Source organism: Schistocerca serialis, chromosome 1 (assembly GCF_023864345.2).
Source record: "Schistocerca serialis cubense isolate TAMUIC-IGC-003099 chromosome 1, iqSchSeri2.2, whole genome shotgun sequence".
Lineage (NCBI taxonomy): Eukaryota > Metazoa > Arthropoda > Insecta > Orthoptera > Acrididae > Schistocerca > Schistocerca serialis.
In genome coordinates, this window is record NC_064638.1 from 555,797,018 (window position 1) to 555,869,106 (window position 72,089).

A 72,089-nucleotide genomic window follows, 5' to 3' on the forward strand; every position below is an offset into this window, starting at 1 on the left:
TAACACGGTTCGGTGGCCTGAGCAACGCTAACCCCTCATCTTTAGCTGCAAGCTCATTAAGCAAGACCGTATTTTCTGCTCTCCATTGCGCTGCCTCATTAACTACTGCCTGCACTGCCTCCAGTCCAGTGACACTCTGCCTCTGCGACTCTGCCATTGTGACATCTTTATCATTCATTGATAGATAATATAAATACGAAATAATTACCGACTGATAAAAAGAAAACAGATATAACTTCCGCCTTATTTTCAAACGTCTAGATTCTCTACACTACGTTCCAACGTCTCCAAAACAGTGGCATATAAAACGAGTTACAGATACAGATTCAGCACACAGTGCAGAATGACCAAGCAGATTACACTGCAGACTCGTCACAGGATCTAAATACTGCTGTTTACTAAAACTAAAAACTAAACTCCTTCTGAATAAGCCTCGGAAGGCCCAATGGTAACGACCAAACGCCACGTCATGCTCAGCCTATAGCCGTCATTGGATGCAGATCTAGAGGGGCGTGTTGTCAGCACATTGCCCTCCCGACCGTTGTCAGCTTTCATGACCGGTGCCACTACATCTCAAGCCAGTAGCTTGACCTCACAAGGGCTGGGTGCATCCTGATTGCCAAGAGCACCTGGCAGCCCTGGACGGTGACCCATCCAAGTGCTAACCAAACATGACAGTGCTTAACTTCAGTGATCTGACTGGAACTGATGTTACTACTGCAGCAAGGCCGTTGGCATTGGTCTTTACTGTTACCACGAAATTCAGACATACCAGCCGGCTCTTCTGATCTAAACGAAGTAACTATCAAGTTATGATGACACTTCCTCTTATATCCCGTGCTTGACAAACAAATAAAAAGTAACAAACTGTTTCTCCACTCGTACCACCACTTTAATACTGCGTGGATGACACAACCTCTGCTGCCCACTGAAGGCGACGTCAGTACTTCTGACAACACTTTGTAGCCGACCTCTGTGGCGCTGTGGGGCGGCTTCGTTGTCAGAAGGCCACTTAGCCAAGACTGAATAGCAAGCCACTGAGGCCCAGGAAAAAGCTGCTGTCAAAATTAACCCTTTATTTCCAATTTATACATTGGTTCTGCGGCGTCATGGTGAGGCAAATATGCCCCAGCCTCACAGGGGAAGGGCGCTAGCCAGTCAAACTGGCTACAATATGTGCTGGTGCCTTGCTTTGTTGATGTCCGCACTTTCGGCCAGGTCCGCAGCTAAGCTACGTGAGCCACAGCACTAAAGTCAGTGGAGCATACTGGAATCTTGCAATCTTCTTTGATGAAAGACCGCACCCGGGCAACCGAGGCGAGTGGTAAGAGCTGCACTCACCGTGTTATTTGAAAACGGTTCTTGTGCCCAGGAAGCGGCCCACTGCCTTCTGGCAGGTGTCTGGTGGCTGTTGGAGTGGAAAGGCAGGTCCACTGCGTTGGCGGCACGAAGTCCAGTGGGTGGTCTTATCCAGGAAGCAGGTACTCCGGCAGGACTCAAACCTGCGGCTGCAGCTTGTGGCTGCCTGTTACCTCCTCATTTGGTGGAGCCTCTGAATCCTGGTCGTATTGCTGGACTGTGAATGCTTCTGCTACCGAATCAACGCCAATTTATACAACATGCAGCGCGCGTGTGGCAGTGCGCTGCTTCTGGTCATCTACTCGGCAACACCACCAAAACCTCAATGACGGAGATAGCATGTTTCCTGTTCTATGCATTCCTGTTGCGCCAGCAAGTAATGCTGACCTAATACTGATCAGATTGTGCCCGCTAGTTCAGTGCATCCTCATTCTTCTAAAAACGCATTTTCCCATTCAGCCATTCATCGTACAGTTTCTTTACCATTGTCACGTGACAATCTCGATGAAGAGATGAATTTAACAAAAACTATTGCAGTTAATAACGGCTATGATCGCTCGTTAGTTGAAAAAATGGTTCAAATGGCTCTGAGCACTATGGGACTTAAATTCTGAGGTCATCAGTCCCCTAGAACTTAGAACAACTTAAACCAAACTAACATAAGGACACCACACACATCCATGCCCAAGGCAAGATTCGAACCTGCGACCGTAGTGGTCGCTCGACTCCGGACTGTAGCGCTTAGAACCGCACGGCCACTCCGGCCGGCGTTAGTTGAAAAGATCTTCATAGTTAAAACTGATGTTAAAGTGACTACTCTAGGCTTCAGTGCTGTTTCTAATAATGACTACAATAAATTTTTTTGTGTTCCGCTTTAAGCCCATTTTTCGTAAACAGTTTTTCGTCCTCTAGTTAAAAAATACGGATGCAAAGTTGCCATATTTGCAATCTCAAAGCCACAATTACTCCTAGACATAGTTCAGGAATTTATAACATCACTTGTGATACGTGCCCCGTCTATTATATTGGAGAAACTGGAAAATCTCTGTGTCAGGTATGCCGGCCGGAGTGGCCGAGCGGTTCTAGGCGCTACAGTCTGGAACCGCGCGACCGCTACGGTCGCAGGTTCGAATCCTGCCTAGGGTATGGATGTTTGTGATGTCCTTAGGTTAGTTAGGTTTAAGTAGTTCTGAGTTCTAGGGGACTGATGACCTCAGAAGTTAAGTCCCATAGTGCTCAGAGCCATTTGAACCATTTTTTGTGTCAGGTATAAGGAACATTTGTTGGGAAAAAGAGACACTAATGTACATAATTCCAGGTTTGCTCATCATCTTTTAATTTCTCGTCACAAGCCCGAAAGTGTTGGAGAAATTTTCATTTTCCATAGGCAAAAGGAAGGTCATAGGCCTCACATACTCGAAGATCACGAGATTTTCACGCATTTTTCCAAGAATGATAGCTTCATCCTCAACGAACAGTTAAAATTTCGTAACAAAAACTTTTACAGTGGATTTAATGGCCGGCCGGTGTTGCCGAGCGGTTCTAGGCGCTACAGTCTCGAACCGATCGACCGCTACGGTCGCAGGTTCGAATCCTGTCTCGGGCATGGATGTGTGTGATGTCCTTAGGTTAGTTAGGTTTAAGTAGTTCTAAGTTCTAGGGGACTGATGACCTCAGAAGTTGTCCCATAGTGCTCAGAGCCATTTGAACCATCTGAGCTCTTGATATTCATACGAGTGGTTCTCTTTTCTCCAAAGGTCTCTTTAATTTTCCTGTAGGCACTATCTATCATACTCCTAGAGAGATAAGCCTCTTCATCCTTACATTTGTCCTCTAACTATCCCTGCTTAGCCATTTTGCACTTCCTGTCGATCACATTTTTGAGACGTTTGTATTCATTTTTGCCTGCTTCATTTACTGCATTGTTACATTTTCTCCTTTCGTCAATTAAATTCAATATTTCTTCTGTTACCCAAGGATTTGTACTAGCCCTTGTCTTTTTACCTACTTTATCCTCTGCTGCCTTCACTACTTCATCCCTCAGAGCTACCCATTCTTCTTCTACAGTATTTCTTTCCCCCATTCGTGACAATTGTTCCCTTATGCTCTCCCTGAAACTCTGTACAACCTCTGATTTAGTCAGTTTATCCAGGTCCCTTCTCCTTAAATTCCCACCTTTTTGCAGTTTCTTCAGTTTTAATCTACAGTTCGTAACCAATAGATTATGGTCAGAGTCCACATCTGCCCCTGGAAATGTCTTGCAATTTAAAACCTGGTTCCTAAATCTCTGTTTTACCATTATATAGTCTATCTGAAACCTGTCAGTATCTCCAGGCTTCTTCCACGTATACAACCTTCTTTTATGATTCTTGAAAAAGTGTTAGCTATGATTAAGTTGTGCTCTGTACAAAATTCTACCAGGCGGCTTCCTCTTTCATTTCTTACCCCCAATCCATATTCACCTACTATGTTTCCTTCTCTCCCTTTTCCTACTACCGAATTCCGGTCACCCATGACTATTAAAATTTCGTCTCGCTTCACTATCTGAATAATTTCTTTTATTTAATCATACATTTCTTCAATTTCTTTGTCATCTGCAGAGCTAGTTGGCATATAAACTTGTACTACAGTAGTAGGGGTGGACTTCGTGTCTATCTTGGCTACAATAATACCTTCACTATGCTGTTTGTAGTAGCTTACCCGCACTCCTATTTTTTTTATTCATTATTAAACCTACTCCTGTATTACCCCTATTTGATTTTATTTATAACCCTGCATTCACCTGACCAAAAGTCTTGTTCCTCCTGCCACCGAACTTCACTAATTCCCACTATATCTAACTGTAACCTATCCATTTCCCTCTTTAAATTTTCTAACCTACCTGCCCGATTAAGTGATCTGACATTCCACGATCCGATCCGTAGAACGCCAGTTTTCTTTCTCCTGATTACGACGTCCTCTTGAGTAGTCCACGCCCGGAGATTCGAATGGGGGACTATTTTACCCAAGAGAACGCCATCATCATTTAACCATACAGTAAAGCTGCATGCCCTCGGGAAAAATTACGGCTGTAGTCTCCCCTTGCTCTCAGCCGTTCGCAGTACCAGCACAGCAAGGCCGTTTTGGTTGGTGTTACAAGGCCAGATCAGTCAATCATCCAGACTGTTGCCCCTGCAACTATTGAAAAGGCTGCTACCCCTCTCCGGAACCACATGTTTGTCTGGCCTCTCAACAGATACCCCTCCGTTGTGGTTGCACCTACGGTACGGCTATCTGTATAGCTGAGGCACGCAAGCCTCCCCACCAGTGGCAAGGTCCATGGTTCATGAGGTGGGGACTTAATTTAGTATATGTACATAATTTTATCAATGACAACAATCCACCGATAATTACGACAGCGCACGTCTTTACAGAACATTCCACACGCCTTCGCAATGAACATCAAGTTTTTTTATCAAATAGGACATAATGATATACAGGGTGGTCCATTGATAGTGATCGGGCCAAATATCTCACGAAATAAGCATCAAACAAAGAACTGCAAAGAACGAAACCCGTCTAGCTTGAAGGGGGACACCAGATGGCGCTATGGTTGGCCCGCTAGATGGTGCTGCCATACGTCAAACGGATATCAACTGTGTATTTTGTTTTTAAATAGGAACCCCCATTTTATTACATATTCGTGTAGTAAGTAAAGAAATATGAATGTTTTAGTTGGACCACTTTTTTCGCTTTGTGGCAGATGGCACTGTAATTGTCACAAACGTATAAGTACGTGGTATCACGTAACATTCCGCCAGTGCGGACGGTATTTGATTCGTGATACATTACCAGTGTTATAATGGACCGTTTACCAATTGCGGAAAAGGTCGATATCGTGTTGATGTATGGGTATTGTGATCAAAATGCCCAACGGGCGTGTGCTATGTATGCTGCTCGGTATCCTGGACGACATCATCCAAGTGTCCGGACCGTTCGTCGGATAGTTACGTTATTTACGGAATCAGGAAGTGTTCAGTCACATGTGAAACGTCAACCACGACCTGCAACAAATGATGATGCCCAAGTAGGTGTTTTATCTGCTGTCGCGGCTAATCCACACATCAGTAGCATACAAATTGCGCGAGAATCGGGAAACGTCAGTGTTGAGAATGCTACATCAACATCGATGGCACCCGTACTAGATTTCTATGCACCAGGAATTGCGTGGCGACTACTTTGAACGTCGTGTACAGTTCTGCCACTGGGCACAGGAGAAATTACGGGACGATGACAGATTTTTTGCACGCGTTCTTTTAGCGACGAAGCGTCATTCACCAACAGCGGTGACGTAAACCGGCATAATATGCACTATTGGGCAACGTAAAATCCACGATGGCTGCGACAAGTGGAACATCAGCGACATTGGCGGGTTGATGTATGGTGTGGCATTATGAGAGGAAGGATAATTGGCCCCCATTTTATCGATGGCAATCTAAATGGTGCAATGTATGCTGATTTCCTACGTAATCTTCTACCGAAGTTACTACAAGAATGTTTCACTGCATGACAGAATTGCGATGTACTTTCAACATGATGGAAGTCCGGCACATAACTCGCGTGCGGTTGAAGCGGTATTGAATAGCATATTTCATGACAGGTGGATTGGTCCGCACGTTCACCAGATCTGACGTCCCTGGATTTCTTTCTGTGGGGAAAGTTGAAGGATATTTGCTATCGTGATCCACCGGCAACGCCTAATAACATGCGTCCGCGCATTGTCAATGCATGTGCGAACATTACGGAAGGCGAACTACTCGTTGTTGAGAGGAATGTTGTTACACGTTTTGCCAAATGCATTGAGGTTGACGGACATCATTTTGAGCATTTATTGAATTAATGTGGTATTTACAGGTAATCACGCTGTAACAGCATGCTTTCTCAGAAATGACAAGTTCACAAAGGTACATGTATCACATTGGAACAACCGAAATAAAACGTTCAAACGTACCTACGTTCTGTACTTTAATTTAAAAAACCTACCTGTTACCAACTGTTCGTCTAAAATTGTGAGCCATATTTTTGTGACTATTAGAGCGCCATCTATCACAAAGCGAAAAAAGTGGTCCAACTGAAACACTCATGTTTCTTTACGTACTATACGAATATGTAATAAAAAATGGGGGTTCCTATTAAAAAAAAACACAGTTGATATCCGTTTGACCTATGGCAGCGCCATCTAGCGGGCCAACCATAGCGCCATCTGGTTTCCCCCTTCAAGCTAGACAAGTTTCGCCCTTTGTAGTTTTTTCGTTTGACGCTTATTTCGTGAGATTTTGGCCCGGTCAGGATCAATGGACCACCCTGTATGTAAAGACACACAACAAGGCCTTACGAAGCACTGAATTGTCCGATAACTTTCCGGATGCATATAAAAAAAAGGTGGTATCAGACATTTCATATGAACCTTCGGGAAGGCTGTATCGTTATAAGCTGTTTGGATAAATATTCTTTAATATCCTGTGTTTTACGAATCGGTAATTTTTGGATAGTCTAATAGATGGCTCTGTTATACTAGACTTGCTCGACATTTTTGTATTTTCTAAAGTAGATTTAGCTCTCCCCCTTTTTATTTTGTTTTTATAATTAACTGATGTTTAATTCAATTATTTCTGTTATAATATCTCTGATGTTCCTAACAAGGCATACGTGCCAAATGCTTGAACGTGTTTAATTTTAATTTTCTGACTTGAGCATATCTGCTCGAAACTTTGTCCACTGTTTTCTCAGAAAGTAATTTTACGTACGCAACCTTTGTACGCCATTACAATTGCCATTTTCATTAATAATATTCGTCAAACTTAATTTCTATGCATTATTTGATAGGGTTTACTAACATTTAATTCTGATGAAGCCATCCTTAGGGGTCTCGAAACCTAGGTCAATGTATCAAACAGTTATTTGCAACCAGTTGATTGTGTGATTCCTATGCCGAAACTTACATGGGGTTCCTGAGAGAAGCCATGTTTAAAACTGCATTATGAATATATTTTAGCAACTCATTTAGAACTCGGATTTGTAAAGAAGTGTAGTGCTGGGGGCAAGGAAACTGCAGTGCCACTTGATCCAACACCGTAAACGTTACTAAATTATCCAGATTACTTTTATGACGCACGTTGTCTGACAAAAAATAAAATAAAAATAAAAAATAACTCTCGTCGAGAGATCCTTACCCTGAGTTTCTCGCTGAGGTCTTCACCTGTGTACTAGAACACTTCATTTGACCTTGTATGATTACAGCTGCTTCAGGTTTCAATCAGTATTTTTCTAAAATAGTTATTCAGTGACCTTTGATTGTCAATTTTTCTTTAATGTGTTATAGTTTCGTACGTAATATTCATTCTTTTAAACATTCATCTTATGGCAAATGATGCACTTTAAGTTTATCTGATACTTCCACATTAAGTTAGAACTGTATGTATATTTTTTTCAGATTTCATAAATTCGGAGTTTGTCAATGTACATTATCTACATAATTTTCATTGATACAGTACTAATTTGTGATACTTTAGATGTTACAGAGTGATGGAGGCCTGAGGAAAGCCATGAAAACAATAACTTCGATTCCCACCTTGTTATGTGAGACTGGAATGTTCTGCATATTTGGCCAAATGGTTGTAGATCAGGTAAGTGTTACGAAGCTCGAATGACTGCTGTACTACTTTTAAAAAAGGAATATGGTAGTGTTACCTAGTCCTTGTCTTTTCTAAAGTGTATGGTAAAGATGATTACTTAATAAACATATATCAAATAAATATTGTTAGTAGTCTAACTTCTCTGACATTCCTTGTTCTCGTAAATAAACATCAAAATCTGGTTTTGAGAAGAGAAATCTTGGGTGTACTGATAACTTACCTACAGCTATAAGTATTCCAACCATTAAAACTTGTGTGATCTTATGTGCTCCACTTACATAGAAATAAACAACGTTAAACCATACCACTGCAAAGGTTTTGATACTACACATTATGAATGATGTAAGTGCCAGATTCTATTGCTCTAATCAAACCCTTATCTTCAAGTATTTGTCAAAATGAAAGTGGCATTTAGGCATTGGCACATGTAGACAAATATAAGATAGGAACCCCATTCCTGAGGTATACACAGTCAAGCTTTGCAAGTCCTTCTTAGCGTACAAGCTGAACTAAAGTGTGCAGCAGCGAGAGGAACAGCGGGCGCAAGCCATTCCCGCGCTCCAGCCGCTGCGCTTGTCGAACACGTGCGGAAGTAGACGGGGTGCTACCGGCCGCGCATGCTAGAGCGCGCCTCGACCGTGGGGCCGAACTGGGTGACCGCCTTAGCGCAGCCGTATGTGAAGCACACCGGGTTCAGTTCAATGCTCTCTCATATGGGATCCGCTGTAGGGGCTGGAACTCTTCTGATCGCTGGACTTTGGAACTATGCCGAACTCTGCCTTGCTTAGGGCGTTTGAGGGCCTCTATATGTAGCGGTCGGAGTTGTTTGCTTACAAATGGGATGTGACTGCGTCCCTTTTTACCTCAAATTCAATCAGTGAGAATGAAATCAGCGGTTTCTCAATGTGTATGACCACTTAATTGACTGGCGAAAGCTACTTCCTCTGTACATTGCTACTTAAGTTAAAAGTCTTACAGCTGACATTCATACCTAGGTGATTTTTCTCTTTTTTCTGGCAGCTCGACATCATTCACTCATTACAAGGCGCATCAGCAGTTCTGTGATAAGCTCTTTTCAGCTGAATTTATTTTCGAGTTGTAATCGCATAAACTGAACACTGTCAGCAGCTCCTGTCCATTTTTAGTTACGTTTTAGGCATACACTGAGGGGGAAAACCCCTTACAAGTTCTAAGCTGCATATAGTGTGTTTTTTCAAAGTGTAATGGCAAAAATGGGCTAGAAACATTAAACTTCCATTTATCAGTCTCTCTAGAACTATGCTTATTTGCTATTTATTGGAATGTTCATATCACCGACGGACAAAAGAAAGTTGGCAACTGGAAATATTAATGATAAAAGGCAACTGATATACGCAACCTAAAGCAAGAGCCCTAAGACGGCACCTTGAAGCTCACCGCATATAACTGGTTCCCAGTGGGATGCTGCCTGATAGCTTAATACAGGGTTCTTTCCTACCGCCACCCATTGTTCTGTCAGTGAGATACTATTTTAATCATGTTGGAACTTTTCCAATTACAACGCAATCTTCCAATTTACTTACAAGCTACTGTGATTTACACAGATGCCTCTGACAGATCACAAAACATGCCATTAGTCTGGAATTTACTATATCGGAACCTTTAGACATACGATCTGTGGCTTTTACAATATGTTATTTATACTCAGAGGGTTAAGAAACTGATTTTATATTAACCTTTCTAGAATTTTCGAGATTGCTGGTAGAAGTGAAATTGGACATAAATTTGGCGGTATTTCATTACCTCCTTTCTTATACAAGGGCCTTTGGGAAATGTTCCACTGATAAATGACAGCCTACACAAGCAACTTAATATGTTATTAAACCCAAAAGAACACTCTTTAATTAAATTTGTTGATTGTTGTCATAACCACTAGAAATTTCTGATTTTTAGATTTTATGATGGACATTACATCTAGTGATGCACTGAGGGTCATATCCATATTACTGAAGTTACTTGTATTTCTGATCTGAGATATTCCATGTCAGCATCTACTGAATCTGACAACACGACGTTTTCAGAAACATTTATGAAAAGCTCGTTAAAAAGTTTTGCAACTCCACACACATTTGTTACCAATGTATCATATGCTCTTAATGCTATCTGCTTCTCTTCATCCCTGGTTGTATGCATCCTCCTTCACTATATCCCACATTGCCGTTATTTTGTTACCTGGTGTGACTATATTTTTCCTGTAATTTGCTTTTATCTCTGTACTACTATCATCAACAGTTTACATTATATCTTGTAATGAGGTATAATATCAACTTCAGAGCTGTCTCTAACTGACGAATATAGCTTTCTTTTTGTCTGACAAAATACTTTTATTCCTTGAGTAATCCTTGGTGTGCTTGTATACTGTGATCTGAGCTGGGCTTCTTTTGGGGCAAAGCAGCTTTCAAGTAACCTAACGAATTCATTAATAACAACGCTGAATTTTTTTACTACGGCTAGAGCACTGTCTATACATCACTCCAGTTCATATTCCTGAAGAGTTTCCTAAACATTGTTTTTGGATTACTGATCATCCTCTTGCACTCAGATCTAAGAGATTTTTGTGTACTGAACAGTATTATCTTCCAACAAGAACAACTTCATGTCATTTTTAAGGTAACACCAGCCGCTATTTCTCCTGCTGCCCCGACCACGTTTTTCAGTATTTTTACCCAATTCTCGTTGATATTTCCTATCGTTTAATGTGTCTGTTTTATAAGGAATGCAAACCTTCTTCTGTAAACTTATGCATTGATAATGTAGTCGTTCTGCATCAAACTGTAGTACATCTCCAGCTTCGTTCTACCATTATCCGAGCTTCTGATTGCTCGTCTTGTTTTCCACTTGTGACAATGTGTGCGTTATGTATATCACTTTCTAGATACCGAGAACTTTTTTTTATGAATAAATGCTTGCGAGGGATAGTTCTTGTACTGTTGTACGTGAACTAATTGAGCAAAGTCTATTATCATTTGCCTCTGTACTTAGTTCTTCTTTCCTACTGAGGGTTTACAGTTCTCCTCCTGTTCCACCTTAACAATGAAGTTCGCCATTCACATTCCTGTTGGAGATGCTTCCCACAACTCTCTTCAGCTCTTCATATAAATCCTTATTTTCATCATCGTCTCTGACGTCGTTGATACATGTCTACTGACCAGTGAAACGTCTCCATATTTGCGTCTTGTGTTTTGCGATAAGGAAACCAATGGTCTGGCCTGAATATCTCAGGCGGTACGAGAGCTTGACTGAGCAATACGTGTAGCTCACATGTTTGTACTCGTAACATGCCTTTATCTCTTAACAAACAGCTGTCTGTCACATCGAAACTAGTGACGTTATCTTGAAATATTAATGTACAGTTGCTGGAGTTTAGCGCTGTTAATACTCAATGAATAGTTGACGGAGATGTAGCGTTACTCGTTACAGGACTACGCAGGTGTGCCGGCCGCGGTGGTCTAGCGGTTCTAGGCGCACAGTCCGGAACCGCGCGACTGCTACGGTCGCAGGTTCGAATCCTGCCTCGGGCATGGATGTGTGTGATGTCCTTAGGTTAGTTAGGTTTAAGTAGTTCTAAGTTCTGGGGGACTGATGACCACATATGTTAAGTCCCATAGTGCGCAGAACCATTTGAACCATTTTTGAACCTACGCAGGTGTACATTTAACACGCTGGTGTGCAAAATTTATGGACGAAAGTAACTTTCGCATGATGTACGATTGCAAAGTAACATAGCTCGATGAAATCTGGACCATACGTAGAAAGAACTGCTACAATATAGCAACTGAAAAAAATCGCAATGAGACGGACAGAAATGACATTTTTATTCAAAGACTCCATTCAGAATGAAAATTCATCCTGGAAACAATCCACAAGACTGCGGCTAAGCCGTTTCTCCGCAGTATCGTTTATTCCACGAATGCTAGTCCTACAAGTTTCATAGGAGAGATTGTGTGAATTTCGAAATATGGGAGATAAGGTACTGGCAGAAGTAAGGTTGTGGAGACGAGTTTTGAGTTGTGCTTGGGTAGCTCAGTCGGTAAGGCAAAGGTCCTGGATTCTAGTCCCGGTCTGGCATGCTGTTTAATCTACTAGCAATAATTTTCGCAGTAGTCTTTGAGGAGATTGTTTTGAATGTGAGTAGAAGATTTATCAAAGGGAGCTTATCAGAGTGCCCACGAAAAGTACACTTCGATTAATACAAAGAGAGGAATACTACCAGTGCAGCAATTACACCCCTGTCGTAAAGAAAGGCTGTTTGCTATGTGACAGCAATTTATTCAGTATTATCAACGATTTACTTTATGCGCTAGTGAGACTGGGAGTCGTTACTCTGAGCAGTTGTTACTGTAAGGCGTAAGTTGTTTATGATCACATAAATTAGAGTTGTATAAATACTTGTTGACGCCGACCTACATAAGGAGAAACTATCATCACAATAAAATAAGGGAAATCAGAGCTGGCACGGGCAGATATGGGTGTTCGTTTTTTCCGCGCGCTGTTCGAGAGTGGAATAATGGAGAATTATTGCGAAGGTGGTTAGATGAACCCTCTACTGGGTACCCCAGTGTGATTTGCGGAGTATCCATGTAAATGTAGACAGATAGGCTATCGTAGACTGTCATACGTAAACGTAGACTACTGTAGCCTTTCTAGTAGCAATGGTCAGTTAAGATCATAACCGCGTTACTTGTACATTACGTATGTTGCATACATATCAGCGTTACCTGATTTCGATCCTTTCGTTAGGGTATGCGATCAGTGTCTCACTATATTCCCCTAAAATCCAGAAGTGATGAGCCGTCTAGAAACTGAGTGAGGATATACAAAGAACGACGTGGCCTACGGAACATTTTTATTCTATAGTAATCCTCCTGTCTGTTAGTTGAAAATAAATAGTATATTTGTAGTACAAATAAAATATTTAAAAAACACAATACAGATTTATCATATTGTCGTACAAAACGCAATTTCCCGGAAAAAGACAAAATTTAAAAAAAAGCACAAAACAAAAATAAATCGAACGTCGCTTGGTCGAGGTTACCTAAAACATAGTTCTGTTATTAGTTAACAGCTTTCGCACATATCGATAGTAACAGGAAACTCTTGCTTTTGATCTTTGGATTAGCCGAACGGTCTTAGGCGCTGCAGTCATGGACTGTGAAGCTGGTCCCGGCGGAGGTTCGAGTCCTCCCTCGTGCATGGGTGTGTGTGTTTGTCCTTAGGATAATTTAGGTTAAGTAGTGTGTAAGCTTAGGTACTGATGACCTTAGCAGTTAAGTCCCATAAGATTTCACACACACACATTTGATCTTTATAAAGAACGATCTATTGAATACAAAATAACAATAAATGGTTAGCTTTTTTATATTTTTGCTTGTAAACTGTAATCGCATGAAAAGTAATTGCTTTGCTTGCATAAAAGCGCAGAAGTTAGGCGATCAAAACATTTTTATTGCTTATAAAATGCTTTTCATATTTTGTAAGGATATAAAATACGCAATAGACTAACACTGAACGACGTACTGGTCTGATTATTTGCAGAAAAAACTAAGAAAAAAAAGCGAAACCGTGGGCTCCCAGTTTCTCTCTCACACATTCAATTGTTTCTTTCCCTACCAGTGCTACTACCGGTAATTCTGCCATTTACTATATCATTTATGTATTGCACCAAAACTTCGAACCATAGTTTTGGTAGAGCGCAACTCTACATAAAACTAAATATGCCTGTCTGACCAAATGAGTCTTCTTGTCAAAGTATTCAGTTCATGGTCATCTATCATTATAATTTTCACCCTATGTAAGATTAGGTAATTCTGTAGACAAGATACTCTTGCTGAAAGCATGTAGTAGCTTCACCTGTGTTACATTTCTGCCACGGAGCTTGTTCCACGGTCACGATAATTTTCAGTATATGACCCATAAAACATTACCGATCTGTTGTCCCATGTTACCCTTCGTTGTTCCATCTCATCTTCTGTAGGACGGTTCTTAAACCATCACTTTAACTATTTCCTGTCGGTAAAAACTTCTCATGTGCCGTGGTCGCCTGGCATGGCTTCATTCCTTTCAAAGGTTCGATTCTCACACACTGTGATTTCACTGCGCCGAAAAGTCTTCCGTTCCCCATGACGCCGAACTCTCCTCTCTTGCGTCACAGTTTACAAGACTCTTGTAATAGCTGTGTTGCCATCAGCACAGCCTTCCAGTTTGTAGAAGGATGCAAATCCTCCAGCAAAGCACTGTAAGTGACCCTGCGTTAATACATAAATGACAGAAAGGGATACGAACATAACTCCTCCTCTGTTTGTAGTAGTCTTACTTTTTTCGCAAATAGAAACAGTCTACGAGTACTGTCATCATTCAAATTGATGTTAATGTCATCAGGAATCAAGCGGAATGGGGATAAACAGAGTCGTTGAGTGTTGCTACGCAAAGAGGGCAACAAATTTAAGCAAAAATAAACAGAAATGCCAAGGGAAGTATACTTTCTCGAAAATGTTTCTTGTATCTTTACCGCAACATTTAACAACCAAGTTAACGATCAATAAAAGTATAGGATTCCTCATAGATTCGGGGTAATGGCGAAATATGGATGATCCATTGAAAGGAAAAATTTCGTTTCGGATTACAAAACATATGAAAATCATGATCTGACAGTGTCAGTCAAAACCGACAAAGATCTCCCATCTCCTTTCCTCTCCTGTTTTAGGAATTCAGTCTCTTTCCTGCAGTTGGGATCCAAGTACTTAAGAAGGGGGCACAGGCGAACCCTTCATGCGCTTTTCATATTAAATGGACTACAATTTCCAAGATATCTTCCCATAATTCTGGCGGTTGTATAAAACATTCTCGGACTTCTTGCTGAGCAGCTCAGAGTAAAACGTAGAGCTTTCGACAATAACCTCCATCGTGTTCGTCAGGAGCAACTGACTATCAAAACTGCAGATGCGGTGGCCTTACATAGCCCATAGACGGCTTCTGACAGGTCGGTAACTACGTAGTGCCGTCGCAGATGTTATGAACGCTTGCACTGATGGCGCCACCGCTCCCATCGTATCATAAACATTGAAACGCTGCGACTAATAACTTTGCCTCTTCTCCGCATCGACAGCTTGCTTTTATGGACAGCTAAGATTATATCCTCTTTCACCGTTACTTCTGTAGCCTCTTTGATTTCGGAATCCTAGTGTGTAGGAGCCTCTGCACAGCGGTCGTAAACTGAGGATGCACTGAACAATGTAATTGATTCCGCAACCACAAGTGATGTTATAAATCCTATGGACCCTGAGTCCGAGACTGTCGGGCGTAGCATTTCTTTTATCTTCTTAGGAAGTCGGAAAATAGGTCTTACACCTCGTCTGCCAGGATTGTGCCCATTTTGCTCGATTTGGCGACGCAGAAAGGAAGGAATACAACCGGTGTCCCATCATTCGAAGTTCAAAATTTTCGTGTTTCTTCTTCCTCGAGAACGTTGTCTTCATATCACGTGAACCATAGCCGTTCTTACGGAACACGTACTTTGGTTGATTAATTTCGGAATCCACATGGTCCACGTCAGAAATACTTTTTGCTCTGTGTAACACTGTATTTAAAGCTGCTCTGTTCTGGACTGGTTGATGAAAACTTTGGACGTTAAGATATAACGCAGTGGTCGAAAAGACCATCCGACTTTAGTTGTACCAAAACATCTAAAAATGGCAGCCTTCTTTCTCTGTCTCGTTAGTGAACGGGATGTTTGGCTGCATATGTTCGAAGAAATGCTCAAGAGCTTCTACGTCGCGTGGCCAGAGATGCAGGTTTTACTCCGAACTGACGCGGCGAGAAGTACGAGAATGTTGTACACAACAGTACTGTCTCGGAAGATTTCGTTCTCAAATCTAGTGGTGTCATTCGACATACATACAACTAATTTAGTCTTTAGTTCTACTTTGTAACTATTAAACATTAAAGAGTAAGTTACGAAACAGTGTTCTAAATGAATGGTGATTCAAAGGCTTTCCCTTTTAGAGCAGTGTCACTGTATTGTGCAAGCACTCTTCAAACAGCTTTTCTACGATATTCAACAAAAACAATTTGTTTCAGAGCGAGAGACTGGCTCGGTCGGCCTACAGCTGCAGCTGGGTTGACGCTGACGCCCGTTTCAAACGAGCGCTCCTCATACTCGAGACGAGAGCATCGCAGCCCCTGGAGTTCTCCGTGGGGAAGCTAATTAAGCTGTCCAGGGAGACATTTTTGAAGGTTGCGCTTAAGTCAGTTTGCTATATCTGTTAGAAGCTAACTTCTCATTTGAAAACACTAAGCACATTTAATGCTGTAAATGGGATTTTTCAGTCCAAATATGTCAACATCTACGTAAATAAAAACGTAAATACTCGCTTTCTCAAAATCATGTATCTCCGAAAGCTCTTGACCGATTGCTTTGAAATTCTGACACGGCGTGGTATTTCTAAATCAGAGGTGTTTTTAGACACCTATTTAGTTAATATTTGATATACGTAACTTTTTTATATTTTTTGTAACATTTGCCTATTATTAAATTTATAAAACATTATATATTACATATGTTGAAAAGTAGGTATGTAAAAGCACGCGCGTATTCCAGTGCAACGTTGCGTCAAAATTTCAAAGCATCCGGTCAAAACCCTTTGGAGATTTGTGATTAGGAACACATATAATTTCTACATAAGTACAAACGAAGACGTTCGTTTCCTCAGGATCTCAAATCTCCGAAAGTTCTTCACAGATTGCTTTGAAATTTTGACGCAATATGTCATTCGAGTACTCACGTGTTTTTATATACCTGCTGGAACGCCGTCTGGTATATATACTAAAAGGGGAAACATATAGAAATGTAAACGTTGGTTTGTTCAAAATCGTTAATCTCTGAAAGTTTTTGACCTATTGATTTGTAATGTTAACACAATATTTAATTCTAATACGGGTGTGTTTTTAGGTTCCCAATTCTTTCATATATGTATATTTTAATACACATAATATATAAATTTGTAGGTAATATGTAAAGGGAAAACATTTTTATCAACACTCTCAAATCTACCTCTTCGATTTACTTCAAATTTTTACACGTTACTGTAATAAACATTTAGACACACATAGACTGTATACTTCTTAATAAATACACACACACACACACACACACACACACACACACATATATATATATATATATATATATATATATATATATATATATATATATATATATAATAGTGAAACGTAGTTAGTGAAACAGTAGAGTTGACTTGTATTTATGGTTTATTGGTTTGTGATTAAAGTACTACTACAAAACCTGAATTTGCAATAACAATAAACAAGGCTCAGGGTCATAGAGAGGGCGGAAGAAGACATGGACAAAGGGTTACGAGGAAATGGACATAGAAAACGCAATGGAAAAGATGAAGAGAGGATGCAGGAGGAGATGCAGAGAGAGGGGGAGGAGATGATAGACAGAGAAAGAGGGAGAAGGTGATAGGGGGGAGAGGGGGCAATAGGAGAAGGTGAGAGAGGGGGGAGGGGAAGATAGAGAGAGGGAGGAGGTGATGAACAGCGAGGGGGGACAAGGAAGCGGACATGGACAAAGAAAATGCGGGGTGAAGATTGACGGACAAGGGAGAGAAGGAGATTAGGACCTATATCCAATTTCCATACCTACTAGCAGCGTGTGCATTCCCTTTTCTTTCTTTTCTTTATTTAAACAGACTGAGCCACAGCAAAGCACAACCGGAGCTAGTAACTGATAAGAAATCAGATTATGCAGAGAATTGGTGAGGAAAGAAACATACTATTAGCCAAAACATTGTGGTCATCTGATTAATAGCATGTTGGTCCCCCTTTATAATACAATATAGCAGCTATTCCGCGTGTCATGGATTCGACAAGCAACTGGTACGTTTCTTTAGGTATGAGGCACCAGATATCTACAGAGATCACACAGTTCTCATAAATTATGGGCGTGGAGCTGGCACCCGATAGCGTCCTAGATGTGTTCCATTGGATTTGGTGACCAAACCATCGACATGGATTCATTATTATGCTCCTCAATCCACATTAGCACGACTGTGTCCTTGTAACACGGATAGCTATCCTACTGTAGATGTCATCACCATCGAGAAAGACATCATGCATGAGGAGATGCAAGTGTCCGCTATAATGTTCACGTAGACTACAGCTCTTCGATTAGACGCCCAGATGAATGCACAGTACTGCGCCCACTGGCACGCATCCGTGGCACACGGCATGTCTCGAGCTGCCTTTCGCCTGGTTGACGGCGTATGGGGACACGACCATCGACCTGCTGTTACCAGAAACGTGTTTCATCTGAGCTAGCGACGCGTTTCTGTTGATCCACAGTACAATCTCGATGATCCTGCACACGCTGAAATTGTAACTATCGACTTCGTTGGGTCAACATAAGGCCAAACAGTTGGACGTCGGAAGGCATGAGATCTGGGCTGTAGGATGGATGAGGAAGAACAGTGTCCCAATTGGTGGACTAGTGTGTCAGCATTACCAACAGAGATGTCCAGTTGAGCAGCGAGATGTATGATTGTGATTCGTCGATCACCATGAATGAGTGTGTTTGCACGTTGTAACATTGTAGAAGCCATAGGTGTATGTGACCGGCTAGCACGTGGGAGATGGGACGGCTTTGCGCGGCCTTTTCACGATTATGAGGGTCTCCTGGTCCAACGTCTCACCTTTCTCTTGTTCACGGTCGAGTGTGAGAAGACATTCTGTAAGCATGTATGAATATGTGGGATGCTCTAGTTTCCTGCTACAAGAAACTCATCGACAGCTCTTAGCTCGGAACTCACCTCCGTTATAGACGCCATTTTGAAAGCTACATATAGCGCTGTCACCTATTGGAGGTTCATGAAACTGTGGGGTCTGAACCAAGGATATTCCTCGATGTCCCACGACATATTCCGTATATTTTCAGCGGAAATTGATCCAGAAAAAATGTTGCATTACTCATTCAATCCCCTCGTAAAAAGTCAGGTGAAATATATATCACGAATAACGAAGACGCAGTGTGTACGTATTACTGTGACGTGAAGGGGAGGTCGTGGCGGGCCGCATTAACCAGTCAGAATGCTGAAAAGAGAAAAACATATTGCAGAGGAGATGGTGGGGAAGAGGACGATGCTTCCTAATAGCATAACAGGACGAATTCTTGTCCTATTATATATGAACCAGAATTCCTTGTTACTGAGTTACAGAAGGTAAAGTAAAAATGTCAACAGAGAGTATCAACGCTTGCGTGAGAACGCCTGTACATGAACTGTTGACGTCGCTCAACGATACCCTTACTCTCACGGAAAACTACACAGGCGTTTCTGAAGTTGTTATTTGATCTCGACCCATGACACTCGTTCAAGTTCATTGTTGACCCATTCACTCAGTTTTTCATTACAGAGGGCAGCTACCCTCTGACCGAGCCGGCCGGGGTGGCCGAGCGGTTCTAGGCGCTACAGGCTGGAACCACGCGACCGCTACGGTGGCAGGTTCGAATCCTGTCTCGGGTATGGATGTGTTTGATGTCCTTAGGTTAGTTAGGTTTACGTAGTTCTAAGTTCTAGGCGACTGATGACCTTAGAAGTTAAGTCGCATACTGCTCTGAGCCATTTTTGAACCTCTGACCGAACACCAGCAGCATTTGACCACCATGAATTCTAACTTTCAGTTCCTACGCGCGCATACATACGTTACATAACAGACACGTGAAACTTCTCTTGCGATTTTCTCGAAATTGTCAGAGTAGTGGACGTTACTACTTCTACATTATGTTGTTTTAATGGCCTACTGAAGGTATACAAAGTTTGAATTAAATCCGTGATCACAACGTCGTGGCCTCCCGTTGTTAAGTGTGAACGCTGTAATGGAGATATTTTCTTTTATACAAGAAATTGTGAACAGATTAACAATCGTAGCTATCATCACATTGTAACATTTGCTACAATTATTTAGAAACACTGTGATTGTGTACACAGATAGTCACAGACAGCCATTGTAAAATTCGTATTATGTGAAACAAATACGACAATGTCCGTAATTTTACACCGTCGTGTACACTTATTAGGAATGCATTCATAAACTTATTAACGATATGAAAGAATATAATTATGTCTCAATTTACTGATCCCTGCCTCATAGTAATTAAATTCAGCGCGGAAAAATGACTGGTCTAGCTAGACCTGCCACTACATAACGTTTCTCATTTATACAAATTCACGTTTCTCCTGTATGCTTTTGAGTGACATCCAGTAACCTCCAGTATATTGTAGTCTTCAGCTATCTCCTGTAATCCAGCAAAGAGCTGATCCATCTACCATTCGTTTTCCAATCCATTTTCATTACAGTCATAATTACGCCCTCCATTCCAGTCTTTTGGCTGATACTTGTTTCTTTCCCTCTTTCCCATACTCATTCCCAAGAGGCATCCCTCCATTGCCCTCTCAGCGTCCGTCAGTTATGAGGTACGTCCACAAAGTAAGATTCGTTTGGTTATATAAAACAAACGCGTACAGGTTCAGGAAAAATATTTATTGTACAAAAATCTAAAACTGTTGAACTACTTTTCTACATAGCTTCCGAAATTTTGTAGGCACTTATAATGGTTTTCTCCGACTTCTGCTCAGTTCAACTTAAAATGTAACGATCACATGCGTGAAGCTGAAGAAATGGGTACAGCTGCAAGATGCGTAGGGACTGGCTAAAACCAGGTTGTAATTTTACTGTAGCAGGCAGGTTCGAGGAAGGTGACTCGTTGCGAGATACGAGAGTGCCAGAAATATGATTCCCTTGTGGGTGTGATCCGATGCAGGTATGTGCTTGAACTGAAAGACCTGATTCGAAATTATGTACATCATTTCTAGCGGATAGCATAACACTAGTGATCTGAGAAGCTAGTGTAGATTTTTTTTTCTTATGACCTCAATCAGCACATCATCTACTACTACTTTTTGTGTTCCTTCTCAATCAGTCATCGCCTATAACTCACTGGATATATCGCAGAACCTTTGATATGGTATAGAGACAGAATACGCTACAAATACTATAGAATTATCTACCTGGGGCAGTGTGAGGGAGTCGCAAATATCGCTTACATACCACGTTCCTTAGCCGAATCACTTTCAAAAGGCTTTAATTTTATCACGAGGTTGCATCGTGGGCTACGTGTTGGTCTGATAATACGCATTCCAGCGATCACCGTAACGGTATTTGTCCACAAAAAAAACCACCTCATTCAGAGGTAGTGTCGTACCTCGATTTGTAAAGCGGGTGGGGCATTTAACATGAATACTTGCACGTAGTTGTAGATCCAAGACCGCTAGTGACAGTAACATACAGTAGTTGTTGCGATCTTTTTTTTTAACATCTGACCGATTACGTCTCTCTTTCTAAGACACAGTGGTAGCACTCGCAAGAAAAACCTAAGAGACAGGCCCCCCATCGTTGATTTTCGTTCAGTATTATTTTGCATCGTGTTGAATCATTTATTGGTCAAGTATTATTATACTTAGTAGTAGTGAGGGGGGGGGGGGGGTGCATGATATGTTCGCATTTGAGCATTAGGCTTATAATGTATGTGGTTGTGTTCTGATATGTGTAAAGTAGATTACTATGTCCAGTCGTAAGGAAGATACAGATAATTCCATTTCCAGAGCCACAGCCTTCAGCAGGGTGTATTTCCGATACTTCGCTCACTATCGAATGCCATTCAATTGAGACCGTGATCGTAACATTTAATTCTAAGTGTAATGATAAAACATATATGTGACCGATTTTCTAGAATGATTCCGTGTATGCATGGTCTGTGGTGGGAATGATTCATGTTTCCTGTGGACAGCACCAGCTGTCCGAATACAGAGGGCTGTTTGAGTGTAGGAATGTATCTGAGTTAACTTTTCCATCGTCTAGACGACCAAATAGCGAACTAGTACTTAGTATGTGTTAGGCGGCTTTCGTGGTCAAGTGGAAATTTGAGGAGATTGTGTATGGAGGTGCGTTTGCGCTGGAGCGTTATTCCCTACTATATAACTTGTTCAGTTTGCTTGCTTCTATGCATTTCGCGCCTTAATTTAGTTGGCAGAAGATCGATTGTGGTGTGTGCATCTGGCAAGTGGAAGACACCTTTGCCTGTTCTCTAGACATGGAAAAGATCTTAGTTGGCTCGTAAATTATAGGGATGATTTGGAATCTGTTAAATCACCGACATCGGTATTCGAGAGTGGAAATATCAGTTTCCCAGTTTCCTCTATTTGTTTCTAGGTACTCAGCGGTTTGCAGCATGCCGTATCTCACTAAAGTTTCGGATTTGTAGAGAAATAATTTCCAATCTATATCTTGGGAACTATGTTGCGCTAGCGATCGGTAGGACGCTGCTTAGTGCTTGATATCGAGAGGCACCGCGAAAATGGTCTAATATTATGGTGAACCATGTGAAAATACGTGTGTTCTTGTAATCCCGAGTCTGGAGATGTGCGTAGAACAGTGAGCAAGCAAGAAAGCAGGTTCAGACCAGAAACAGTAACGCGTTTGTGCCGAGGGGAAACGATCCCGAATTTGTAGAACAGTTCTGAGAATGACTTCTGTCCGCTGAGGGTATTATGATGTAAAAGGGATGATTCTGTATGGCAGAGGATATGAATTGTATGTTTACAATATCGTTACAGTACGCGGTGATATATTGCTGGGTTGGATATCAGTTTCACGCTCTGATATTCAAGCTCCTGTCCTCAGTGGGAGAGCAGTGTAATTGAGTAACAGTCTTTCCGTGTTTGACGATATGTATGGCACTTTGCGAGGTTTCGTTGTGAGTGCAATATGGTGATCAGTGTAAAACAGTTTATTGCCGCTGAATGTCACGTCTGTAGAAAGAAAGAAAAGGCTGACGGTGCTTCCCTAGGACTAAGGAGCATTGTGACATATAGCCAGTGTGAGTGTAGACATGCCATAATTTTTTCGGGTGCTGTACAGATATTAAAGATAAGTGCACTGTTTGTGTAAAATGTATATAGGTAGTATTGTAAAGTTATTGTGGCGTATGATGTGTGTAAATTTTGTAAATATATTACATTGTAAAGTTAGTATGCTTTATGTTGTGGCACGACTAGAGAGGATGACAGTGTGTCCCATTGTGAGGGTGTATAGGTTCAGTATATCGATAACTGTGAGGGTATAGAAAGATTTTTTAACGTGGAAAATAATGTACACTATAGATAGTAAGATTCATTCCACAAACACAACAGTCAAGAGCAGAAATTACATGTACATGGATCGGTGTCAGGCTGTTGTGGCAATTGTAATAATATTTAATTGTAGTTAGACTGGTAAATATGTTCCTGGCCTACAAAATTCTTGTGAGTCTCATATGTATTTGATGATCTGTAGACAATTTTGCGGGTTTAACTGTGAGTGCAATTTAGCGATCTGTGTAAAATAATTTTACCACTGAAAGTCCCATCTGTAGAAAGAAAGAAAAGGTGGATGGTGCTTCGATACCGGTGCCATCTGTAATATGGCAGGTAAATTCTATAAGAGCCAATCATAATGCTCGATTCATTCACATCCTTTGTGCTGGGATATAGGAGCCTCTACATAGCAGAGGGAACGTTTGTGTGTGTTTAAAGCAGGAAGGGTAACACGTGATGGAGTGGGTACCACATTAAGTCTGTGAGGAAGACTGTATTCGCCGTTATTCTGCGTTATTTTCGTGAATACATCCTGTTAGGGCAAGAATTTTCGTGCATACAAGCTGAGACATCAAGAAAGTGAGGATTAACTATTTCTGGGACACCATACAATTTCCGTGACGTCAACTCGATTCCTATTTTTTACATAGTGACGTGACATGAGCATAAAATTGAGAATATTGTTAGATGTCTTTACGAAGGTTTGTAGCTACAGCATGATCCGTGATGTCGGTATCTGTTCAACAGAGGTGTTCCGTTAAAATGATGATAGAGAGAAAGAGGTCAAACAGATGAGAGGGATGATAGAGGGGTCTGGTGGTGGTGCTGTGCACTAGGTCAGTTGGGTTCTGGACTTCCTGGCGAACACATTGGATGGTGGTAGTGGCTCAAATTGTTTAAATAAAGACTGGTGCATGATTTCGACAGTTGATGATTAGAAAGCTTGTTTGCAGAGTCTTTTAGTGATTCATATGTCTGTAGGCTGGGTGATGTGACCCCATGTATGTCAGAGCATGTGTTTGTGTCAGTGTAATAAATATACTCCATCCCTAAATAAATTGTTCCAAAATAAATAAAGTACGCTCTTTCCTCTCTCCACCAGCTTGGTGCAGGTTGTGTCCTTCTCCCATGAATCCCTAGTATGAGGTGGCAGTCGGGTGACTTAGGTTAGTGCAGGTAGTCCAAGTGTCCTTTCTTTTGTGCCAGTTTCTTAGGGTAGCAGAGGTAGCCCAATTGGCCTATCTTCCCACCAAAATTCAAACTCTCTACCAGGGAGGTGTGACATTTGCATCATCAACTGACGTCACGGCCGCCATCTTGGATGACGTCATGTGCTGTGCACATTAGTACATGTTAGTGCACATTAGTGCACGTTAGCCCACCGACATGGGTTGGTAAGCAGACGTGGCAGTTGGTTGAGGATCATGGTGGGGACTTTATTTCCTTCCAAGTCCAGGTGGGCGTGGCACTCGCGAAAATCTGACAAAATTTGAATTCCCCTTTTGGGATGGGGGCATGGCACTTTTTGAATTACCCACCGCCGCCATCTTGGATAAGGGTACCTGCATCATCACCTGACGTCGTGGCCGCCATCTTGGACGACAGCGCCCTCTGGTGGTGGCACTGTGTACTAAGTCAGTTTCAGTCCGAACCTCCTGCCGAACACTCTGTTTCCCGCCACCTTGGATTACGTCACAGATGAGAGCACCCTCTGGTGGTGGCGCTGTGTATTAAGTCAGTTGGAGTCTGGACCCCATGGTGAACACCCTGGAAGACCATACTGCATGAAATTGTTTAAATAAAAACTTATGTCCAAGTCTTTTTCCCACAAATCCTTAGGAGGAGGTGGCGGTCGGGTGACTGAGGTTAGTCCATGTGTTCTTTCTTTAACGGCATTTTCTTAGGTTAGTAGAGATACGCAAATTGACCTTTATTTACAGCCAAAATTCAAACTTGGCACCATTTCATTGGAAGAAGTGGCGGTCGGATGACTTAGGTTAGTCGAGGTAACCCAATTGAGCTATTTCCCCGTAATTTTCTTAGGTTAGTAGAGATAACCGTCTTGGGACGCATTATCCTGTTGGAATTTGAACTTCCGGCCTTTTTTCTGGGGGAGTGGTGCGTGGCACTTACCCACTAAAAGCCGCCATCTTGGATAACGGTACTTGTGTCATCAGCTGACGTCATAGGCATCTTGGATGACGTCATGCGCTGTTGCCAAGTCGACACCCCGCCATCTTGGATGACGTTATCTCCGCCATCTTGGATACATCTGGCAACAATGCAGAGTGTGCTCGTACTTTCCTTGCCCCAATACTTGTGCTAGACAGCTAATATTTAGCGCAGGATCATCATAAACAAAGCGACGGTAAGTTAACGTGACTGTGACCATAGTGTAGGAATAGCTATGGAATAGGCTTTCAGGTAAACAAAACAGAATTTTTAGTGCCAATGTAAATTCTTTGACATAACATCTGAACCTAGTGGATGCCTAACGTCTCAGAGTCTAACGACGGGCTTTTAATGTGCCTTTTAGTGCGCGCTAATCTCAGCCAAAATGGTGGCACAGTGGCTAGCTTTCAGGCCTTTCGTATCCCGTGTTGAAAACCCTATTATGGGTTTTATTTATTTCTTTATTTATCTACCTATATACGTAGAGGATTACTACAAGAATGTTAATCAAGCTACAGGATACAAGGACGTTGTATTAATGTAGATTTACATCTGGGTTTCACAATGTCATAGATTTATCATACAATACATGTGTGTATCTTATTTTTAGGGATTACACTTTTTTAAATTCTCATGTTCTTATATTTCATTCTTGTTTCAATACTTATGTTAATTTTTGTATTTCATTTCTATGTTTAGTCCTCAGGAAGATGTGGTTCATTGGTTTGGACGATATGAATCGTAGAAACATTCGAAACATAGAAATTCCCAACACCACAATTATCGCACGAAGGCAGGTTTGCCACAGTGACCTCTCATCGTCCGAATCTCACTCGGGAAAGAAACGTCATTATCTTTGCTGAAGATTTCACGCGTTGGCAATGATTTCGTAGCAAACCACACGTAACGAATCACTTTACCGAAAACTGGCGCTTGCAATTGATTATGAATCAAGGCACACTACAGGATTTTTTAATATTCATTCACAAATCAAGCAATAAGTGACTAATAAAGACAACGCTATTTCAATATACACTGGAAAACTATTAGTTTAGTAATCTTCTACGGACACTGATAGATAAAGGACAAACAAAAATAAAAACAGTAATATGGTTTTGAAGACCGGGTGCAAAAGTGTAAAATCACGACGCCAGTCACTATGCCACTGATTCGGTTCGACTATTTACTCGCTTAAAAAATAAAATACTTCGAAAACTTTGACCGTCTACTTCTAACAAACGGTCGATTATTTAAGGAAACGTGTCCGCCTGTTTTGATTATGTTCCACTGAGCAAAGTTTCTCGTACATCGGATTATGGCAGTTAACGTGTTCTGTTCGTAAGACTGCGCCGATCGCGCTATGGGACAAATAACGTGGCCACGATGATAATTCTGTAAGTCTGGCTATCTGCTTAATCTGGGAACACAGTAGGCTGTACAGTTCCTGTACGAATTCTTGTCTTCTGTTCGGCTGTTACGTCACGGATAGACCCATAGTCTAGAACAGGGGTTCCCAACAAAATTTTCTCGAGGACCACCTCATCGAGCATGATTGGTACCTTGTCATATCACAGTATCAAGTACCTAAAAAAGTCTTTTTATACGTTTTCTATCTTTTGTACTTCGTTATTGAAAAAATATTGAGCTTAAAACTTTTCCAACTTAGCTATCATTGTTATTGTTAAATTTTTGATTATTGCTCAAAACTGAGTATGAACTGAAAATGATAGGAAAAAATTGAAAATGAGTGTGTTGGTCTTTCAAGTGTATTACACTTGAGATTGTATTGAGTAGACATGTGTGAAAAATAAGAAAACACTAATTTCATACAAGGTATTATTTATTTGAAAAAATACAGTTACAACAGTGTACTCCATCAGAAGCGGCCAAAACCAAAAATCTGTTATCATACGAAATATATTTAATATATTTTTTATTGTAATAGCATCTTGCGGACCCCCCTGGCATAGCTCGCGGACCCCTGGGGGTCCGCGGACCACCTGCTGGGAACCACTGGTCTAGAAGTAAACAGCGCGTCGTTTGAATGCAGAGTCTCTCGGTCGAAACTGCTGATCGCCTAAATTTTTTAGCACCTTCCATCCTTAGTATAATAGTAGAACGGATGCAGTTTATTTCACTTTCTGCCACACCGGTATTAAAGCTCCGTCCAATAACATTTTTGCGAAAGATTTCGCGGCGGACTGCTTTTGAAGGCCGCATGCTTCAGACCTCTCCTGGATACAGTTGCAAGCACCTGGCAGCGGCTGCCGTGGCTGCTCTCCCTCACCTTCTGTGGAAGGCGTCAGCCACGGCTCATCGCTCTGCACAGTATAAAATGTTTTACTGTTGTTCAGCGATGCTCCACGAAAAGTGCCTGCGATTTGTCTTCCACGCTCGATAGCAACGAAGGCAAACGATCCGTTTTAATATAATTGTATTAGTCTGATAAGTAAGACACGAATACGGTTAACATTAATTATATAGTTTGTGATTCAATCAGAATACCTCATTACATTGTTTAACGTTGTTATTAATGTTTATATCTCGTTTTTTCTTTTAAAAGATATTCTCCATGGAATTTTTTCGTGTGGAATTGTTTTCGAGCCACAGTGAGTAGCTGTGGTGTCATGAGTTTTACTGTTTTTGGAAATTGGTAGTTAGTTTCTATGGGATCAAACTGCTGAAGTCATCGGTCCCTAGGCTTACACACTACTTAATATAACCTAAACTAACTTACGCTAAGGACAACACACACATACATGCCCGAGGGAGGGCTCGAACCACAGACGCAGGGAGCTGCGCGAACTGTGGCAAGGCCCCCCAGACCCCGCCGCTACACAGCGCGGCTGTTTTACTGTCATTGTTTAATTACTTACGGTAAGTATGCGATAAATTGTGTGAATACCTTACAGTGCATGCAGTATAGCAAAGCAGACACACTGCATATTTTGAGGTCTATGTATGGAATCATCGAGAACTTAACGCTGATCGATATTGATTCAATCAGATTTAAACCAATAAAATCGACTATTTTTAAAGTTATCCAGAGTGGATGGAAGTCGCTAACGCTGGTGTCAGCAAACGCCCACAGGGGTGCCTAATTACTATTACAAAGATTTAGCACAAAGGAACTATATTACCGAGTATGTTCAATTCATAAGTATTCTCCTCACATATGGGTCCTACGTGAACAACAAAATTCGAATTTGTATCGTTGATGGCCGCGTCGAAGCTATTCAGACACGTTTGTATAGTGATGCAGCTTGGTGTTCGTAAACCAGACATCTATGACCGTTAACACAACTTACTGATATGAAGTTATAAGAAGACTTATTGTACAAAGTTTTCTTCAGATTTTACTAAAAATTCCTTCTAGCAGTTTGATGTTCCATTAAATAAAACCGAAAACAATCAGAGTGCACTCGCCTGCATCGCGATTAGAGCTGACACACACCGCGCTTGCCTCACAAGATGAGGGAAATCACTAAGCTAACGAGACCCTCCGGCAGGAGCTTTTACCTACTGGGATATTGGTCACTGGCCCTCGTAACGCAACGTTAAAGGTAAGAACAGTAGCTACTTACGTGAAATACCACATTCCTGGAGTTCATAAATTGTTATGTCTCTGTATCTCATCTTACAAGATAATTGTGTAGCATAAGTTATCGAAATGGAAATGGAATTCCAAGTGAATTTACGGAACAACTCAGAACCTCGCGGGTAAGTAAATTCTGTATCACAATGTTGCCAAATATTTGCAGTGATATTGCCAATTCTTAGCTATGCTAGGGCAGCTACGTAGGGAAATGCTTGTCGTGCTCGTCTTATGTAGGCTCTGAGGGAAGGCGCGTGTGTGTGTTTGGCTTCAAAGCAGCGTTATCTTCCGATACTTTCTAACGTCGTCTTTGAAATTACCTACATTTAAGACATTCAATTAGATTTAACCTAGAATTCCTCATTTTTCAATGTTTACAATGTGGGAGGGGCTGTCAACACCGGTGTTACATAATTTCAGTGCAGGGATAGCAAAGGTAAGGATTATATAGGAAATGTATTCACAGTTGGCAGTATGAACCACCATCGACTGTATCCTGAAATCACGGCGATGAAAATTTGTACCGGACCGGAATTCGAACCCGGAGTTCCCGCTTTACACGAGCGGTCGCCTTAACCGCTTCGGCTGTAGGTGAACGAATGACGGCCAGTCCCAAACTTCCATATGTCATCGTCCTTGTATCACAATCTACACTCGTACGTTACGTATATTCCCGTCTAGGAAAGACATATTCATTGAGAGTCCAGAGCCTGATATTGGCGCATAAGTACGAAATAGCAGTGAAAATGAAATGATCGTACGGCATTTATTGGCCGAGATATGCCCTTGCCTGTGTTATTACGAAGGACGTTGCAATGTTCATTCGGTCATGCCACAGACAATGCAGTTTCGTACCTAGCGATATTTGTTTCCACGTTTGCAGCATAGGGCATGAGAAATATTGAGGTACATAATTTTCCATCGCTATTACAGTTTCTCCAAAATACAAACGAATAAAACACTTCCAATGACAGTTTACAATGAAGCTTATTTCGGTGGAATAAAAAGTAATCGGAACTCAGCCTTGTCCCATGTGTCACGAAACACTAAGATGTCATATACTTTGCATCTCCAAATCGAATGCCTCTACGAGCAGTCTTGTATGCTACATCCAAATAGAATTTCATGATTATCAAGAGAATGCAGTTGTATTTTGGTAGGGATGGAAGGAAGAAAAAACGTAACTAACTAATTATTCGAAGTCCCGATGTAATTATTTGATTTGAGCATTCAGAAGAGAAGAAACTGAAAATTACACTGACGGAAAAAAATCATAACAGCAAAAAATAATAAACGTAGAGTAACGGAATTTCAGGATACATTTGTGTATGTAACATAAGTGATAAACATTGCAAGATCACAAGTTAAAGTAAGCGCGAGATAAATCAATGAAAATTTGAAATGCTGGTACATTAATAACCGGTGTAGCCGCCCAGCCCCGATCTACGATATTTCCGAACCAGGGAAAAAACTTGATAGTGGCGCCCCCCTCTCCCCGTCGACCGTTTCAGATAGCACTTCAAAAGTTTTTTAAAAAATTTATTCCTCAATAATATGTTCATTTTGCAGTGCACATCTTTCTGAAGAGTCTGATATATAAGCATATATGTGCGAGGAAATGTAAGACATGTTATTTGGTCTAAGTCTGCCAAAGTCCAGTGCCACGCTTCTTCACACAACATTCTTCTACCGGACGTCGCTGTATTTCCCTCTGTGGAATTAAAACGTGTACATTTTGTAATGGAACCAATTAAAGCTACGTTTAAGAAAGTGAAAATTAAAATGTCCTGTGGTTCCTCTCATGCTCCCAGTCGGCGCGTTTGACATCCTACCACCCTTCAAAAAAAAAAAAAATAAATAAATAAAAAAAAATAAAAAATAAAAAAAAATCTCGCAGTTAATACTCGATGGGATTATTTATAACCAGGAGGATAAGAAATTTTCAGAAAATTCGCACTCTTTATTTCCTGTTAGCTAATAACTTTTTCTTTTTGTGATATAAAATTAAGTATAGAAAACGTAAAAGCAGTAAAGACAAAAGACAAGCAAGAAAGTACACATTTCTTCAGTCCTTAGGGCCCAGCATTTTTCTCTCTCTAATCTTCCTACAGCTTTACACGACGCGTTTTCCTTTCTGTGAAAGAATCTATTACCTCATCAAAGTTCGTCAGACGTTTCGCTACATGCAAAATCAAAACGTCTTTGTCTAATACTGGAAAAGCTCTTAACACGAATAGTACCCAAGACTGGTATGGTTTCTCGATTTTATGGCGTCTATTTTGTCACCGTTTGCTAGATAAAACGAAATAGGCTTTTCTAATATTTCAGCAACTGTAACACACGCCAGATAAGCGAGACTGTTTTAGCACAAATAGTCATTTTTGTCTACCTCATTTACATAAATAACACGACAGAATATAATTCACGAAGTACCAACATCAAATGCCTGTTAGTCCTACTATAAGCAAAAAGTTTTATGTTAGAAAATAGTTTCACATTTCATTCATACGCTCCAATCGAAAATTTTTCTATAAATTTGGAATCGTCATATTCTTCCATTAAATTTGTGTGATGTCCCCGTTTCTTCTTTTTCCTCGTTCTAACAAACAATCTTGTCATTACTAATTCTGAAACTATTCGTGCCATTGTCAAAACTTATTCTCCGATTAACTTCACTAACACTGCCAGAATCACCCGTTTAGTTATCCTGCGTATTTTCCCGGTTAGGCGTTATTACGCGCCCGTACAACGCGCTTTCCGTCCTATTCCAAGAACAGAACTTAAGCGTATCCTAACAGGGGACTGTACAGATGGCCCTTAGTAGTGTAGTGATATGGCTAAAATAAGTCAAGAATTCATTTTCTTGGATACACCGAGAAGACTAATATCTAATTCTTCTTACTTCTCATACCTTTCAGTCTTTTATTTCCACTCTAGTAGTCTGTATCTACGGATTTGGATAATAATTATAACAACGCTGATCATTCGCACACTCAATCAACCACATAAACAAACAGCGATTGGCATTCATCCGTTCGGGTGTAGTCAGCTCAGATTTTATAGCCCCATCCCCTTTAGTCTGCGGAAAAGTTGTTTTTGTTTTTGTTTTTTTTTTTTTTTTTTTTTTTTTTTTTTTTTTTTTAATTTCTAGATGCGACACGGATTCCCCTGACAGAGACATCGCATACACCATAAGCACATTCAAATATCAACTTATTATTCGGTCAGAAATCAACTTAGAATGTCTTCAGAAATGTTCAAAAACCAACAGGGATGCGTTTCAAAACATATGCATAATCGATAGGCCAAAGTGCGCTGCATGCTAGGCGCTTTGTGAAACAAGGTTTTTCCTCAAAGAGTATGAATTTGGTGCCCCCCTGAAACTGCCAGCCGGCCGTTGTGGCCGAGCGGTTCTAGGGGCTTCAGTCCGAAACTGCGCTCCTGCTACGATCGCAGATTCGAATCCTGCCTCGGGTATGGATGTGTGTGATGTCCATAGGTTAGTTAGGCTTAAGTAGTTCTACGTCTAGGGGACTGATGATCTCAGTTGTTAAGACCCACAGTGCTTAGAGCCATTTGAACCATTTTGAAATTGCCGCCCCGTGGCAGATACACTGGTTTGCCCCCCCCCCCTTCCCCCGATCCGGACCTGTATCCGCCGGAATGTTGAATGCAAACGTTGTGTTGTACAGGTGCCGGATGTCAGTTACTGGGATGGAGGTCCATGCCTGTTGCATTTTGTCGGCCAATATTGGGGCAGATAAAGCTGTTTGTGGATGACGCTGGAGTTGACGTCCCATGACGTCCTGTACATGCTCGGTTGGAGGCAGATGTGGTGATGAAGCAGGAGAACAAGTAGACACTCTGTAGAACGTATTGCATTAGAGCAACAGTATGTGGGTGAACATTATCCTGTTGGAAACACCCCCTCCCCCCGAAATGCTATTCATGAGTGGCAGCACAACAGACTGGTGTACAAATTTCCGGTCAGAGTGCGTGGGATAGCCACGAGTGCTCCTGCTGTCATACGATTTCACACCTCAGACCACAACTCTGGGTGAAGGTTCAGTGTGTCTAGCATACAGACAGGTTGATTGCAGGCCCTCGGCTGGCCTCCTCCTAACCAACACATTCTTGGATAATATCAACTAACCATGTCCAGTCTCAAAGTGAACGTACGCTCACGGCCGTTACAGCGCGTATTTAAAGAAAACCTGATTTCCATCCTCGTACTGGCGCTGCTAGTCCGTCTTATGCGACCGCGCGGAATTTGAATAGACGGGACCGGGTGTTGTGTTGTCTTTATCATCCTCATCTCATCCCCATCGACGCGCAAGTCGCCGAAGTGGCGTGAACTCGAAAGCATTGCACCAGGCGACCGGGCTACCCGACGGGAGGCCCTAGCCACACGACATTTCATTTCATCATCTTTCAGATGTAGAAACACGCCTACCAACTTTCGTTTGCGTCGTACAGTTTCTTCTTGCCATTGAGATTTTTTTCTGTCAACGTATGTTCATTAACACAGAGACTAAACTGTAGATCAGTACATACACTAAAGCGCCAAGAAAACTGGTATAGGCATGCGTATTCAAATTCAGGCAGAATACGGCACTTCGGTCGACAAGGCCTATGTAAGATGTGTCTGGCGCAGTTGTTAGATCGCTTACTGCTGCTGCAATGGAAGGTTATCACGATTTAAGTCAGTTAGTACGTGTTGTTACAGTCGGCTCGCGAGCAATGGGACACATTGTCTCCTAGGAAACGGTGGAATGGGGTTCAAATGGCTCTGTGCACTATGGGACTTAACATCTGTGGTCATCAGGCCCCTAGAACTTAGAACTAATTAAATCTAACTAACCTAAGGACATCACACACATCCATGCCCGAGGCAGGATTCGAACCTGCGACCGTAGCGGTCGCACGGTTCCAGACTGAAGCGCCTAGAACCGCATGGCCACTGCGGCCGGTGAAATGGGGATTTTCCGTATGACCATTTCACGAGTGTACCGTGAATATCAGGAATTCGGTAAAACATCAAATCTCCGACATCGCTGCGGATGGGAAAAAGATCCTGCAAGAAAGGGCCCAACGACGACTGAAGAGAATCGTTCAACGTGACAGAAGTGCAACCCTTCCGCAAATTGCTGCAGGTTTCAATGCTGGGCCATCAAACAGTGTCAGCGTACGAACCTTTCAACGAAACATCATCGATATGGGCATTAGGATCCGGAGGCCCACTCATGTACCCTCTATGACTGCACGACACAAACCTTTACGCCTCGCCTGGGCCCGTCGACACCGACATTTTACTGTTGATGACTGGAAACCTGTTGCCTGGTCGGACGATTCTCGCTTCAAATTGTATCAAGGGGATGGACATGTACGGGTATGGAGACAACCTCATGAATTCGGAATCCTTCACATCAGCAGGGGACTGTTCAAGCTGGTGGACGCTCTGTAATGGTGTGGGGCGTGAGCAGCTTGAGTGATATGGGACCCCTGACACGTTTAGATACGACTCTGACAGCTGACACGTACATAACCACCCTGTCTGATCACCTGCATCCATTCATGTGTACTCCGACGGACTTGGGCAATTCCAGCAGGACAATGCGACACCCCATACATCATGAATTGCTAAGGGTGGCTACAGGAGGCCTCTTCTGTGTTTAAACACTTCCTCTGGCCATCAAACTCCCCCATTATTGAGCATATTTGGGATGCCTTGGAACGTGCTGTTCAGAAGAGATCTCCACCCCCTCGTATTCTTATGAATTTATGGACAGCCCTGAAGGATTCATGGTGTCGATTCCCTCCAGCACTACTTCAGACGTTAGTCGAGTCCATGCCACGACGTGTTGCAGAATTTCTGCTTGTTCGCGGGGGCTCTACGCGATGTTAGGCAGGTGTACCAGTTTCTTTGGCTCTTTAGTGTATAATGTATACTAACTAGCATGTTCATTGCTCTCTCATTGTTCCCCTCTTGTTTGGTCCCTAGATGATGAAACCAATACAAAGCTATATAGCTGATGGTTCCTTCGAATCATTCAGCAACTTTTTTCTATGTTGTTACTCGGTATTCTTAAAGCAGACTGCTCCCGCAAGGTATTGGATTGAGGCTGCTAGAAGGATTACGAACTGTATTCGAAATAGAAATCATAAGTTAGTTTACGTGGCTTGTCCATTGGCATAACTCATTCGAACAGGAGCAGAACAAAATTATCAAACTTCATTTACAGTTGTAACATTATAACCAGCAGCTGATCCAATTGTAAACCATGATCGTGGTCACGTGGTGGCTATCTGAAGCTGTGCAGAGTCCATACCACAAGTTCGATTGTTGTGTAATATGCAATTTATCTGTTGTCACTAGAGCTGTTGGTAAAATATAGATACGTATATGCCTTTCAAGCATATATATACACTCCTGGAAATTGAAATAAGAACACCGTGAATTCATTGTCCCAGGAAGGGGGAACTTTATTGACACATTCCTGGGGTCAGATACATCACATGATCACACTGACAGAACCACAGGCACATAGACACAGGCAACAGAGCGCGCACAATGTCGGCACTAGTACAGTGTATATCCACCTTTCGCAGCAATGCAGGCTGCTATTCTCCCATGGAGACGATCGTAGAGATGCTGGATGTAGTCCTGTGGAACGGCTTGCCATGACATTTCCACCTGGCGCCTCAGTTGGACCAGTGTTCGTGCTGGACGTGCAGACCGCGTGAGACGACGCTTCATCCAGTCCCAAACATGCTCAATGGGGAAAAGATCCGGAGATCTTGCTGGCCAGGGTAGTTGACTTACACCTTCTAGAGCACGTTGGGTGGCACGGGATACATGCGGACGTGCATTGTCCTGTTGGAACAGCAAGTTCCCTTGCCGGTCTAGGAATGGTAGAACGATGGGTTCGATGACGGTTTGGATGTACCGTGCACTATTCAGTGTCCCCTCGACGATCACCAGTGGTGTACGGCCAGTGTAGGAGATCGCTCCCCACACCATGATGCCGGGTGTTGGCCCTGTGTGCCTCGGTCGTATGCAGTCCTGATTGTGGCGCTCACCTGCACGGCGCCAAACACGCATACGACCATCATTGGCACCAAGGCAGAAGCGACTCTCATCGCTGAAGACGACACGTCTCCATTCGTCCCTCCATTCACGCCTGTCGCGACACCACTGGAGGCGGGCTGCGCGATGTTGGGGCGTGAGCGGAAGACGGCCTAACGGTGTGCGGGACCGTAGCCCAGCTTCATGGAGACGGTTGCGAATGGTCCTCGCCGATACCCCAGGAGCAACAGTGTCCCTAATTTGCTGGGAAGTGGCGGTGCGGTCCCCTACGGCACTGCGTAGGATCCTACAGTCTTGGCGTGCATCCGTGCGTCGCTGCGGTCCGGTCCCAGGTCGACCGGCACGTGCACCTTCCGCCGACCACTGGCGACAACATCGATGTACTGTGGAGACCTCACGCCCCACGTGTTGAGCAATTCGGCGGTACGTCCACCCGGCCTCCCGCATGCCCACTATACGCCCTCGCTCAAAGTCCGTCAACTGCACATACGGTTCACGTCCACGCTGTCGCGGCATGCTACCAGTGTTAAAGACTGCGATGGAGCTCCGTATGCCACGGCAAACTGGCTGACACTGACGGCGGCGGTGCACAAATGCTGCGCAGCTAGCGCCATTCGACGGCCAACACCGCGGTTCCTGGTGTGTCCGCTGTGCCGTGCGTGTGATCATTGCTTGTACAGCCCTCTCGCAGTGTCCGGAGCAAGTATGGTGGGTCTGACACACCGGTGTCAATGTGTTCTTTTTTCCATTTCCAGGAGTATATATATATATATATATATATATATATATATATATATATATATCGGTATGTTTTACTAGCAGTATTTCGATATAGCAATTGTATTATCGAGTGTAGATATTTTTATTTTATATTATATTTTTTTCACAATTTTCGGTAAATATTTGAAATTGTTTTTTTTTGGCATTGTACTAGAATATAATTTTACTTTCACTGTGTGAAGGAGTCTATTTTTTGAGCTTTCATCACTTCAAGTCTTTTCTTTGACTTTGGGAATCAATTACAGGTGGCACAAAGAAGAAGTTCGATTGCAATTTGGCGTGGCGGTGTGAATGGAATAACAAGATTTCCGACGTGACGAAAAGCGCACCAGTTACGTTGAAAAACAATTTTTTACGCAACTCGTGAGCTATTTCTGCACATTGGCATTCTACAGCAATAGTTGCTGGAAATTATGGGTGTTTGCGATCGGCGGAGACGTATGAGGATAAATGCGGACGTAATCAGCGCTACTAACAGAAACTGCAACGTTTGACTTCACCATGCAGTTTTGACCTACAACTGCTAGGTCGCTGGCGTGGCAGAAATGAAAAAAACAGGGAAGTCGACGTGAAACGTTCTGGACAAATTCCATATATGACGGAACCGAACGACAGGCCCTTCGGATACCTTTTATTGTGTCTCTTAAATGGAGTTTCAATTGTTAGAAAATTGGTTATCGCCAGATGTGAAAATGCATCGTTTTCCTTTCAATTCTTGCTCGGAGGATAGGCAGGCTGCTACCTCATTGATTTACAGAGTATCTAACAATAAATCAATACTCAAATATACTCCTCTAAAACCGGCAATACATTCACGATGTGCAGACGATATTTTTATAGGCCGGTACATGATATCATTTTACTGTCGATATATAGATAATTTTTCGATATTTCGAAAGCCGGTAACGGTATTTCTTAAATATCGATATACCAGATTTCCTAGTCGTCAGTGTTAAATCAACAGATATTGTTGCAGAGTTCTGCCTCTGTCACTAGCCTCCTCTTTTCTTATTGGGGTTTTCCTGTTTTTCAGTTGACGCAGCGCAAATTTGATCTTAGCATTTTGTCACTGAATTCTGTCCTGGCTATTAGTAAGGTAAAAATAAAAAAAACTGAAGCAATAGACATCAGTAGTCCAACAAATCTGAACCAACAACTACCCTTGCCTTAAATCAAGAGACGAGTATGGCGCCGTAGAGCAAACATGATACTGATCCGTTGAGCTGTCCGCCATTGCTCTGGTTGTGATTAATACAGACATTTCACAACATGAAATACAAAACCAACCGAAATTTAAGTGTGGAATGACCTTCGTAGGGTCGAAACATTAAATTTACGATCTCTATCTCATATAAACATGATTACTATTCAGATTACTTCATCACTATGAAAAGAGGATATTACGAGAATTTAGTACGGTCACCCCACTCACTGTTGTCTGCCTCGTTGGTTTTGTAAATCGTTACGTCGTCTAGCAAACAGAACGTAATGCAGACATGAAGGAAGCTCTTTATTGTTGTATGGCATCAAATCGTTGTAGCTGCAAGTTGCTCCGTACAGCGATTTGAAAATAAAGGTTATCTGAACCTTTGAGAGGACACTGTCTCACGCTTTACTGGATGGCTGGATCCGCTCATTCCAGCTACTAAAACGCATTTTTCTTGCTATTAGCATACTCAAGACTATGCAACGTCGTAGGCATTGTTTGGTAACTCTGTTGTAACAGTGATTTGCACTTTTTGATGCATAAGCTACCCCTACTTTCATCTTCACACTGCAAGCTACCTACCTCAGATACAGTTATGGCAATGAGTGAGTGTTTACTGCAACAGTGCCTTGTCCGCATAGTCTTAAAGTGCTAGCATTTGAAAACAGAAGCTCTTTTCGAAATCCGTTCCAATTTTGCTGTAAAAGCTGTATCTTGTCACTTCCTGCTACTTTAATTGAGCTGCTAATTATCACAAGTAAGTGACGAATCTTAAGCCTCCGTGTCGTATGTCTCCTAGCAACCTCCGGAGTAATCATAGTCGGCTACTTTGAGAATGTATAGTTACATCACAAACAAGAGAAAGTCTCTGAACTGATTAGAAGCAACTGTCAGTGACATGAATCTGAATTGTATTCATTTCTCAGTAACGAACAAGATGGGTCAAAAATTACGGAAACAATGAACAAGCTTGTCAGTTTGCATTATCTACGGCAGATTTGGAGAGTTTGAAAGTGCACAACTACATATCTGCCAATTTCTTCTGTTTTCTTTCTGCTTTAGTAGTCACGTACTCCGTTTTTCTGTGAATCCGTGATTTTATTTATCATCCTGTGGCATTGATGCATGAGTATATTATCCACAATATTGTTGGTATTCCTGATAGTCTAGTTGAGTATGACTCATGACCAGACGTAGATAGTCTGTTTGAGGTCTGCAATGCGTAGTAAGACATTTTGGACTAGGTCGTTTTGTATATAATTTTAATTTTCTGAAAGCAGCAAGCTGAACAGGATAAGTGTGCTCCTCACTTTTATTTTTCAATGCTGTAATTTCCTGTTTGAAGCTGTCCCTTTGATCGGTGTCTGGTAGCGCAGCCTCACTGAGGGCTGAAGTGAGCGGACTGTTGATAGCAGTGAGGACATGGTGAACTGTCCATGAAGTTCTTCGTATTACTAGTGCAGATAAGACTTGACAAATTGGTGACAATGTTTGGGACCTCGTGATCATTCACTCACTTTAGACTTTGGTGCTGAGTGATCCTGCTAAATTCTCTTTTCATACTGATGAGATAATCTGAATAGCCATCACGTTTCTATGAGATCAGGCTCATAAATTTAATTTTTCGACCCTAGGATTTCACGCTCAAATTTCAACTGCTTTAGTATCTAATGTTGTGAACGATCTGCATTAACTACCACAAGAGCAATGGCAGAGTGCTAACCGAAGCAGTGTCATGTTTGTTCGTTGCATCATGCTCGTCTCGTGATCCATGACAAGGGGAGTTGCTGGTTCAGATCTAGCTGGACTACCGATTTGTATCGCATCAGTTTTTTTCTCTGCAAATAACCAGAACGCAATTTTAAGTGCATTGCACCAACTGGCATCAGCCTGTTTTTGTTGTTAATCGTAAACCTTTTTCTGTGATGCAGTAAACTTCATTCACTATTAGTTTGTTATTGTTATTCATACAATCACAAGACCTTTACAAACACTGTATGGTACCGATTCACATGAGCTGTGCATATGGAAGAATGGATTGTTGGATGTTTTGCCGAGCAGGATACGCACATTTACCTCAGCGCCTCGTTCACAGGGCAACAGAAAATCCCCAGCAACAAAAGACGATAATGGGATGCTTGTGAGAGACACGCCTGTTTTCATTTAACCCTTCATTACACACTTTTTTTTAGAAGTTAAAATATTTTTTTTTGTATTTCAAATTGTTCAAGGATGTCAGGAAAAATGTTTGAAAAAATAAGATGTTTTTAAGACAGAAAAAGATTTATTTTTATTCAATTTGCATTTATGCAAAACTGTGGGAAACTTATCATATACACTCATAAGTGACACTTTGCACATATGCAAAACTGTGTGAAGTTTTTCACACAAAAATGTTATTAACTGTAAAAAATATTTTTTTCACGTCAAATTAACAACAGATATGAAATAATTAATGAAATATTCGAAAATTAATGAAAGACACATTTCTTAAACACTATGGAATGCAAGAAAGCAGTTTTTGTCTTTATTTAAACATAAATTCATTTTGCACTTTTCACGCATGATAAAGGTATATAGCCTTTGCAGTTAGGGCGTTTGCATGTTGTTCTCTTCTTATTCCACACTTGCCAGTTATCATAAGGATCTAACCTCACTTCCTTTGGAGGTAATGATGATCCCTCACACATTGGAATCAAAAGACATTTTTTATTCACATGATCAATTATAGGTCTGATTTTGTACAGTTTGTCATGATCTTGACTCTCAGGGTCTGGCCGCTTTGTATTGTCATTGAAATGCAAAGTGGCCATCAGACTCTCAAAGTACCTCTGAGATATTGTCTGTTTTACTACCTCAACACCAATAACATCATTCCAGAGATCACGAACAGCAGTAGGTGGATCCAAAGAACTAATAATACATATGCCTATAAGTTTATGAATGTCATGAACATTGCAATTAAATGGTTTGTTTGGATTTTTTGTGTGCTGTGAAGATCAGTTTCGTCAACAATTTTTACCATTAATTCGTCATTAAAACATATTTAAAAAAACTGATATGGCGTGGATAACCCTGGCAATGACTGTGGAAGTGAGGACTTTCCTTTTAATATAAATTTATCATTTCCAAATGAATCACTTTGTTTTTTCCAGATGATTCGATTTTTCTGAACCTTTTGGTGTTTTTCAGAAGCTTGTGGTACCTGTGCATCAGCAACAGTTTCATTCTCATCATCCTTCAAACAATAATTATTTGAATTATGTGTATTAAGTACAGTAGCCTCAGGCTCGCTATCACTATCTGCAGATTCCAGATCATATACGTTTATTGTCGGGTCTTCATCTGAATCGTCAAAATCTAACTTATCTTCACTGCCAGAAGGGCATTCTAGGGCCTTGAATTCCTCATACGTCATCACTTTACGTCGTCCATTGTCGAAATACGACAATGAATCCATTACAGCACTCGAACTATCACGATAAACTAGAAAAAAGCAGAATGAAGGAAACACTACTTTATCATCGTTCGATTGTGGATAGAAGTATTATTACGCACTACTGCACATATGCAAACGAAATTGATTTGTACACTACTCACATATTTATTAGCAGAAATACAAGATGAACGGAGCAGAATACTCTCCAAATGTTGTAGAAGCACTACAAGTTTTTTGCATTCACGTGTTCTTCCATTCAACTATTAACAATCACCGCCGAAAGAGAGCAATGTCAGCCTGACTTATACAATGGTACTCACAGCAACGCACATTGTTGCGTCATACACTCAGTAGCGCATTCTAGTGGCAGATTCTTATCAGTAACCGTCATAATACGACATAGCACATCAGCAAAGCAGTTTCAATCGTTAAACTTTAAGAACAACGGCGAAAAGAGGGTTGAAACTTTGCTTTGCACATCTGCAAAGCATGGCAGTGAAGGGTTATCACCCTGACGACAGATGTATTGGCGTCGCAATATATTATCCAACAATAAAAAATGTAGTATGGACTCTGCTACAGCTAGAGATAGCCACGAGTTTGTGACCACGATCATGGTTTACAATTGGTTCAGCTGCTGGTTATAGTGTTACAATTGTAAATGGAAAGCTCCAGTAGCTTGTGGGGGCAGAAATAGTGATCTGCTTTACGAATACCAAACAACAACACACAGAAAAGTCTCTGGAAAGATTCGAAGGAACAATAAGCGATATGGATTTGGATTCTTTTCATCATTGAGGACCAAGCAAGACAGAAACATTACGAAAGCAGCGAGCTTGCTAGTAACTATGCATTATACACTCCTGGAAATGGAAAAAAGAACACATTGACACCGGTGTGTCAGACCCACCATACTTGCTCCGGACACTGCGAGAGGGCTGTACAAGCAATGATCACACGCACGGCACAGCGGACACACCAGGAACCGCGGTGTTGGCCGTCGAATGGCGCTAGCTGCGCAGCATTTGTGCACCGCCGCCGTCAGTGTCAGCCAGTTTGCCGTGGCATACGGAGCTCCATCGCAGTCTTTAACACTGGTAGCATGCCGCGACAGCGTGGACGTGAACCGTATGTGCAGTTGACGGACTTTGAGCGAGGGCGTATAGTGGGCATGCGGGAGGCCGGGTGGACGTACCGCCGAATTGCTCAACACATGGGGCGTGAGGTCTCCACAGTACATCGATGTTGTCGCCAGTGGTCGGCGGAAGGTGCACGTGCCGGTCGACCTGGGACTGGACCGCAGCGACGCACGGATGCACGCCAAGACCGTAGGATCCTACGCAGTGCCGTAGGGGACCGCACCGCCACTTCCCAGCAAATTAGGGACACTGTTGCTCCTGGGGTATCGGCGAGGACCATTCGCAACCGTCTCCATGAAGCTGGGCTACGGTCCCGCACACCGTTAGGCCGTCTTCCGCTCACGCCCCAACATCGTGCAGCCCGCCTCCAGTGGTGTCGCGACAGGCGTGAATGGAGGGACGAATGGAGACGTGTCGTCTTCAGCGATGAGAGTCGCTTCTGCCTTGGTGCCAATGATGGTCGTATGCGTGTTTGGCGCCGTGCAGGTGAGCGCCACAATCAGGACTGCATACGACCGAGGCACACAGGGCCAACACCCGGCATCATGGTGTGGGGAGCGATCTCCTACACTGGCCGTACACCACTGGTGATCGTCGAGGGGACACTGAATAGTGCACGGTACATCCAAACCGTCATCGAACCCATCGTTCTACCATTCCTAGACCGGCAAGGGAACTTGCTGTTCCAACAGGACAATGCACGTCCGCATGTATCCCGTGCCACCCAACGTGCTCTAGAAGGTGTAAGTCAACTACCCTGGCCAGCAAGATCTCCGGATCTGTCCCCCATTGAGCATGTTTGGGACTGGATGAAGCGTCGTCTCACGCGGTCTGCACGTCCAGCACGAACGCTGGTCCAACTGAGGCGCCAGGTGGAAATGGCATGGCAAGCCGTTCCACAGGACTACATCCAGCATCTCTACGATCGTCTCCATGGGAGAATAGCAGCCTGCATTGCTGTGAAAGGTGGATATACACTGTACTAGTGCCGACATTGTGCATGCTCTGTTGCCTGTGTCTATGTGCCTGTGGTTCTGTCAGTGTGATCATGTGATGTATCTGACCCCAGGAATGTGTCAATAAAGTTTCCCCTTCCTGGGACGATGAATTCACGGTGTTCTTATTTCAATTTCCAGGAGTGTACTTCTGGGTCTCAAGGTGAAAAATGTGTGAAAGTGTAGAACTGCACATTTTGTACATCTAGTTTCTGTGTTAATGAAAATAATTTACAGGTTCTTCTCCTCTGAATGGTAAAATAAAATGATTACATCGTGGCTTCGAATAATTAGTTAACTACGTTTTTTCTTCCTTCCATCCCCACCAACATACTTCTGCATTGTTCATATGTGTGTGAAATCTTATGGGACTTAACACTTCTGCATTCTTCTGGTAGTCATGAAATTTTATTCTTATGCAGCACAAGACTGGTCGTAAACGTTGTCGATTTCGAGGTGCAAAGTTTGATATCTTACTGTTTCGTGGCACATGGGGCAAGTTTGGTTTCCAATTAGTTTTTATTCCACTGAAATAAGCTTTCTTTGCAAACTCTCAGTGTATGTGTTTTATTCTTTTCATATTTTGGAAAAACTGTAATCGTGATGGAATATTATGTTCCTCAGTATTTCACATGTCGTATGCTGTATGAGCCGAAACTAATATCACTAGATTTGCTATCTCTGCACAGAGATAACACGGACGTTAACAGCCCGCTTCCACGCTGAAAAGCTTCAAAAATGGGGAATTCTATACTGAATCTAACTGAATAGCTTAAATAGTCGACGCCAGAAAGTATCAAGACATAAAGCTGCGTGAAAACTAAACACTCTGGCGCCTTCCGTCTGAGAGCCCGCATAAGACGAGCACGACAAGCATTTCGTTACATAGCTGGCCCTAGCACAGCTAATAACTGGCAACATCATTACAAACATTTGGCAACCATGTGATAGGGCATTTACTTCCGCCTATAGTCCTGAAATACGTTCGTGGTCAGGGTCGCAATGCAACGGTACATTATTGACGCGTAAAGTTTCTCTTGCGATTTTGTCGAAATCACTTACATTGTACACCTTACTATTTGCACATTATGTTGTCTCAATGGAGTATTAAAAGTGTACAAAGTTTGAAGTAAATCCGTGATACGAACGCCGTGGCCTCCCCTTGTTAGTAGGGACATGAAGTGGGATGATCACATAGGCTCAGTCGTGAGTAAAGAAAGTAGCAGACTTTGGTTCATTGGTAGCGTACTAGCGAAATGCAATCAATGTACAAAGGAGATTGTTTGCAAACCACTCTTGTGACACGTCCTGGAATATTGCTCAACTGTGTCTGATCCATACCAAATAGGACTAGCAGGGGGTATTGACTATATACAGAGAAGGATGACATGAATGGTCACAGGTTTTTTTTTTTACCCATAGGAAAGTGAGATGTTGAAAGACAGACAGAAGCTATCCTGAGAAAGTCTACTGGTAAAGTTTCAAGAACTGGACTTATACGATGACTCTAGGAATGTACTACAACCCCCTATGCATCACTCACATAGGGATTGCGAGGATAAGACTGGATTAATTGCAGCATTCACAGAGGCAGTCGTTTTTCCCACTTTCTATATGTGAAAGAACTAGTAAATAATGTCCTAATAATGTGGGACATACTCTTTGCCATGTACTTTACAGTGGTTTGCAGAATATAGAGGTAGAAATATGTTTTTTGGATATGCATACATAGGTAGTGGCTTCCTATAGTTGTTACTAAATTCAGATACACTCTTGCACGTACCTTTCTTATAATATGCCTATTGCGAAACAGGACGTCTGTATTGCACATTTATTGCTGGTGAGACACGTAAGGAGGATGGAGAATTTAAATGTAATACCTACATATCTGAATGTACCAGTACTTGCAAATATAAACAATATTATAGTTATAAACTTCCAGCATGGAGGGGTAATTGCAGGGCAGCAAGTTGTGTTAAACAGTACAATGGAAAACCGTACAGATTTCACGTTTGTTTACTTGACTAGTTTCAGGCTAGGATCCATTTTCACATCATCCGGATAGTCAAAATGGTTTTCAAAAAATACAAGAACTATGTCAAGATAACAAACGTATATATATTATAACAAAGTGTACATGAATAGTTACAGGGCATAGTTAGTTATATGTATGCTCTCTAACTGTTTATTTGACTTTGTTATACGTATGTCTTTGTTATCTTGTTTTGGTTCTTATATTTTGAGGAATACGAATTTGACTAGCTAGATGATTTGAAAATGGGTCCTGACCCAAAACTATTCATTAGGTAAATAAAAGTGAAATTTCCAACTTTGATGTTTTTTTATTGTACTAATAGTGTAGTTGTATTAAGAGTATTATTGTCATTTCGTTGTCATCTATTTATGTGAGACTAAGATATAATTGTACACGAATGTATGATTTATTTTTTTTTTTTTTGCAGATTCTGAATAGTTCGTACACCCTCATCAGTCTCCTGTATCAGTTCCAAGTACCAAAAGATTGAAACAGCAGAGAAGACCCTATGACACAGCAAAAAGAAGTATGCAAGGAATGCTTCAAGTACGACGAAAATTTACAAATAACTTTTCATCACATTGCAAACAGAGCACATCATTAGTAACTGATTATTTCAGACACATGACTCATTGTGTTGAAGACATCATTTACACAGAGTTTATATTCTGAATTTTTATCGAAGTTTCTCTCACATTTATAATTAATTTGTTTGTGCTGTTTACTAGTTGTCTAAGTATCTCTTTGCAATTAAATGGCTTCATAACTAACAAACTGCTACAATCTCAATATGTATATAGCAACTCAGCTTATTGCAGTTAAATAGCTTCATAACTAACAAATGCTACAATCTCAATATGTATATAGCAACTCAGCTCTAAATGCATATTTTCAGCAGAACAATGTGCTACTTTTTCTTTATGACTACTTCATTGCAAAACAGTCCATCTCTTGGGACTTCATAAAATAATAGTTTGTGGCTCTGATTTACGTAGGTGTCTAAGAGGTTCTTATAGTCTTTCATCAAAAAATTTGTTATTTATTCTTATATGGTTGATGGACTGAAATTAGCTATTCTTTGTCTTTTACTTCAATCCCATATAAAATTATGTAATTATGTACCATACAACCTTCCATATGGGAGAAGAATATTATAAACATAATACTAATGCTTCATTCCTCTATGGCTAGCGTTCTGGGAACATAACAGAACATTCTTGATTAATAAGCAACAGAAGACACAGAAGTTATCCTTAAATTACTTTTTTTCTCGTTTATTATTCACTGATCATCTAATAATCTTCTTTACATTTCTTTAGACATTTCAGTAATTAATTATTCATTGAGTCTTATGCTAATCTTCTTAATATTTCTTTAGATATATTATTGATATGTGTGCTGAACTACTTTCAAATTAATTATGTTGTATGGCTGTATGTATGTAATGGCAGATATCAGATAATGACAATGCTGATTACAAAAAGAGTCTTCTTGTTCTCAATTATGAACTACAACTGAAACTCTACGGTATCCTCATCTTCAAAAAGAGGGAGACAAAAGAACACATAGAGAGTAATGTAAATCTTTGCTCTACTGTATCATAAGTTGATAAAATCTATCTGAGTGGCCCAGATGCAAAAGCTGCTAACTGCATGATAAGCGAAACTGAGAGAATCGAGAAAAACACGTCTCATCCAAACCATTAAAGACTTCATTTCTTTTTTTGAAAATGAGTGAAAAGTAATTAAATACTCGGTGTTAATGATTGAGATCTGTGATTAAGTTCTGTACGTTAAAATCTTTAGATCAATACTGACTTAGAGGTTTTTGCACCTGACTTATGCTGTTAGCAGGTTTCACAAACTTATCTATCCAGTTACGACACAAACATTCGGTTGCAAAACCCTCTCTTCGGCGATATGTTACGAATGACAGAAGGATGGAATTTCGTTACTGCAAATATAAACAGAATACGTTTTATTTCAGAGAGAAGTCTGGAAATACTAAAAAATTGGATTATGCAAATACGAAGGTAACATTATTTTATAACGACAAACTGCCTTTTTAGCGTAAAAAAAGAGAAATGATTGTTCAACATTAGGGCTTTTTTAAAAAAATACATTATCGTCCTTTCGCGTCACAATAAATTGGAGAAAATAAAATAAGTTCGAAATTGCATCTTAGTTAAAACAGCGGCAAAAATTCTAGAAAATATAACTGGCTGAAAATTGCTTTTAGGTGACATCACTCTCCATCAACTCAAAATCACTTCCGGCTTGAGGGTTAGCAGCGGCAGCGGCTAATCTAGGAGTCCCTTCTGTTCGTGTAACACCTCAGTATAAAACTTGAGTTTGTCGTTTGTCACCAAGTCTTTACCGAAATGGAGCTCTACAGTTTTCTGACGCCTCCGAATTTGGCTTCTCAAAGTTCTACACCTCCTATGATTGGTGTTGGGCCGCAGCCTTTGCTGAAATTTTTTCCCATCTTCACGATGCTCTTCGCCCCTCTTGTTTCAAAATTGTAGAAGCGCTCTCCTTGCACAACGCAAATCATCTTGTTTCTGCTTTTCGTGAAAACGATTTTTTTGGCTTTTTGAATCTGGAAATACCAATTACCAGTCACTTTCACAAAGCCTTTCGTGTATATCATAACAATTAGTGGCAACACAATTTACATTTCATAACATTTCTTTAATAACGTTTTCCATGTTCTTGCCTTTCTGTTTTAGAAACATATCTTGGTCTCGTCATTTTCTGCTACTACTAAGGGCTCGATTTCTTGCATAATTCCTGCTATTTCCATTGCTCCCACTTCGTTTGTACCATTTAAGCCGTCCACAAAATCACACAAATACGTCAACTTACACCCTGCTGATGAGCTGAACGGCGATTACCGGCGTGTATTTCGACAACGCATCAGCAGCGAGAGCTTCACTGACAACGCGTTCGCTAGATCGCAGCCAACATAACTCTGAATAAGGAAACTATCCCTTATAATCCTAACAAACTGTAATTTAGGTTTGAATGCTTAGATTGGTATGTCTGATGTCAGCTGCCGTGCTTTGCATCCGGACATAGCACGGCGAATGCCATGCCCGTTGAACTCGGTGGGTTTTGCAAACGTTACACATTTAGCGGACTTTGCTTCCGAAGATTACGTGCAGTTAGCGGCTTTTGCAAACGCACAAGATTTTCTACAGCCTTTTTCAGCGGTTTATAGCGAGTTTAACGGCCTGAAACCTATTCCATTGTGTAGGCGCTGAAAAAAATCTATCCGGAAGTGTGCTCAACTCAAAATCGACAAAAAATGCATTTAGCAGCTTTTGTATCTGGGCTACGAATTTAATGTTTATATACCGACACACATTTTGCTCCATTGGAAGCAGAAGAGAAAAACAGAGGTACTACACTGCCCCCAACATAGCTAGAAATTATTCAACTTGAAATAATTTTTGCCTACACCTTTGTAGCTTTGTTTCCTCGTTTAACATTAGTTTACGTTTGCATGGCAGAGATATTAAACTTGTAAGTACAGAAAGTTATACTCATAAAGATTATTGGCAAAACTCTTCAAATTCGTTACACAAAAATTTTATTAATTAAAATTCTCCATTCGAAAAGTCTACTGTTTATGTTCGAAGGTTCTTTGTCTATCAGTGCTAAAATTTATTTTTTCATTGAAATTCATGAGACTCTACACTATTATTTGACAAATATAAAAAGATAATATAGTAATGCCTATGAGAAAGGAAGAGACATCCGGAGGCAAACTGAGTACATAATGCTACTGCTATATCGTTATTTACAATACATGAGAGTCTTAGTTTTTCTTTTTTTTTCTAAGTTTTGCTAAATATGGTCGTCACTTTGCCTCTCATTACACACATTGTTACAAGAGTATTTACGTATGAAAAGTGCATCTTATGAATCTTGTCCGAAAGTGGACACTTAGTTGTCATTTAACATTCATATACATTCGTTTCAAGATGAATTTATTTATTTGTCCATATAAATCTCTTTTTCAGTACATATATTGTACACAGGATAATGGACAGAAAACCTTTTATAGCTATTGGTTTTTCAAACGTCAAACATACAAGATTTAAATTTTTATGACAAATTGGATCTATAGAGTTAATAATTACAAATTTCTGAAATACTGTATATTTATAACTTATTTCTACAATTAAAGATACAAATTACATTTTTTCTTGCATAAGATACTGTGAGATTGAATAGTAGCAGTTTTTCAGAAGGTAGGCTGTCACAGACTTTTTAAAGCTTTGTAGTTCAGGAAGAGATTTTATATAGCTTGGTAATCTGTTGTAAAGTTTTGTTCCAGCATGATATACACGTTTTAAGCATTATGTTGTGTTACAATACTTAACATGTATGTCACTGTCTGACCTGGTACTGTACTCATGGTCACTTTTATTTTGAGGAAAAAGGTTTCCTTTTCTCAGTATGCTTTTTTTGACATGCATGACTACTTCCAGTATGTAAATGCAGGGAAGGGGTAGGATCTTTAGATCTTTAAAGAAAGGTTTGCATGGTTTGGTAAATTCTTTATTTGTCATACGTCTATTGGTATTAAGGTCATTATCGTTTCTTGCTTTTTTTACAGATGTCTTTACAGTATACATTCTTCCTGTTGATGTCAGGAATTAACTTACTTGTTTTGCTTGGGGCTGGACGTTTTCATATTTTCAGTGACTTTTGGTCAGTAGCTATTGAGAAACCCTCCCAAAAACCAACAGCATAGTGACATCTGGCATTGCTGTTCCATCTTCTTACATGGTTTGAGGTACAGCTTTGACATCAGGCAGATAGCATGTCTTGACAACAGCAATGTGGCATGACAGGATGCATTGTCGACAGGAATTTGGGGCAGCATTTTTGTGATATAGTTCATCATACTGTACATATAACAAACTGTATGACAAACATTGGTTTAATTCATTCCAAATAATATATTATTCCCAATGACCTCTTTAGAGACACATAGTTCGTAGCCTATCATAGTGTACATAGAAATAAACACAAAAAGTGGCAAAATAAATAAAACAACTATAATCAATACGATTAATCTAAGGTGTAATTTATACTGCTAAACATCAAAAGGGGAGGAAACGTTTCGATAAGGCATTCTGTAGTTTCTTTATCGGAAATATTAGTCTGAATGTGACTTTTTAATCACTAATGTTGTGTAATAGATTGACCGCTGCCAGAATCACACAAAGTTCAGAGTATTTCCACGTCATCTTATATTTCATATTTAAGATCAGAATTAGCAGCTCACCACTCGTAATCAAGTCTTGCTTAAAATTTAACAGTGACTGGATAGACACAGTGCCACCAATACGTCATAACAGTCAACACACCGAGTATTTCTAGACCTGTTGCTGGAGTGAGACCATCTCCACAGCACAGTGGAAACCCCTGTATAAGTTATATTCCTAATGATTTGTTACATCACATGGTAGAGCTTTGTAAGTTCACCACCAAATGTGTACTTACAGTGAGTTTTCAATCCACAAACCTCATCTAGTACAAGGTAAGCTTCAAGTACTTCACATTGGTAGTACAATTAAGACATAAGCACTAACATGAGAGATAGTGTACACGTCGAAAGTAAACATCGCAGCACCTGAGATGTTTGTTGTAAAAAAACTACAAGAAATTCAACTGTCTTGGCCCCTATATCCTCATCCTACAGTACATATTACCAATGAAAAAATTTTATTGGACAAAGCAACATATCGATACCATAATTGTTGTTAACATGTGGAAAACACCTTACTTGCTACCGCAAAAGTGAATGGTGAAGCAATGCTAGACAATAAATGATATGAGTACTTTCCATTGAGAAGCATTTATTCACAATGTAAGGCAAGACTTATGTCTTACATGTTTGTTCACTTGTAATACGATTTCATATCCTAACATGGATACAAACCTTTTATGCTCCCTACTCTGGGAAAGCTGAGTAAATATGATCCTAGGTGGTCTAATCAATAGAAATTCGCCCTTCTTCATTTTAGTAGCTACTAGGGAAGATCTGGTATGGTTGTAGACCAAACCAAATCACTGAGTCCATAGTCACAAATCTGAGTAACTTTCTATCGAAATATAATTTTCTTTAACTCTCGGTGATAAGTTTATCAATGCCTGTCTGACCTTATCTGCATGAGATTTTTTATCTCATGTTAATTTTGGAATAGGTTTACCCCATTCATTGGCTTCTTGGCTGTCAAGCAGCATTTCAATCGATGTGAGGCCTATTGTTGCGTTTGGCAAATCATTAACTATTCCTTCATCGTATTCTATATACACTGACAGAAAAATGTTGCAACACCCAAAAATAACTAATGTAGAATAACGCTGTTTCGGGAAACCGTTTGTCTAGATAACATATGTATGTGATTAACATTGCAAGATCACAGGTTAATGTAAATGCGAGACAGTTGTGGCAAATGTGAAACGCTCGTACATTAATAACTGGTGTAACTGCCAGAATTTTGAAAGCAACCATGCAAACTTGCTTGCATTGTGTTGTGCAGATGCTAGATGTCAGTTTGTGTGCTGGAGTTCTATGCCTGTAGCACTTTTTCGGCCAATACAGGAACAGTTAAAGCTATTTATGGATGACACTGGAGTTGTAATCCGATGTCGACAGATGTGATGATCGAGCAGACGAAGGCAACATGTCGATACTGTGTAGAACGTGTTGGGTTACAACAGCAGCATGTGGGCGAACGTTATCCTGTCAGACAATACCTCCGGGAATGATATTCATGAATGACAGCACAACATACTGATGTACAAATTTGCAGTCATGGTGTGCGGGTTAACCGAGACAGTGCTCCTGCTGCCATACAAAATCGCACCCCAGAACATAACTCCAAATATAGGTACAGCGTATGTATGAAACAGACAGGTTGGCTGCAAGCCCTCGACTGGCCGCCTTCTAACCAACAGTCAGCCATCACTGGCACTGAGACAGAAACAGCTTTCGTCACAAAATACAACAGTTCTCCAACCCTGCCTTCCAATGAGCTCCCGCTTGACACTCTCAAGTCGCAAATGGAGGTGGGTTGGTGTCACTGGAACGCACGCTATAGATTGTCTGTCTCAGAGCTGTCCCTGAATTAACCGATTTGTAACAGTTCGTTACGTCACCGACGTGCCAACTTCTACTCGAATTGCTGGATGCTGATGCGGTACGATGCCGAATACAATGGCCCTCCCCCTCGGTAAACCCACGTGGCCGTCCAGAGCCCGGTCTTCTTGCGACCATACATTCTCGAGATCACTGCTGCCAACAGTTATGTACACCAGCTACATTCATGCCAACTCTTTCTGCAGTCTCACAGAAGGAACATCCAGCTTCTATTACAGGACCTCGTTCAAATTCAGTGAGGTGTTGATAGTGGCGTCTTTGTCACCTTAACCCATTACTGGCCAAAACTCTATCGGATCATTTTTGCAAACTTTTATACATAAATACGTTACATTGAGTGATTAATTGAATAAAAAGTTGTTTTGAAAATTTTCAGTTTATTAGAACAAAAACTACAGACCGCTCCATTTTTGGGACATTGGCCAAATGCGCTATCCAAATGCACAACCTTATTCTCCATGCGTAATATTGTAAGAAACAACACAAACAATAACTAAAGAATGTTTTAACATTATTGATTGAATGTCTATTCAATATGAAATAAAGCAAAACACTTGTCGTGTACACCAACAAACGTACCACTTTCTGCTCCATCTCCTAACACCTTCCTTCTTTTGGCTTCTAGAGGTACAACTGTAGCATTAGCTTCATCTCGGCTGGTTATGAGCTCTAAAGTACCGGCTACATCTTGTACAACACACTCATTGTTCAGTACATTTTCGTCAATGTCTTCTTCATCTTTACTACATCTGCATCGGGTGCAATAATCGCCAATTCTACGTCATCATCTTCATCGTCACTCTCTTGATAGTTCTCTAGTTCTGCTAGAATTTCTTCAAGTGTAAGTCCACGCGGCATGTTTTTATCCTGTTGGAATCGTAAAATTCGAATAGAATATGGAAAAAAGCAGATATAAAGAACGTAAAATGCAATTCTTCTCTGTATAATACGTGTATGCAAGAATAGGGCACATCAACACTAAATGATAGTATAACATGCCGTTCTCCCATTATTGGGACGCCCAAAATATATCAATATTGCACTTACTTGAAAAAATCTGAAGTATACTTAATCTTACACGGACATCCGTATGTTCATAACAAACACGCCCAGACAACTAAATCACAGATCATTGTCGTCCAGGAACTACCAGCAGACATACAGTGCTGCCAAGTGCGAGAACAAAAAATCGGCAAGTTTATAAATTTCCTGACGTGCAGCACTTAGAAAAAAGTTATTTATTTTACATTTACAGACATTATAGCAGTTAGTTGAACCTACAGGTGCAATAATAAAGGCTAAAAGCTCCATTGCTTACGTAGAAATAAGTAAAATATACGCGTCCCAAACAAGGGACAATGACCATTAATGGGTTTAATGCATTCTTGACCAACATCAACTCATCACATGCTATCCAAAAGGTAAATAATGCTCACGACTGTTGCAAGTGTATTTAAAACAAACTGACTAATTAATAATTTTAAGAATAATAATTACGATGGAAATTTGCAGCGCCACAGAAGAGACGCAACAGTAGTTTGCCCGGGAGCGCGTGTCTCAGCTAATTTACGCACAGCCAAGCTTATGATTTTTCGTTCACGCGAAAAATCTGTAACATTTGATATTGGATTATTAGATGATTGTTGTTCGGGCCTTGAACTAATTTACCTCCTCTTCGTCTTTGATGTTACGGCATCCAGTTTGCGCTACATGAATTTCGTGCTTCCCCAAGCTATTACAGATACGGCAACGCTGATAGATAAATCCGGTGAAATAAGTAACTAGCAAATGAAGTTGACATCGTACTATAAGAATTATGTATTTCACATTATTAATGAACTAAACAGAAATCCACGTCCTCTCTTGACCATGGTCGCGAAAATACAGACAGTACAAGATGAAAGAAACATCCCATAGGTGTTTTACACACATAATAAAAACTGGATAACTTACACGTCGAACAATGAAACACACCAAAACAAGATAGACAACTTGTAACTTGTGATGAAACTTGGGTTCACTACTATGACCCAGAATCAAAAAGACAAAACATGGAGCGGGTGCAAACCAACTCATCTGCCAAGAAAAAATTCGAAACCCAAGCACCAGCAGGAAAAGTCGTGTTGACAGTGTTTTGGCATACTGCAGGTCCAGTTTTTTGTGATTATCCCGAAGAGCAGCATACAATGAACAGCCAATACTACTCAGATTTTCTTGTAAACAAGGTGAAGCTAGCCATGAGAGAGAGAGAGACATTGTGGATCTCAGAGGAGAGGTGTGATTCTCCAGCAAGACAATGCACGTCCTCATATTGCTCAATTAAACCGTGAAACCATCGACAAAATTGGCTGGGAAGTACCGCCTCATCCCCCTTACAGTCCTGATTTAGCACCTAGTGATATCCATTTGTTTGGTGGACTGAAGAATGCATTACGTGGGAAGAGGTTCCAGGACAACAAGGACGTGAAAAAATTTGTGGTAAATTGGTTCAAACATCAAGACAAAGAGTTTTTGCAGCCAGAATAAAAAAAGCTCGTAGCCTGTTGGAACAAGTGCATGAATGCTCAAGAGGTTTATGTTGAGAAGTAGTTTATGTTGAGAAGTATTGTAAAAATAAACGCCTTTTTCTCCAGACCAATTTGTCTCTCTAATTATTGAATGACGCTCGTATGTTGTGAAAAGTAATGGTCCTTTAACTCTCCCTGCGGAATGTCCGAAGTCACTTTTACGTCAGAAGACTTCTTTCCGTTGAGAATGACTTGCTGCATTGCCGGCCGTGGTGGCCGAGCGGTTCTAGGCGCTTCAGTCCAGAACCGCGCGACTGCTACTGTCGCAGGTTCGAATCCTGCCTCGGGCATGGATGTGTGTGTGATGTCCTTAGGTTAGTTATGTTTAATTAGTTCTAAGTTCGAGGGGACTGATGACCTCAGATGTTAAGTCCCATAGTGCTCAGAGCCATTTGAACTTGCTGCATGCTGTTTGCTAGAAGCTATTTAATCCAATCACACAGCTGGTATGATATTCCGTACGCTCGTATTTTGATCTTAAGGTGGTAGTGCAGAGCCGTATCAAATGCCTTACGAAGTCAACGAACACGGCATCCACTTGAGCGTCGGTATTTACCACTTTGTGGGGCTCGTACACGAAAAAAAGCAAACTCGGTTCACACGATAGTTGTTTTCGGAACCCTTGTTGATTCTTACAGAGGAGATTTTCGGTCTGCAGAAATGTCATAATACGCGAACATAAAACATGATGCAAAATTCTACAACTGATTGATGTCAGAGTTAGCCTGTAATTTTGTGCATCTGTTCGACGACACTTCTTGAAAACGGCAACGACCTGTGCTTTTGCCAGAAGAGTTGCAACTTCTGTTGTATACTCAATGTTGAAACGCACTGGCATCCTGTCAAGTCCAGTGACCTTTCCTGTGTTGAGTGATTTCAGCTGCATTTCTATCCCAAGGTCACTTATTTCGATATCAGCCATTTTGTCATTCGTGCAATCTGCAATGATTTAAAGGAGGCACTACAGTGCGAGCTTCGTCTGTGAGGGTTTTGGTAAAAGACGTTTAGTATTTTGGCCTTTTCTTTGTCATCCTCCATTTCAATGCCATATGGTCACAAAGTGCCTGGACAGGTAGCTTCGATCCGATTACAGATCTATCACCAGACTGAAACTTCTTCGGATTTCCTGTCAATTTGGTAGACAGAATCTTTCCTTCGACTTTGTTGAACGCTTCACACATGGCTCTCCTTACGCTAATTTGGCTTTAATTTTTGTTTGTCTGTGAGGCTTCAGCTATGTTTAAATTTACAGTGAAGCTCTCTTTGCTTTCGTAGCAGCTTTCTAACATGGCTGTTGAGCCACAGTGCACCTGAAGCAAGGCACATACATATCTAAGGTATAGGCTTATTGTACAATGCTCTTGAACTTTGTCCATTGATACTCAGTGTTGTTGATGCTGACCGCTAAGGCAATCGGAGATTTGCTTCGTCACTCTTGCTAAGTAGAAAGATATTCCTGCTTTTCTTTGTGTTCGTATTTACTGTCTGTTCTGTTCTAACTGCTTCGAAAATTCCGGACCTGTTTGTCACCAGTAGGTCTAAGATATTACCTTCATGGGTTCTATTTTGCACGAATCTATAGCTGGTAAATTTAAATCTGCACCTAGTATTACAACATGGCAAACAAATTTACACGAAATGTTCTATAAGTTTTCCTTAATGTTCCTCCACTACTGCTGCTGAGGCAGGAGTTCTATAACAGCTTCTGATGACCATGTTTGATCTATGTTTCATACTTACTTTCATCCAAATTATTTTGCATTCGGAATCTGTAGGCTAATCTCAATAGACACTATAGTATCGTACAGGGCTGTCACTCCTGACTTTATGGCACAACAAGAAATAAATTTATTTTTAGCATCACTTGACCAATAATGCACCGGTAGCCAGCCCGGTTAGCCGTGTGGTCTAACAGACTCTCCGGGTGGGAAGGCGTGACTGTCCCTGGCATGAATCCGCCTGGCAGATTAGTGTTGAGGTCTGGTGTGCCGGCCAGTCTGTGGATGGATTTTCAAGCAGTTTTCCATCTGCCTCGGTGAATGCAGGCTGCTTCCCCCTACTCTGCCTCAGTTACACTATGTTGGCGATTGCTGTGCAAACACTTTCTCCACGTATGCGTTCACTATAATTACCCTGCCACACAAAAATTGAGGTTACACTCGTCTGGTGTGAGACATTCCCAGGGGGAGTCCACTGGGGCCGAACTGCACAATAACCCTGGGTTCGGTGTGGGGCGGCAGTGGGGTGAGTGGACTGCTGTAGCCTGTTGTGAGGTTGTAAACCACTGAGGGCTACAGTGGAGATGAAGCCTCTCCATCATTTCTGGGTCCTCGGTTCCATACAATACACTACAACACAATACAATGCACCTGTAAATTATTTCTGGCTTCTTGCCCATCTCTGACCATGCTAACGTGTTTTGCAAGAACTGAATCATAGTGACTCTGGACCTCTAATATTCCCAGGAAAATTCTGTTGTTTGGATTTACAATTTTCTCAGATGAACCTCTGAAGACCAGTCCTCATTGACTACAAAATAGTATCTCATCAAGTAACATGAGATTTTCCATTTAAGTTGGCTATTCTACAGACGAATAGAAGAAGAACATTATCTCTTTATATCTGAGTACTGGCATGTCCAATGTACCACTTTCATGACACTTCAATTTTTCACTTTCACGATTCTTCCAGGACAACTACAATGACCAGCAGAACATTATGACCACCTACCTGACAGCATGTATGTCCACCTTTGAAATGGATAACAGCACTAATACTTCATGGCATTGGAGTAATGAAGCCATGGTAGGTCGCTGGAGGGAGCTGACACCACATCTGCACACACAAATCACCTAATTTCAGTAAATTGTGGAGAGTTCGGGGTGAGCTCTGACACTACATTCAGTCACATACCAGATGTGTTCAATTGGGTTCAGATCTGGCAAGTTGGGGGTCAGCACATCAGGTGTTCCTTGGACCACTCCATCACACTCCTGGTCTTTTGACATGGTGCATTTTCTTGCTGAAAAATGCCACTGCATTGGCAAATATGATCGTCATGAAGAGCTGCCCAAGGTTCGCAATCAATGTATGGTGTTCCTTGGCCATCGTGGTACCTTGGACGATCTCCACTGGACCCATGGATGCACATGTGAATGTTATCCAGAGCATAATGGAACCACTGACAGTTTGTCTCCGTCTTGCTCTATAGCTGTCAAGTAGCTGTTCTCCTGGAAGACGATGAATACATACCCTCCCATCGGTGTTATGGAGGTGGTATCAGAATTCATCAGATCATACAATACTCTGCCACTGTTCAGACATCCAGTGCTAGTAATCACGTGTGCTATTCAGTCATAGTTGCCAATGTTGTGGTGTTAACACTGGCACATGCCAGGTCAGTGGCTACAGACACCCATTGTTAGGAGTGTTTGGTGCACTGTGTGTTCAGACACACTTATGCTCTGCCCAGCATAAATGCAGATATCAGTTGCACTACTGCTTGCCGCTTCTCCTGTTTTACCAGTCTGCCCAGCCTACAACATCCGATGCCAGTAATGCGAGGTGGCCACTCAACCCCACAACATCTGGACATAGTTTCACCTTCGCTTTGCCACATGTTGAAGCCACTCACGACAGCACTCCTCAAACATTCTATAAGTCATGCACTTTCCAAAATGCTCAAGCCAAGCCTCTGGGCCACACAGCCTGCCCTTGGTCAAACTTGGATAGATTGAGCGCCTTCCCCATTCTACACACAGACAGTATGGTCACTGATACTACAGGCACCAAGCATGTGTCTGACTAACAGTTATTCCTTGTCAGGTGATGCTACTGCCACCTGGATGGGTTTATATCAATAGTAGGCCAGTGGTCATAATTTTCTGTCTTATTAGAGTATAAGCAAATGGATATATTTTATTTTGTGTTTATTCTCGAATGCAACATATTCTCTGTAAAATCACATGTGAAAGGTGATGGAATCAGAAGTATATGATCTCTGAATGTTGGCAGTCCTAACAAATTATAACGACATTTCACAGCTGTTGTTGTGTTCATTTGTTGGGGAAACATTTTGGTAGGATTTCAAACATCTAAAGAAATCATATTTTTGACTCCATCTCAAGGTGGTTTTAGTGCACAATGACTACAGAAATTATTATTGAGTGGGAAGCAGGGTAGCACAGTGGTTAGCACACTGTACTCGCATTCGTGAGGATGACGCTTCAAAACTGCATTCAACCATCTTGATTTAGGTTTTTGTGTGCAATTGGCCTGCAAGAATCATAACATTGGTGAATGGAAGTGGAAACCAAGAACTAGACCAATTATGCTGGTGTTGAGCTAATGTTCTTTTATTCACTGTATGAAATAAAATTTATTTTACACTAGTAGTCTGATATTTGTCAAATGAGCACCCTGGGGGATCTGTACCCTTGAGAGACTGGGGCCACCCATAAGGCTTTGGCACCAAGAATTTTGTCCCCCATCTCAACACTATGCTCTCATCATCTCTGGGCATGCTGAAAGTTTTGGATGAAGACAGTCAGGTAGATGTAGTATTTCTTGATTTCCAAAAAGCATTTGACTCATCACCACACCTATGGTTTTCATTGAAAGTACAATCAAATGGGGTTTTGTGACTGGATTGAGGATTTTTTGGTGGGAAGACGCAGCAAGTTATCTTTGATGGAGAGTTGCACCATGAAGGCATTATGAAAATGAGATGGAAATCAGTAAATGTGATGTACATGTACAGACAGACAAATGATTACAGTTTCAGAAAATCAGATGATTAATTCAAGGGAAAGAGCTTCACAAATTGAGCAAGTCAATAATGCATTGGTGCACCTCTTGCACCTTAAACAAGCAGTTATTCAGCTTGGAATTGATTGCAGACTTGGATGTACTCCTGAGGGATATTGTGCCAAAGTCTGTCCAATTGTCATGTTAGATCCTTAAAATCCCAAGCTGGTTGGAAAGTCACACACATGATGCTACAAACATTCTCAACTGGGGAGAGATCCAGTGACCTTGCTGGCCCAGGTAAGGTTTGGCAAACATGAAGACAAACTGTGTGCAAGTAGGTATTATTTGCCTGAAATGTAAGCCCAGGATGGCTTGCCATCAAGGGCAACAAAATGGATGTAGAATATTGTTGATGTGCCTCACTGTTGTGAGGGTGTCACAGAAGACAACCAAAGGGGTCCTGCTATGAAAGGAATTGGTAATCCAGTCCATCCCTCCCGGTTGGTGATAGTCAGGTTGATGTCCAACTGCTGTCCAGGGCATCTCCAGACACGTCTTTGCTGGTCATCAGGGCTTTGTTCGAAGTAGGAATCATCACTAAAGATAGTTCTACAACAGTCAATGAAATTCCAAGCTGAAGACGTGTCTGAAGACACTCCAGACGGTGGTGAGATTAGTTACAAATTGCTCATGTGACCCATCTGTGAATATTGCTCAAATGTGTAAAGGCACCTATCAAATAGGACTAACAAGGGATATTGAATGTGTAGAGCAAAGGACAGCATGTACAGTGCCAAGTTTGTTTGACCTGCAAGAGGGTACCAGAGAGATATTAATGAATCTGAACTGGCACACACTTGAATGTAGACACAAACTATTCCCAGTAATCCTGCTTTTAGTTTCAAGAACTGACTTGAAATGATGATTAGGAATATACTGCAACCCCCTACAGATTGCTCCAATTGCAGTCATGAGAACATGATTAGATTAATTACAGCATGCACAGAGGTATTTAAACAGCCATTCTTCCTGTGTTCCATACATGACTGGAACAGGAAAGAACCTTATAACTGGTACAATGGATAATATTCTCTGCCATATTCTTCAGTAGTTTGCAGAGCGTAAATGTAGAATCTTTCTGAATCAGCCTGTATTTCTGTGCAAGTAAAAAGTTAAATTATTCTGTTTAGTAAATTATGTTTTACATTAAATTATCATGAATAAACAAAGCTAAAAATTGCCCTTAGTGCCCTTGACTACTGAGTGGGTTAAAAAAAAATATGTATAATGATTTTTCATAGAAAAACTCAATGACAAACACAACATGTCATTATCTGTGCATATGGAATACAATTACTATCTGCTGACATGTCTATCAGCAAATGACTTTGTGCATTGTCCTGCAGAGCATGTGAGCTCTATATTCATTTGAAACCTTATCAAATATTTTACTCACCTTTGCCACTTTGGAGCACTGTACAGAGTGTTAAAAAACAGTCTCAAATACTTTGAGAGGTGATAGCACTCACTGAAACAAGAAAAATAAGTCCAATAAACATGAGTCCAGAAAAGCATACTTCCTGAGATAAACATGCGTTTATAGGAAGGGCTGCACAATGCTTGGTTGCGGATATTAACACAGTCATCAGGTTGGCTCTCAATCAAATGTGTCAACAGGGTAACATGAGGTTTTATTCATAGTATTCTACATATCATTAGATTGTCTGCAGTCAGTTGTATGGTTTGAGTTGAGTTGTAGGCTGTGTTAGTTTTCATCATCTTTGTTTGTCTTACTGTATGGTACTGTAAACCCTGCACATATATCATGGTGTTTTACCTTCTTCCAAATATGGAATACCCATAGTGCAGAGTTCCCTGTGATAAGCTGTTCAACAAAATTTCCCAGCATTTGAGGGACTCAGGTACCCTTGCACCTCGGAAGACTGATAGTGGAAGGCCCTGACATGGAGGAGCATGTGCTACGTTCAGCAGAAGAAACCCCTGGGACCAGTGTGCGATGATTAGCAGCAGCAGAAAGCATGTCTCACCCTCCTACCTGGGTGGGGGGGCGGGGGGTGGGCGGGGGGGGGGGGGGGGAGGAGGGGGAGGCACTTCATGAACTATTGCTGTATCCATATCATCTACAGCATGTTCAGCCCCTAAAGCTAAGTATCATCATGGCAGATGGTGGTTCTGTCAATGGCTGTTGCAGAAGTGTGCCACATATCCGCTGTTCACATCCAAGATTTTATTTACTGGTGAGGCAGGTTTCACAAGAGATAGTGTTGTGAGTTTCCATTACCAGCAAGTAATTCAGGAAAGGTGTTCACAACACTGATTTTCAATCAATGTATGGACAATGGACTAATATGGCCATACTTGCTATAAAAAAGGTTAACTTGGGCGCACTATCTGAACTTTCCCATTAATGTATTGCCTACCTTGCTTGAGACTGTACCATTGCAGCAATGAATACAAATGTGGCTGATCCATTATGATGCACCATCGCACGTTCATCACAATATGCATGAACATCTGCCGCAGACATTTAAGGACTACTGGACTGGTTGGGTGGGACGAGGGGGGCGGGGGGGGGGGGGGGGGGTGAAGGTTAGTTCCTCTGACCTCAATCCCCTATAGTTTTGGTTTTGGGGACACTAGAAAGAATTGATTTATACCACACTAATCAGTGATGGACACCACAGGGTCTTCTCTTCAATGGATGCTACTAGTTACAACAGGAACCAGGTATACTTCAGCGAGTGCATCATTCCTTATGCCAGTGGGCAGAGGGGTGCATTGTCATGAATGGATACAGCACTGAACACCTCCAGTAAACACGTTGTGACAAAGCAAGCTGGGATACTTTTACTTCTCCTCTTGTTTTGCCATCTGCCTCCTTCAAATTCATTTTTTCACTTTAAACTAATTACCATTAACATACATGAATATGATTAGGAAATGAGACACTTAAAGTAGTAAAGGAGTTCTGCTATTTGGGGAGCAAAATAACTGATTATGGTCAAAGTAGAGAGGATATAAAATGTAGACTAGCAATGATAAGGAAAGCGTTTCTGAAGAAGAGAAATTTGTTAACATCGAGTATAGGTTTAAGTGTCAGGAAGTCGTTTCTGAAAGTATTTGTGTGGAGTGTAGCCATTTATGGAAGTGAAACATGGATGATAAATAGTTTGGACAAGAAGAGAATAGAAGCTATCGAAATGTGGTGCTACAGAAGAATGCTGAAGATTAGATGGGGAGCAAAATAACTGATGATGGTCGAAGTAGAGAGGATATAAAATGTAGACTGGCAATGGCAAGGAAAGCGTTTCTGAAGAAGAGAAATTTGTTAACATCGAGTATAGGTTTAAGTGTCAGGAAGTCGTTTCTGAAAGTATTTGTGTGGAGTGTAGCCATTTATGGAAGTGAAACATGGACGATAAATAGTTTGGACAAGAAGAGAATAGAAGATATCGAAATGTGGTGCTACAGAAGAATGCTGAAGATTAGATGGGTAGATCACATAACTAATGAGGAAGTATTGAATAGGATTGGGGAGAAGAGAAGTTCGTGGCACAACTTGACTATAAGAAGGGATCAGTTGGTAGGACATGTTCTGAGGCATCAAGGAATCACCAGTTTATTACTGGAGGGTAGCGTGGAGGGTAAAAATTGTAGAGGGAGACCAAGAGATGAATACACTAAGCAGATTCAGAAGGATATAAGTTGCAGTAGGTACTGGGAGATGAAGAAGCTTGCACAGGATAGAGTAGCATGGAGAGCTGCATGAAACCAGTCTCAGGACTGAAGACCATAACAACAACAGCAACACATGAATATAATCTGCATTTTCATAAAAGAGAAAGATTGGCCCTCAGTTTTAAAGAATATGACACCAGATCTAATTTTGTGCTTAGTTTTAGGTATTTAATTGATTTTCTAATTTATTTTGACTATGCCTAGTTAGTATCTTTTGTTATAGGGTTAAATCAGTGATTGTTTCATAACTTAAATTCTGTTGTTGGTGTATAAACAAATATAAATTGTTCAAACAAATTTCGGACTTGCAGCCGGTCGTCATTCAATACTTCGCATGATATTTCAACTGGGCACCTGCCAGTCATCTTTAGGTTAGCTGTCGCAGTCTGCGACGGCTCACCTGAAGATGACTGGCAGGTGCCCAGTTGAAATATCGTGCGAAGTATTGAATGCCGACCGGCTGCAAGCCCGAAATTTGTTTGAACAGTCAATTCGCCGGGAAAATTTAAAGTTCACAAATATAAATTGTTTTGTAACTTGAATTCTATTGTTGATGTATAAACAAATATGAATTCATTACTAATTATAAACATTTAGGGGAACAACTAATAGTAATCATAAAAGCTCTATTTGGCTCTATTTGAAAACATGTTAGCAAAGCCAGCCATTAATTAATTCCAAAGTAATTAACAGTTTTGTCAAAAGTACTGCTTGCATAACTATATATGTTAATTTCATGATTTAAACAAATAATTTGGTTTAATCCTCGTAATAGAAGAAACTGTTAAAAAGATGGAATTTGTCGATGTATTCAGTTAATTTAATGAGTTAAGTTTTAATTGTAATTTCTGTACATTTACCTTCAAACAATGTGTAGTTTCAGTACCTGTTATTGTGCAGATATATAAGGGCCCAATTTTTGGTCACAAGACAGTCTGTCCACGGCCGAGTTCCAGATGAGTAACCTATGTTGATTAGAACAACAACAATGCATCAATTTAACTGTGAAATAAGTGTTACACAATTAGGCCATGTGTTAAAACAATGACTGTGTCTGCTCCATATGTACTTTTGTATTTTTCAAGAACTGAACTTTGTGGTTGTGTTTTTACTGCTCGTAGATATTCAACTGTAAACTATTGTAGCAGTATGTGGAGGTTCACCTGCAAACTATTAATGAGGCTTATCAAAATTAAACAATAGTGCACTGGCCATGTTAAATGTGTATTATTTGGGTGTTGTGAACAGTGAAAGTAAAAGAGTGTGAAACACAAACATGCATCTGTCGGCGACATAATTTACAATAGACAGTAGCTGCACTTCCACAACCCTATTTTTTCAACCAGTACATCAACACCGAGAACAATCAATAAAGAAATAAAAGAAGGCAGAACTGCTACAACGTGTTTATGCAGAAAGTATGCATTTCAGGACCCATGTTTACAAACTTACCTCAGAAAGTATGCATTTCTGGACCCATGTTTATTGAAATTATTTTTCTTGTTTTGATGAGTACTATGACCTCTCAAAGTATTCTACACTTTTTAACACCTTGGATACATTGTACAGTTTTACATAATAAGACAAATAATCATTTTTGATTAACACCAATATTGTAGTTATACCATTATACAAGATCATGCTCATTGTGCCTCTGAGACCATGTTAAATGATTTGCTTTTTTCATAGCTGAAGGTTTTCACATCACTATGTTTGAAGTAGCAATCTTTTGACCTACAGTGAACTGCTGTCACAAACACAGTACTCGAATGAAACACTAAAAACAATAAATTTATTTTGACATTTGGACATTCTGCAGATGGGTAACTGCTGTTGTAGCTAGATGGTGTCTAAAAGTAATGCCTAAATACCATTTGTGGCTATGGTAGGTTTGATTAGTTTGTTATTTAGATACACCAATATTTTTGTTACTCTTATATAACACTCCACATCAGTGTCAGACATATGTAGTAGCTACTGGGAATGAATAAAATAATAAATTGAAAATTAATAATAAGAGTTGTTCTTCAGTAATATCTGTAGTTCCTCAAATATTAGCCACGAGAAGCTAGGTGGTGTACAGTTGTGTCAAATAGGTCATACACAAACAACATTTCAATGAGGATACAAAATGCAGATAGGATTGTCTAATGGAAAATTAGGAGCTGTACATAATTTTCACACCAGTGTCCATTTAATTACAAATTAAACAGCATCTAAATATTTGATCAGTACATAAAAAACAGAATCCTTTATCCTGGATATGTCAGACTGAATCAACAAAAGCAGTACCACATAGCTTGGTAGTGATTGTGCAAGACATATGAGTACAAGTTTGACTAGCTTTTTATGATAACATGTATTTTATAGGTACAGTGTTATCTATGGAGATGGTTTATGAGCATCGCAGAAGAATTGTAACACATTTTGGCCTGTGTACTAATGATGTATCATGGTATTCAATATTGTTAGGAACTGGACTGGACTAGATATGGCTACAGCTGCATATGCAGCTTAGTTTAAAATACTGCCTTACATTGAGCCACTGAAAGTACTTTTAGGCACAGGTATCTGGATCTGCTGTAAGCACAGAAAAGGTTTGGTGATGACCTAAGCAGAACAGTTACACCATGCCAATGGAAAAACACACTTTACAGAGACAAAGAGTAATTAATTTCACATGGTTGGACAACCAAAAGAAAAGGCTGAATAAAGCAGCTAAATAGATTAATGCCTGGCATGTCAGTATTACCACTTCTGAAGTTCTTATTTTTTGTCCTGTTTGTCAAATGTCTTTTGCACTTCCACAAGTAACATTTGCTGTTAACAGCCTTCTGTGACTTTTCTTCCACATTTCCTTTCTTGTTGGATCTTAATAACTGTAAAATGGCTCTCGAAGAGGGTCTGAATAGTGTGCAAGCATAGGTGATATGAAATGGTTGCGAACTACAGCTCTGGCCAAAACAGCAGTGTACATAGTGTCCATGTATTCATCTTAGTGATATTAGTGTGGTACCACACATTTCAGACAGTACAGGTGACAAAGTGTGTGGTTATAACCAACAATAATAAATTGATGTGGACCACAAAAGTTAACACAAAAACAGAAAAACAAGAATGCATCGCAAAACTACTATGAGGTATCACAGAACTAATTCCTAACATCACAATTAGACACAGCAGTCTTGATGATCTTGTCTTCAACCTTCATCAGCAAGCCTGGACTACAGCGGTATTTAGTGGTGGCCAACTAGTAAAACCACTCACCCCTAATTAGAGAGTTTGCAATACTAAGCCTGACGTGTGTTTCGATCAGTGGTTCTCAAACTGTGGCCCATGGGCCACAGGTGACCTGAGTAAAAGTATCTGTGCAGACCACAGTTCTCAGTTGTATTTTATAATAATTTCCATTTACCAACTAACAGACAAATCCACAAATGTCAACTAACATTAACAGATTCTTAAGAGTGTAGCTTTTCTACTCAGAAACAAGCAAAAAGATTTACCGAGACAGCAATATTTTAAGATCTGCTTACTTTTAATTGACATTTGTGAATTTGGCCATGGACTAAGTAAAGTTGGCTGTTTACTGCACTGGAAGAGACATAAGTAGCTGAAAGTAGATAGGCAATGGGGGTCCTGATGCAGAGTATGTCACCCATGACGTCGTAGATGAGTCACAGGATTTCACCACCCCTGCTCTCCACCCCTATGGCATAGGCCAATTGCCCTATGTATAAAATGGCGGGAAATTAAAAAAATTGGTGGGAAATTAAAAAATGCTCCCCCACCCCCAAATCCTATAATGTCACTGTGGAAGTAGGGCTTTTGCCCTATGTATAAATTGGCGGAAATCTCAAAAATTCAAGATGGTGATTTGTCATGGTGATGGATGTCCATCACTTGTGCTAAATAAAGCATTCAAAATGGCAACTGAGTTTCCCGTGACATCACAGTGCATGTGGATGCTTGTGCTAAGCACAGAAATCAAGATAGCTGGCCTGGATTACTGGTGCAGCTCTATTTAATTTGATTTGGATTACATATTGTACCAGAGGCATATTAGCAATATAGAACAAGTCAAATGAACATTTTATAAATCATACAAATTTTATACATCATACAAATATGACTGGTTGCAGACAATACTACAACCTGCATTTTACTAGCATAAGTTCAATGAATACAAAAAAGTACAGAATGAATGAAGTACACAGTTTTAACCCAGAGCCATTAGTATATAATTAAATTTACATTGTATCTTTATGATTTAAATTAAGATACAAAACTTTTATGTTCATCGCATAAGTAAGTTCAAGTGAATAGTTAATAGTGTAGATTAAATGGTAGTACACCTATGATATAAATAAATTTACATTTAATCATTATAATTTTCATTAGGAGTCCACAAATCTGTCTTCATGACATAAGTAGTTTTCATGAACACCAATCATTTGATTCATAAAATACCCAAAATGGTGTAAATCTGCAGAAGTTCCAGGGGCCATTAGTTTCAAAGTCATGGCCAAGGCAACAGCCATGACTAGGTACAATGGCCCCTTTCACAATCGGACAACTGTCACCACCACAAGACCACCAACCTGCAGGCCTAACTGCCCTTCAGTATAAGGCCATAGCAAGCATCTGCCTTGTCACCCCTAGTCAAGTTGGAAGAGTTTCTTTTAAAAGCTTTTTTTTTTTAATCTAAGTGGTCTCCTCTATTTTTACTCCAGAGGATACCTTATTACTCTAGAAATTGATTCATTTTATAATAAGTTTGTTCTCTGAGGAATGCTTTTAAGTTCCTTTTGAATATGCGAGGCCTGTCTAAAAAGTATCTGACCTTTGACCAGAAAAAATATTTCAAATACCTGACGGGGTTGGGGCCCTAATCCCATTCAAAGTAGGCCCCTTGTTCTTGCACACACTTAGCCCACCAATCCTTCCACTGCTGGAAACCCCTCTGGAAGTCTTCTTTTGGAATGGTGTTCAGCTCCATCATAGTGTTCCACACTGTTTCTTCTCTACTCCCAAAATGGGATCCTTTCAGTGGTGTCTTCAATTTTGAAAACAACCAGAAGTTGCAAGGAGCCATGTCTGGAGAGTAGGGAGGTTGGCAAACGGCTGTAACTCCATGTTTGGCCAAGAAATTTTGGATGAAGTGGGATGAATGTGTGGGGGTGTCGTCATGATGTAGTTGCCAGCTTTTTGCTGTCCACATGTCTGGTCTTTTGTGCCGAGCTGCATCATGGAGTCGTCGCCAGATAACATCTTGATAGTACTCCTTTGTCACTGTTTGTCCTTCTGGTGCATATTGATGCTGCACCATTGCACGGACATCAAAGGAGACAGTCAGCATCATCTTGATTTTGCTTCACCCCTGCCGCACTTTTTTCTACCTTGGAGACTCAGGATACTTCCATTGCGACGACTGTCTCTCTGTTTCTGGGTCATACCCATACACCCCATAACTCATCTCCAGTTATCGTGGTGTTCAGAAACCCAGTATTAGTGTTGGTGGTCTCCAGAAGGTCCCGTGCAACATCAAAATGGAGGTCTTTTTGTTCTGGAGACAACAATTTGGGTACTCCAACCTCATGGGCAGTCTCCCGCACAGTCAAACAACGATCTGCCATTACCAAATTTTGCACCCTCTCAAAAACAGCTGCACTCTGAGCAGCTTGCCAGAATGCTGGTAACTATCTGCTGATGTGCAGCCATTTGTGAATTGGTTGAACCTCTCCTTAATTTGTGTTACACCCATCGCATCTTCTCCAAACACCTGCTGAATCTTATGAATTGTTTCACTTTGACAAACACCAAGCTTTTGACAAAATTTGATGCAGCATCTTTGCCCAACACGTTCAGTCATCTTGAGAGAATTGGTCATCCAATAAACACATTGTGTAGCACGTCATTCAGTGGCCGACAGGCAGCGAATGACGCACTGGAAGGCAGGGACAAAATTCACACATGCATACAGTAGCACTGTGCTATCGTCTCTATTTTGTGCAGGAAAATCAGAGGTCGGATACTTTTTAGACAGACCCCATATGTATATTATTAATTTCCGTTTTTACATTGATGGGAAGCTTGTTATATACTTTTATTTCTGAGTCAGTTACTGCCATATGGACTTCTGTAAGAGTTGCAGAGCATTGGCGGAAATTTTTCCCCTGTCTTGTGTTAAGCTAGTGAATGTCACAGTTTCTTTCTAATAATTCCTTGTTGCTGGCTATAAACATTATAAACATCATCAGCAGGTATATATATATAGCAGGTGTGTGTATATATATATATATATATATATATATATATATATATATATATATATATATATATATATATATATATATATATATATATATAATGGAAGGAAACATTCCACGTGGGAAAAATTATATATAAAAACAAAGATGAGGTGACTTACCGAACAAAAGCGCTGGCAGGTCGATAGACACACAAACAAACACAAACATACACACAAAATTCAAGCTTTCGTAACAAACTGTTGCCTCATCAGGAAAGAGGGAAGGAGAGGGGAAGACGAAAGGAAGTGGGTTTTAAGGGAGAGGGTAAGGAGTCATTCCAATCCCGGGAGCGGAAAGACTTACCTTAGGGGGAAAAAAGGACAGGTATACACTCGCACACACGCACATATCCATCCACACATACAGACACAAGCAGACATATTTAAAGACAAAGAGTTTGGGCAGAGATGTCAGTCGAGATAGAAGTGTAGAGGCAAAGAAGTTGTTGAAAGACAGGTGAGGTATGAGTGGCGGCAACTTGAAATTAGCGGAGATTGAGGCCTGGCGGATGACGAGAAGAGAGGATATACTGAAGGGCAAGTTCCCATCTCCGGAGTTCGGATAGGTTGGTGTTGGTGGGAAGTATCCAGATAACCCGGACGGTGTAACACTGTGCCAAGATGTGCTGGCTGTGCACCAAGGCATGTTTAGCCACAGGGTGATCCTCATTACCAACAAACACTGTCTGCCTGTGTCCATTCATGCGAATGGACAGTTTGTTGCTGGTCATTCCCACATAGAATGCATCACAGTGTAGGCAGGTCAGTTGGTAAATCACGTGGGTGCTTTCACACGTGGCTCTGCCTCTGATCGTGTACACCTTCCGGGTTACAGGACTGGAGTAGGTGGTGGTGGGAGGGTGCATGGGACAGGTTTTGCATCGGGGGCGGTTACAAGGATAGGAGCCAGAGGGTAGGGAAGGTGGTTTGGGGATTTCGTAGGGATGAACTAACAGGTTACGAAGGTTAGGTGGACGGCGGAAAGACACTCTTGGCGGAGTGGGGAGGATTTCATGAAGGATGGATCTCATTTCAGGGCAGGATTTGAGGAAGTCGTATCCCTGCTGGAGAGCCACATTCAGAGTCTGGTCCAGTCCTGGAAAGTATCCTGTCACAAGTGGGGCACTTTTGTGGTTCTTCTGTGGGGGATTCTGGGTTTGAGGGGACGAGGAAGTGGCTCTGGTTATTTGCTTTTGTACCAGGTCGGGAGGGTAGTTGCGGGATGTGAGAGCTGTTTTCAGGTTGTTGGTGTAATGATTCAGGGATTCCGGACTGGAGCAGATTCGTTTGCCACGAAGACCTAGGCTGTAGGGAAGGGACCGTTTGATGTGGAATGGGTGGCAGCTGTCATAATGGAGGTACTGTTGCTTGTTGGTGGGTTTGATGTGGACGGACGTGTGAAGTTGGCCATTGGACAGGTGGAGGTCAACGTCAAGGAAAGTAGCATGGGATTTGGAGTAGGACCAGGTGAAACTGATGGAACCAAAGGAGTTAAGGTTTGAGAGGAAATTCTGGAGTTCTTCTTCACTGTGAGTCCAAATCATGAAGATGTCATCAATAAATCTGTACCAAACTTTGGGTTGGCAGACTTGGGTAACCAAGAAGGCTTCCTCTAAGCGACCCATGAATAGGTTGGCGTACGAGGGGGCCATCCTGGTGCCCATGGCTGTTCCCTTTAATTGTTGGTATGTCTGGCCCTCAAAAGTGAAGAAGTTGTGGGTCAGGATGAAGCTGGCTAAGGTGATGAGGAAAGAGGTTTTAGGTAGGGTGGCAGGTGATCGGCGTGAAAGGAAATGCT

The 72,089-nt window shown here is 41.1% G+C and overlaps 1 protein-coding gene across 1 annotated transcript; it reads left to right on the top strand.

Moving 5' to 3' along the window:
• The first annotated feature begins 7,951 nt into the window (after window positions 1-7,951).
• On the top strand, window positions 7,952-46,314 carry LOC126457871 (odorant receptor 2a-like). The gene is made up of 3 exons (XM_050094534.1): window positions 7,952-8,024; window positions 16,149-16,304; window positions 46,155-46,314. The coding sequence occupies exons 1-3, from the start codon at window positions 7,989-7,991 to the stop codon at window positions 46,215-46,217; spliced, it is 255 nt and encodes an 84-aa protein (XP_049950491.1). The 5' UTR covers window positions 7,952-7,988; the 3' UTR covers window positions 46,218-46,314.
• Window positions 46,315-72,089: the final 25,775 nt, after the last annotated feature.

Bases quoted from the DNA above. Each gene is read 5' to 3' on its own strand.
- LOC126457871 (XM_050094534.1), top strand. From the start codon at position 7,989: ATGTTCTGCATATTTGGCCAAATGGTTGTAGATCAG. The intron at 8,025-16,148 runs GTAAGTGTTACG...AATTTGTTTCAG, and splicing joins GCCAAATGGTTGTAGATCAG to AGCGAGAGACTGGCTCGGTC. The intron at 16,305-46,154 runs GTTGCGCTTAAG...TTTTTTTTGCAG, and splicing joins CCAGGGAGACATTTTTGAAG to ATTCTGAATAGTTCGTACAC.